Here is a 69510-nt window from a genome sequence, read left to right on the forward strand (position 1 = left end):
AGTATGTGGTTGTATTCACCTGTGAAGTCATCTAAACTTGAAGTTTATTTATGAAAAGGTTTTAAACTACATGCTCCATTTGTTTCATAGACATAGGGGCTATTTCCAGTTGAATGAGTTTGTGTCTTTCAAGGAAATGGAACTTTCTATCTTAGTTGTGGAATGCACTGCCTTGCATTCATTTTAGCACAGAAAAAACGACATAAACACATACCCTGCAATGTAACTGTGAATCTGCCGTATGACACAGGGAGGTCAGACTGGTGCTTTGTGAAACCTAGAGGAGTGAGGTGGGGTGGGAGTTGGGAGGGAGGGTCGAGAGGCAGAGGACGCGTGTGCATCGATGGTGAGTCATGTTGATGTGCAGCAGAAACCAACACAATATTGTAAAGCAATTATCCTTCAACTAAAAAAAAATACATTTTTAAAAGACAATAAAACCATCAGTTATTCTACTGTCTAAAAGTAACCCTTGCGAATGTTTTGCTGTATATCTTTCCAGATGATTTTTATACAGGTGCCCACCAACTCTCCTCAACAACACCCCACCCTTTTTTTTTTAAACAAAATTATTATCACCCATAATATCCAGGGTTTTTGTAATCATCAAGTCTTTGAAAACATAATTATGGATGGATGGTTAAAAATTTGCTTAACTAAGTCCTTAATTTGAGATGCTTCTGATTTGGGCAGGGGGTAACATTGTAAAGAATACCACAGTCAATATTCTGCCTCTAGGAACTACTCAGGTTTGTATCTTGGTTTATAGTCCCAGAAGTGGAATTACTGGGTCGACAAGTTTATCCTTGACTTTTCTGATTGAGCGCCCTGGCTGGGAGAGGAGAGAGGGAGGAAGTGCCCATCCTCCCCTCGAGGGACCAGCCCAACCGGTGGCAGCCCGAGGGAGTGTGGGATGAGAAAATGGCCCAGGACTATGCAAAGACTCCCAGGGCACCCCCGCCTGCCCTCCGCCCCAGCCGTGACCTCCTTGGCATGGATCTAAGTGGCTCCCGGTTGCCTGTATGTTGGCAGCTGTGTCATCAGTATGGACTGGGCCTTACTTCTTGGATCTTCCTCCTTTGGAGTTGAGTGATATCATTAAGAAGCATCTGCAAAAATCGAAGCAAGAACTGAAGCCAAGCTCTGCACAGGCAAGTGAAGGCAGAGACCAGCTTCACCCTCCCATCGTCACACTCCAATCACAGGGAGCGCCCGTCTGACAGGGCAGATGCAACCCCTGTCCTTGGGGGAACCCTTGGCCTTTACTGGAGAAATGACAGCCCTCTGCTCCCCAGGATCCCTGGCCTGAGTGCAGTGCAAAGACCCACAGACCAAAACACGTACAGGTGCCCACAAGACTGTATCAGCAGGTACCAGTCACCGGCATCCATGAAGGGATGGGTGATTAGATGCAGTGGGACTTTTGTAGGATAACTTCCTGGGAAAGAGAAGGATCCAGACTCATAGATAGGAAGTTGGGCAGGGGAAGAGGAGGGGTTTGGGAAGCGGGAAATGGGACCAGCCAGCCCGGTTGGTTTGGTAGAGCTAGAAGTACAAGGCGGAAAAGCCGGGGATAGGGAGGGAAGTCCTGGGTGGGGAGGGGCTCACTGCTGTTCCTCACCAGCCAGTCTGGGGACGTCAGAAGGATCAGATGATGAGAAGGTGGGGGCGCAGTTTGGAGGTTTCATTTCTGGTGGAACTCTTCTCGCCTCCCTCCCTGTTCCCCGTCCCACCACCCTAATCCATCTCAAGGCTGGAGAACAGATCTTGGCTCGGTAACACACAGGTTACAAGCTTGAGCACCTGCCTTAAGCCTCACGGCGCACAACACCTGTGGTCTGTTATTATCTGTGAGCAGGATCCTTCCTCAGCGACGCCTGGTTATACCCACCCTGCAGCTGAGGACACAGAGGCCCAAGGACCGGAGCTAGCTTGTCAGGATGGCAGAGTCATGAAGTCGGGGTGCTGGGGTCAGAGCATCTTATCCGTGTAACCGTCCACACTGGGGGTCTCCCAGGGCTCCAGCCGCCGCCCCACCCCCCGCACTCCTACCCGCTCCCCACAAAAGGCAAGTGGCACTGAGTCCCAGGCCACCAAGATCTCAGCCAGAGGTGACCAGGTTCCCCAGGGCACATTTGGCGATGTGTGGAGACATTTCTGCTTCTCGGAAGCCGGCCGGGGGGCGGCGGGGGGAGCAGGGCGGAGCGTGCGTGCGTGCTGAGTCCCTTCCGCTGTGTCTGACTCGCTGCAGCCCTACGGACCACAGCGCCCCCTGGGAAGCCAGGGTGGAGCCCAGGAAGGCGGCAGCCACTGGGTCTGGTGACGGAGGTGAGGGGTGCTGCCCAAGCCCGGAGGAGGCCTAGGATGGCCCCACCAGACGGACGTCGGGCCACACGGCAGTGGTGAGGGGTGCAGACTCGCCCCGTCCCCGGTGCGCGGGCTCGCCCTTCCACGCCTGCGCTGGAGGCTTCCCGCCGTCTGCCTGCAGCCGTGGCCCGCTCCAGTCTCAGCCAGAGGTGGGCACCCGCAGCTTGCAGGTGTAGGTGGAGGGTTCTCTGCAGATTCTAGACTAAAGCGCTTCCAGACTAGAAGGGAGGTCCTACAGGCACACGCGTGTCCACACGGAGGCCCTCCCTGACAGAGCCGCTCCGTGACCCAACCCTGTTCCAGCTCCGTGAACTCTCTTTCTCCTCTTAGGCCCCAACTTCTGGGCTTCCATATTCGTTTCGGCATTGTTCAGTCAGGAGCGCCCAGGCGGCTCTAGTGGTAAAGAATCGGCCTGCCAGTGCAGGAGTCATGAGAGACGCAGGTTCCATCCCTGGGTTGGGAAGATGCCCTGGAGGAGGGCATGGCAACCCACTGCAGTATCCTTGTGTGGAGAACCCCACGGACAGAGGAGCCTGGCGGGCTGCAGTCCGTGGGGTCGCAGAGTCGGACACGGCTGACGAGACTGAGCATGCACACGCTGCTGAGTCAGTTCGGCCAGGATCCCTCATCCTGACGTCTGATGGGGCTCCTCACCCCCGTCGCTAGGTGACGCCACCCTCCCTGCCTTCAGCCAGATCCTTCCAGTGGGTTAAGCTAGAATCTCCGCTACTCCTGGTGTTTCTTAGTAATTTCCCATCCGCTGACCTCCACCTTGGCTACAAATTCCCACTTTCTAGGTTGTTCTATTTGGGGTTGAATCTGATCTGTCTCCTCCACAGCAAGACTCCATCAGAGCGGTTTCCAGCCTTCTCTCTCTTGGTTATCGTGGACTCGGAGTGTTGCCGGGGAAGCCTCAGCACGTTGACCCAGAAGCCTGCTCATCAGTCCCCAGGATGCAAGATTCTCACAAGTTCCTTTGATGGAAAGTTCGATGGCAACTTCTCCCCAGCCAGGCTCACAACCTTCAACTTCTCTCTACGAGGACTCTTGGGAGTCAGCGGTGCCTCCACCCGGTCCAACGACCCCCTTGAATAAATGGTCTGCCTGGCTGTGCTTTAACAAGCATCACTGAATGCTTTTCTTTAACTTATCCTCATCCCTTTCCGGTGGGAAAGGAGAGAACGTGGGCTCGTTTCCCTGCAGATGCCTGGGGAAGGGCCAAGTCCTTGTCCAGTACATCCCACAGGCCCAAGCACCCTGGGGTGAGATGTGACCTGGCAGCCGTGGGCGGGGCGGGGGCGGAGGGAGGAGGCGGGGCCTCCTTTTTCTAGGCCATGTGCCACCTGCTTCCTGCCCAGGGGCATTGCCCCGGCACTCCCTTGCCAGTGCGCGGCAGCAAGACGCTGGGGCCTGCTCCCCGCAGCCTTTGGAGCAGATTGTGGACCTTGCCTGCCCTATGTCGCTGGCCCCCCAGGACCCAGAAGATGCCAGATGGGGCTCCGGCCAACCCCAAAGGGTACAGGAAGAAGGGGCTGGTTAGACACCCCCCTGGGAGGAGGGGCCCAAGGCTCAGGACCTCTTCAAGAACCTCCAGGTAGGTGCCTGCCTCCCTGGGATGGAGCCCTCGGTGGAGATGAGCAGGGAGGTGGGTGGAGAGCTGGCTCCTAGAACCCACTTCTTCAGAAAGTCTGAGCCTCTGATGATGGCTGAGATATTGCATTTTCTGCACTACCAGAGCCCTTGGGATCCATCAGTCCTCGTAGGCACTTGAGGCCCAGAGAGGGTAAGGGATCTATTGATGGTCACACAGCATTTTGGATGTAGAGTTGCAGCTAGAACCCAGGGACTCAGGTCTCTCGGCTCCAGGTACAAAAGCCAGCCACCAGGTGGGGTCGTGTGACTGGCGTGCGAATGAAAGGGGCTGGTTCTGACGTGTGACCAGATCCAACCCCACGAGAGAGGGAGCTCTCCTGTCTTGGAAGCCTGGCTCGGGGTGGAAAGGAAGGAGGCTTCTTGTGCCTCTCGGCTCTGCATTGCTGCTCCTCCCGGAGGTGCAGGCAGGTGGGAGGTGCTCAGATCTTCCTATAGGAGCTAATCACAGGGCAAGGGCGGCAGGAACCCGGGCATCGAGGGGTGGTGTTGACCGAGGATGTAACGAGGCCCAGGAGGGAGCCACAGGCCAGGAACCACATACTGCGGGAGGGACAGACTGAGGACTGGGCTTTCTCCCCCTCTCAGATCTCGCCTGGGGATGAAGAGTTTCATCATCATCACCATCCTGGCCGGCAGCGGTGAGTGAAGGTGCCGGGAAACCCCTCCTTCCAACCCCGACTCCAGCCTTTCTCCTGTGACTCAGCCACTGGCCACAGGCTCTGAGACCCGCCGCTGGGTCTCTGCTCCCTGGCTCTGCCGGGCTTCGTTCTCACTGTGGGGCTGTTTACTCCTCCAGCCACCTGTAAACACGCCCAGGGCGGTCAGCATTAACTATTTACGAGCCTCCAGGGCGCAGGGCGCACAAATGAGCAAGCATCATAAAGTGCTGGTGGTGTCTGTGCGTCAGGACACTCGGCGACACTGGGGCGCTTGTGTACACAGGAAAACGTGTTTGTGTACACACGCGTGTACGTGCAGACAGGAGCTAGTGAGCTTGCAGGCAGGTATCCGCAGGTCTATGTGTAGGGGGTGTGTCTGGCACATGGTGATGTCTGTGTTGCGTAACACACGTCTGGAAGAGGGGTAAGCACGTGTTCATGGCAGCGTGTGTGTCTCTGGAGTGTGTAGGTGCATGTAGGGCGCACACATCTGCACACACGTGTTGTGGAGCAGTATCTGGGTGTGAGACGTACCGGAAGATGATGGAGGTGGTCCAGGGGCCTCTTCCTTCTTCTTTCTGGAGGGACCCCCCCACCGCTGCCCTGGACCACCGAGGCTGCTGACTCACGGGCAGGCGTCCTGGCGGCAGGTGCCCTGTGTGGGCAGAAGAGAGGCTGAGTATTCCACTGGCTGGCTGTCCAGCTGGTCAGCACCCCCGGAACCCAGCCAGGTTTGAGACAAAGAAAGACAATACCAGAACCAAAATGAAGTTAAATGTGGCCAGACATGAGAAATGGTTGGTTGAATTCAGGCACAGTGGCCTGTTATTTAGAAAATAACCCCTTGAGTCCAGCCCAGCCCAGGGGCCGGGCACAGAGGCTGCAGGCTGAGTGAACACAGGTTTTGTTTCTCCTGCTCTGAGTGGAGTGCGGACATGGCCGCCCTGGGTGTTGCATGTGTGTGAGAGTGGGAGTGTGTATGTGTGTGTATAGGTGTGGGAGGTGAGTGTGGGTCTGTTTGTGAGACCACGTGCGGGTAGGAGGTATTTGTGGGTGAGTGTGCGTGTAACTGTGTGATATATGGAGGAGAGTGTGCGGCAGGTGAGTGTATGTTTACATCTGCCTGCGTGTAAGGGTATGACGTGTGTCTGTCCTGCGAGTGGATGGGTGAGTTTTCGGTGAGAACTGATGGTTGAGGGGTCCTGGGGATGGAAGCTGCCCCCCACCGGGGCTAACACCTATAGGATTAGGGGCAGGAGGCCAGGACCTCACAGCGGGCAATGGGTCCCGGGCCCTGGAGGGGAGGGTCTGCCTTACTTATGAACCCTGCCCCTGGCCCCGCAGCACTAATGGAGAAGCCTGCTTGCAGATGGGGGTCTGTCTGACCCCCAGGCTTCTGGGGACACATTTGATTCTGGTGACAAGAACCCTGAAGAACAGAAAGGACTGGGGGAAGCTGATGTTCCTGGGGACCCTTCCAGCCCCCCTCTCTCTTCCATCGTGGCCAAATCAGAGCCGGGCCCCCAGGTCGCAGGGACCCCTTCCTCCCTGCCCCAGGCCCAAACAGCCATTTACAAGCTCTAAACCACCCTCTTAAGGTCGTCGGCCATTTCTCCCCGCACCTTTGTTTCCTCTTTCATTTGCTACTTATTCTCTGTAACGACAAAAATCCCAAAGATTGACTGGAAGAGGCAGGTGGAGCAGGATTCCCTAAATCAGCTCTCTGAGACGCCTTGGGAAGAGCAAGCGTCTGGTGCGAGCTGGGTGCTTGCACTTCCCTGGAGGCTGGGGTTGTTATTCCCATTTTACAGATGGGAAGACCGAGGCCTAGGGAGCCTTAGTTCTGGGCCTGCATCTGTCTGACTCCAAAGTTTGTGCCCTTCTCACCGAGGCAGGTCGAGGTGGTGAGCTCCCCCATCATCACTAGCGATGTTGGACAGCCAAGTCTCCAGAAGCAAGTCATTTCAGCCTTTGGGATTCCATCTGGGCTCTGTTTCTGAAATTCTTGGCTTCCTCTCTCTCCCAGTGCATTTCCTCTATCAGGCCATGGAGCGGGGTGGGAAGCATGACTTGAGAGCAGGGGGAAAGGTGCTGAACTAGGCGCCTTGACCCGGGCACAGCTGGAGGAGCCTCCCAGGGGAGCAGCAGGGGTGAGGGGTGGTGAGCTGGCATCCCAGCTCCCGGGGGTCACGGACCTGGGTTCAGGTCTGGGCTCTGCCACAGATGTCCAGGCTGCAAGGGGCAAACCACCTCTCTGAGCCTCAGCTGCTCATCCATAAAATGGGGTAAGACCGGCCCTCCTGCCTGTGTGTGTTGGGAGGGTGTGGACAGCTTCACCCAGGTAAGAACCCAAACACCAGGCTCGATGTTGACTTTGCCATGAGCCACCACACCCGGGAGCCTGGGAGGCAGGGAAACAGGAGGGCAGCAGACGGCCCTGGGGTGAGCTGCCTGAAGAACGCCAGGAAGCCGACTCCATGATTCTGCTGGTATCGGAAGGGTTGTTGTACTACCTGTGAGACAAGGATAAAGGGGAAGAAATGTATACATGGGCACGTGTGTGTGTGTGTGTGTGTTTGTGCATGTGTGAGTGTGTTCACTGCAAGTCCAGAACACCCAGTTGTCTCCGGATTAACCCTGAGATGCTCTGGCCCCAGGCCCTGCTGGGAGCCCAGGAGCCAGGCCAAACCAGCAGGGCCCAGAACCGTGTTCAGGAGAGCACGTGGCATTTGGGAAGCCCCTTAGGGTGTGTCAGGCACTGGGCTCTCCCTGTCTGGGTCCAAATTCTGCCTCCACTGATTTTCAACAATGTCTCCTTGTGCCAGTTGCTAAATGCTCTGGCCCTCGATCGCCTCATCTGTAAAATGGGTTTTTTTTTAAAACAGGGCAGCAGTGAGCACTTGATGGATTCAGGCATGGAAGGGCGTCGGGCAGGGCCCACTATCACTTTATTCTGGGGGATGTGGGGCTCAGGGTGAGGACGTGGGCAGTGCACCACACGGGGCGCCCTGTGGAGTGCTCCCTCCTTCTCCTCTGCCCTCCTCCCCTGCCCCCTGTCTCCCGTCCCCTGGCCTCAGCCCTGGGGAGTTGGGAGGACAGCCAGGCAGGCGGGAACGGCCACGAACGGGGCCGGGAGCTCACCATACCCCTCGGTTCTCTCTCCCAGTCCTGCCTGCGGCGCGCAGCAGCCTGCTCAACCTCAAGTCCATGGTGGAAACGGTCACCGGGAGGAACGCCATCTTGTCCTTCGTGGGCTACGGCTGCTACTGCGGGCTGGGGGGCCGCGGCCTGCCCATGGATGAGGTGGACTGGTAGGTCCTGAGAGGCTGGGTTACTCTCAGACCTGGGCTGGGACAGCCCAGGTCAGACCGTCCAATCTCCAAGTGGTGGGAGAAGGCCCTTCCCCCAAGGAGGCTTGTTCAATGAGTTTGTAACCAGAAGCCTGACATTTGACCTATGTTCTCCTCAACCATCTGGGACGCTTCCTGTCGTCCATTTCCAAGGTCTTGGGCTTGGAGGCATTAAGTTCAGTTCAGTTCAGTCGCTCAGTCATGTCCGACTCTTTCCAACCCCTTGAACCACAGCACGCCAGGCCTCCCTGTCCATCACCAACTCCCGGAGTTTACCCAAACTCATGTCCATTGAGTGGGTGATGCCATCCAACCATCTCATCCTCTGTCGTCCCCTTCTCCTCCTGCCTTCAATCTTTCCCAGCATCAGGGTCTAGAATTTCCATTCTCAGAACCTTTGTCCCGTCCCCAAACACACATGGGCTTCCCTGGTGCCTCAGACGGTAAAGCATCTGCCTGCAATGCAGGAGACCCGGGTTCCATCCCTGGGTCAGGAAGATCCCCTGGAGAAGGAAATGGCAACCCACTCCAGTACTCTTGCTGGAAAATTCCATGGACAGAGGAGCCTGGTGGGCTACAGTCCATGGGGTTGCAAAGAGTCGGACACGACTGAGTGATTTCACTTTCACTTTTCTTTTCACGTTCTTTCAAACACACATAAGATCAGTAATCACAAAGCTGGACAAAGCAAGGGCTGAGACCCCTGCTTCCTCAGACAGGAGGCTCTGTAGGGCAGGACCGTGCCTCCCCCATCAGACTGGAAGTTCCTGGAAGCCGTGGCTTGTTCTCTGCTCCTTTCCCCCATCCAAAGCAGCCAGCACCGAGTCTGGTATCCCTGGGGGCTTCATAAATGCATATTGACTAATATTGCATATTGACTAATGCATATTGCCTGCCTTTCACGAGAGGGGATGGGACGGCCACATCAGCAGTGGCTCCCTGTCCCCCACCCCCAAGCCCCTCTTACCCCTCCAGACCTTGGTCCCTCCCTGGCCATCTTGCACAGTCAGGAGTAGCCCCTTCATTTAGCCAGTCTCCTCCGCCGTGGACTTCACCCAGGCCCCTCTCTCCCACCCGGACCCCTCTGACAGCTGCAGCCAGGGCTCCGGGTAGGGAGAGCTGGAGCTCTGGGGAGAGGACAGAGAGAGGGGGTCATGGACAAGATTCCGGAGCGCTGGCCTGACTCCTTCTGGCTGTGTGACTTCAGGCAAGTAACTGCCCTCTCTGGGCCACGGTCTGAAGGTCTTACTTGTGAGGGATTGGAACAGTTGATCAGGTCAGGGCTCACTGCCGGCGGGAGAGGGGCCAAGCCTGGCCACATCTGCCTACCCTCCCCTCCCTGCCCCTAGGTGCTGCCATGCCCACGACTGCTGCTACCAGAAGCTCTTTGACCTGGGCTGCCACACCTACGTGGACCACTATGACTACACCATTGAGAACAACACTAACATTGTCTGCAGTGAGTGTCCCCCACCATCACCCCCCTCCCCCAGGAAAAGCAGGAACTGCCAGCCATCGCCCTAGCCTGTGCCGGGGGCTGTGGGCAGGGCTGCCAGATGAAATATAGGATGTCCCAGTAACTCTGAATTTCAGATAAACAATGAAAAGTGTTTTCATGTAAGTTTACACCGACTCAATGGACATGAGTTTGAGCAAAATGCAGGAGGTGGTGAAGGACAGGAAGCCTGGTGTGCTGCAGCGTCACAAAGAGTCAGACACAACTGAGCGACTGAGCAACAAATATCCTAAATATTGTGTGTGTGTGTGCGTGTGTGCATGTGTGCATGTGTGTGTGTGCATGCGTGTGCATAGGTGTGTGTGTGTGTGCCTGTGTGTGTGTGCACGCTAAGTTGCTTCAGCAGTGTCCAACTCTATTTGACTTGATGGACTATAGCCCGCCAGAGTCCTCTGTCCATGGGACTCTCCAGGCAAGAATGCTGGAGTGGGTTACCATGCCCTCCTCCAGGGGATCTTCCCAAGCCAGGGATCGAACCCAACTCTCTCATTTCTCCTGCATTGGCAGGTGGGTTCTTTGCTACTAGCGTCGCCTGGGAAGCCCAAATATTGCATGGGACATACTTATACTAAATCTTAGCAGAACATTAATTAGTATTAATATAAAATAAAGAATTAGTGTAAGTATATCCCACACAATATTTGGGATACACTTATACTAAAATTTCCCTGGTAGCTCAGATGGTAAAGCGTCTGTCTGCAATGTGGGAGACCTGGGTTCGATCCCTGTGTTGGGAAGATCCCCTGGAGAAGGAAATGGCTACCCACTCCAGCACTCTTGCCTGGAAAATACCATGGATGGAGGAGCCTGGTAGGCTACAGTCCATGGGATCGCAAAGAGTCGGACACGACTGAGTAACTTCACTGGTGGTGGTATACTAAAACTGTTTATTGTCTGAAATTCAGATTTCACCAGGCACCTTGCTTTTGTTTGCTTGCTTGCTGAATCTAACAGGCTCTGGCATATAGCCCTGAAGCGCTCTGAGGCCCCCGCCTGAATAGACACCCTGATTCTTCAGGCCCCACTTCAGCTCTGGAGAACTTAGAGAGTGACCTTGACCCAGTGGGCTGAGTTTGGAGCGTGCCCAGTTCTCTCTGTTTTTAACTAGATCCTCGGGTGATTCTGGGACTCTGTAGCAGGCTGGCCTGGGAGTCTGGAGTCCTGTGTTGACACCCAGATTCGGCCAGCATCTCCTCCCTGTGTGGCCCTGGGCAGGGTCCTTCCCCACCTGGCTCCAGTCTCCCCATGGGTACATTGAGGGCTTTGGATGTGAGCAGACCCCCTCCCTCCCTTCTAGTTCTCTCACTGGGACCCCAGTAAATGAGGTGGCCCCCTGCTAGGAACACCCAGTGTTTCTAGGGATTTGAGATGCTGGAGCCAGGCCTGGCAGGTTCCCTCGCTCTACCATGGACTCTCCACGGTCATTCCCTCCTAGAGGGGCGCAGCATCCCCGCCTGTGGCAGCTCCCCTCAGTGGTCCTGCCGGGGTCAGCAGGCGTCCCCTGGGCGGCCCAGGCTCCCTCTGTCCCCTTACACTAACCAGGCTGTGTGTCACGCCTCACTAAGAGCTCACGAGCAACGTCAGTTTTGAAAAAAAAACAAAAACAAACTCAAGACTCCTGTTCTCTGGGAAAGAGTCTGGTGGGGACCCAAGCACTTCTGGGGCCCCTTGGCAGCCCAGGGCTGAGAGTTCCTCAGATGCTGCTGTTCAGATGGAGAGTGGAGGCGCTGCTTGAGAGAGGAGTCCATTAAGCAGGTCAGATCTCCCTCCTCAACCCCCAAGACTGTGGACCAACTTGAGCTGTGGTTTTCACACTGGGTTCTGGAGACTTCTGGGACCAGCAGGTCAGCTGCTGTGAGCGTTGATGGGGAGGTACCCCTGAGTGGTCCAGCTGGCCCTTTGCTGTATTTTATAGCTCAAATGGCTTCTCTTTTAGCCACTTGAGATATTCATCTTTGATAAAGTGTTTCACATCAGAGAAAGGATTCTGCTGATGGAAAGTTTGCAAGTTTGCAAACCACTGGGCTAGTGGGTGGTTCTTGAAGAGGGTTCCCTGAATCTGCAGCATCAGCATCACGTGTTAGAAACGCAGTTATCAGGTTCCCCAGACTCACTGAATCTGAATCTCCAGGGGTGGGGTGGGGCAGCCTTTGTTTTAAGAGCCCTCCAAACAGATTTCATTTTCTTGTCCGCTCCAAAATCACTGCAGACAGTGACTGCAGCCATGAAATTAAAAGACACTTGCTCTTTGGAAGGAAAGCTATGATAAACCTAGACAGCATATTAAAAAGCAGAGACATCACTTTGTTGACAAAAGGTCCATATAGTCAAAGCTTTGGTATTTCCAGTAGTCATGTATGGACGTGAGAGTTGGACCATAAAAAAGGCTGAGTGCCGAAGAACTGATGTTCTCGAATTGTGGTGCTGGAGAAGACTCTTGAGAGTCCCTTGGACTGCAAGGAGATCCGACCAGTCCATCCTAAAGAAAATAAGTCCTGAATATTCATTGGAAGGACTGATGCTGTGGCTGAAGCTCCAATACTTTGGCTACCTGATGTGAAGAGCTAACCCATTAGAAAAACCCTGATGCTGGGAAAGATTAAGGGCAAGAGGAGAAGAAGGCGACAGAGGATGAGATGGCTGACTGGCATCACTAACTCAACAGACATGAATTTGAGCAAGCTCCTGGAGATAGTGAAGGACAAGGAAGCCTGGCGTGCTGCCGTCTGCAGGGTCACAAAGAGTCAGACACAACTTAGCGGCAGATCAGTGACAAGCAGAGTATCCTAAAGCTCACCTGAGCTGAGAACTCAAGGGTAGATGATTTCTGAAGGCCAATAATAATAACGTTTGCTCCGTGGGAGGCACTGAGCTAAGCTCTGCATAAGTGTTTTGCTCCCTCCATCCTTACCACAGCGCCCTCCAGAGTGGGGGTGTTGGGATTCTGGGCTTGAAGCAAGGAAGCCTGTGATGGCAGAAAGTGGGGAGAAGGCGGGGTGGAGATGGGGGGGATTAGTTCCTGACACCTGAGTTTCTACCCCAGCTCAGCCCCGGGTTTGCTGGGTGACTTAGGCAAACCACACCCCATCCTGAGCCTCAGTTTCCCCAACTCAACACTGTCCAGTTGGGCTTCCATGGTTCTCTGTTTCCCACATGTCAGGGGCCCCTGGAGGGCTGGGGATGCAAGAGGCTGGGCCCCGGCCCTGACCTCCTGTGCCTGCAGGCCCGGGGTGGGCCCCCCGGACGATGGTGCAGCAGGCCCGGGACCACTTTCGGAGGCCCCCTGTGACCTCGGGGTCCGCACGCTCCACTCTCCACAGGCGAGCTCAACCAGACCGAGTGTGACAAGCAGACATGCGAGTGTGACAGGAGCGTGGCTCTGTGCTTCCAGAAGCAGATATACAGGGAGGAGCACCGCAACTACCTCAACATCTACTGCCAGGGCCCCACGCCCAGCTGCAGCGTCTACGAGCCGCCCCCCGCACCTCCCTAGGTCCCCCGGGGGCTGGCGGAGGGGCCGGGAGGAGGCTCTGGCTCTGGGGGCCAGGTGGATGGAGCAGGCAGACGTGGGGGTGGATCGGGAGCCCCGGGGTGCGTCTGGCCACCTCCCCCCGGGAGCCCTCCAGCGAGACTGGCCCCAGAGGAATAGGAAAGGTCTGGGTCCTGGCCCTGGCCACCAGGCTCCTCCAGCCCAGCCCTGGATGTGGCTTTGTCCTGGACATGGCAGGGGGCACATGCCTTGTTGGGGTCTCTCCCAAGCGTGGAAGAGATTGGGGGCCTCCAAGAGGGGCCTCTCGCTGACTGAGCCAGGCACGAAAGGGTGGATCCCAGGGTCTTCAAGACCCAGGCCTGCGGCAGCCAGCACAGGCCCAGAGCTCGCTGTGTCCTAGGAGCGGGCTCCCAGGCAGACAGAGTGCTGGTCATAGGTCTGGGTTCTGGGGGCCCCTCGGCTGCTACTGCGGGACGAGTTGGGGTGATCCATGCTTTGGGGGTCTCCAGAGCCCCGTTAGAGAGCATCCTGGCCCCCATCGAGTTGGCACACGTGTCCCGGCCCAGATCGGATGGTCAGAGGGCTTGTGTCCCAGCCCCAAAATCCAGCCTCAGTGACCCAAAGAGCCTCCGAGCAGGCTCCTGGGCCCTGACAGAACCCACATGCACCCCGCCCCGCCCCAGCTCCACAGGGACCCAGATGGGGGCACACACAAATGTGCTCCCCCGGGCAGGCCGTCCTGCCTCTCCCGCCGACCCACTCAGGTCAGGGGAGCAGCCTGGCCACAGCCCCGCAGCCCTGACCAGCTCTGAGGAGGCCCCGACCCCAGTGCCCCGGGTCCCTGACAACACACAGGCCCGGGGGTCCCGGCCCAGACGGCCAGGCGTCCCCCGTGCCTGCCCCCACGCAGCAGGCAGGCAGGGCGGAATGGGCCAGAAGCCTCTCTCCCTGGACAAGGAGGGACAAGGCCGCAGCCTCAACTCCGAATCCCCCGATGCGGGGGGCGCGGAGAGCCGGAACCCAGCTCGGGGAAGAGGAGACGAGGCAGGAGGGACCGGGGCCGTGGGGAAGATTCAAGAAGGGGTAGACGGGGAACAGGATGAGGACAGGGAAGGGAGGGGGGAGCGGGGAGACAGGGCGGAGACCAGACTCCAGACCACAGTGGTCTTGGCAGGAGAAGGGGGTGGAGGAGCCTCGGGGACGGGGGACACCCTCGGGCCCAGGTTCCCGCTGGCGCCCAGGGGACCGCGGGCCGGGGGGAGGAGGGTCAGGCCCGGCAGGCCGCCCCCTGACGCTGCCCCAGCCCTCCTGTCTCCCCAGGTACGCCTTCCTTGCCTGCCCTGCTGACCTCAGGTGTCAGCGGCCTCCGGGCGACCAGGGTGCCCCACCACATCCCGCCTTCTGTCTTTGTCTGGTGTCAACCCCAAAGGACCCAGTGGTGCAGTGCTGTAACCCCAGGGATGCTCAGAACATCCACCAGGAATCTCGGCCCTCCCCAGGGCGCCCCGAGGACTTACAGTCCCCAGGGGAGGGCTGTGGGAGTGGCGAGAATGTCTACAAAAAACCACGACAGGACTGGACGAAGCCACACCGAACCGCAGCTTCTAGGACGCCTGCCCCGGGGGCTGGGGTCAGCACTCACTTAGTGTGGGACCACCGCTCACCCCCTGCTGTCCTGCTGGCCACACGGGGTGACGGCTGTGGTCCCCCGCCTGCCCTGACCCCACCTACGCAGTCGCCAAGGTCCTCCCAGGAACCCACCTTCTCCTCCTCGTTCTGGGCTGACCCCCGACTTCTCTGAGCTGAATCTCTGCCCCTGCCACACCCCCCCAACACCAGGCAGGGATGGAGTCAGGATGGGGAGCCCCCCCCAAGAGGTGGGGACCGCAGAGGCCAGGGCCCCTTGCCCATGGGAGCCCTGGCTGTGCCCCTCCACACACAAACACACCCTCACCCTCCTGAAAGTCCAGGTGTTGGGAGGCGAATATGCTGCTAAGGGGTTCTGCCTGCCCCCCAACCTCACCCCAGACTCTCCCAGGTGCTGCGACCCCAAGAGACTGTTCACAGGACCCGACACCCCCTCCTCAAACTAATAAAGGCCTCCTTCCTCAACTCCTTGCTGCTGGATCCTCCCTGGCAGGGCACCCACTGGCCAGGCATCGGGGGAAAGCACAGCGGCTCCCTGCCGGGTCTCCGGCTCTGGGGAAAATGGGTTCCCTGGTGCCCAGCAGTGGGCATGTCCTGCCCCCTTCCTGCCCCTGGCCTAACAGAAGCAGCCCCCCTCCAGCAGAGGCGCAAGTGTCGGGAGGGTTGGAAAGTAGGGCTGCGGTCCAGTGATCAGACAGCGTGAGCAGCCAGTGGGCTGAGAGCTTGCCCGGCGTCCACTCCATGATGCTCTCCATCCATCCCATCTTTTTTTCTGTTGGGGAACAGAGGCCAAGAGAGGGCGGGTAACTTGCCCAAAGTCACCCAGGCCGAAAGTGATGGTGCTGGGCTCTGAATCCTCAGCCTCTGACTTTTCATGTCACCTCCTTGCACCTTCTTAACGAGGACTCGGGGCGCTGGGGCCAGTGGGACAAGTGACTAAGAGTCCAGCAGGGTGCCAGCTCCATGGTCCTGGCTTGACCCCTTGCCTGTAAGGGGCATCAGTTTCCCCAAGTGCTGAGAAACTAGAGCAGCTGTTTCAGAGGCTCCCCAAAGCTGCGGATTTTCCTGGGACACCCAGGGGTGACCTCTGGGGAAGGGGACGCTGAGCAGACAGGGGTTGGAGGCCTCCTACTCATCCTTCCATGAGCAACCCTGCTTTTCCTGCGGTACCTACTGCCCCTTCACATGAGCTACTGCAAGCAGAAAAGGGACTCTTTGGCCGAAAGGTTGAAAGCCTTGGACGTGGTCATCCATTGATTGGTTCGTTCATTCAGTGAACCTGTCCTGGTGGTCTCCTATGGGCAAGACTGGGCTTCACGATAGACACCGCTGATCAGACACAGCTCTTGCCCACAGGAAGCCCACAGCCTGGGGCGGGGCGGTGGGGGAGGCAGACACGTGGACCGACAGCCTTGACGTATAGGGCCAGGTGGGGTCAGGATGGAGCCCGAGCACGTCTGTGTCAGTCCTGGAAGTGGCCCCCGAGTGGGGGGGTGGAGCTGCAACGGTGTATTAGATACCTCTGGAGGTGGCGAGGGAGAACGGGGCCATGGTTTTTGAGGAAGGACTCTGCTTAACCCAGTCTGGGTGGTCTTTCTCTCCTCAAGTTAGTGAGGTCTGTTATGCTAAGGCTTGAGGAGGGCACTGGACCTCCTTCCGCTGGTCTGAGGGCGGCCACCGACAAAGACGTTCTCCTTGACCACAGTTTGGGCAGGCTCTTGTGAGATCTTTTCCCAACCAGGCCTCCACATGTGGGTTTCTGTCACTCCATTTTAGTAAGAATCCTGCTACGTCAGTTCATTGAGCACCTCCACCCACCCTCAGTATCTGATCAGATTTCTCCTCCTCCACCCCTCCCCCCACCAGTGATATCAGATCACCCCCACCCTCCTTCTCCAAGAATCCTGTTTGGTCAGTTCAGCAGGAATTCCCTACCCTCTCAACTATTTTCCGTCCCCACCTCCAACTCCTGCTATAAATCCCCACTTAAGAAAACTCAGGATTTCAGGGTGCTGAAGAGCAGAAACCCACACAATGCCGTAAACCATCTATACTCCAGTAAAAAAACAGAAAACCGAGGACTTGAAAACGTATTTGGAATTGAGCCCAAATCTATACTGGCCCCTGTTGCAGGAGTTATTGAATAAAAGTCTGTTTTGGCCACTTTACTGTCCATCTCTGGTTTGCTAGGAGCTGTGACTCAGGTGGAGGAGTCAGATTCACCACTGGACCCTGGGATCTCTGCCAACTAAAAATTGTCACTTGCCAGGTACTTCCATAAGAAGGAAGTCACTAGACACTGCAGCCACTGACTTTCAACACTCCCTAAAAGGAGTTCAGGGTGGAAATGAGCCTCAGGAATGAGGCTCTCTGTGCTCTGGGAAAAAGTGGCAGAACAGGTCTTCAGACAGTTAGATATTTTCAGGAGAAGATTTTATGAGCCCAATTTCTAGCATCTTCTCATATCTAGAAAAGCACTAAAATCACTTATGGAGACGTCTGCTCCTCATAACTAAACAGCAACCTTCTTGACTAACAGGAATCTTTTGTCAAAATGTGTACTTGATGGTGCATAACTTCCTTCACCAAAATCACGTATATTCTGATTCCTCCCCTCTTTAACTCTTTGGAGCATTTCCTCAGCACTATTTCAGAAGCTATAGTTCTTATTTTGCCCTAAATACAACTTAACTCACATCTCTCACATTGTGCCTTTTGGAAAAGTCGACCCCTCTCACTTTCAGTGGGAAAACCTAGTACCGCCTCATGGGTTATTATATCATAGTCCTATTCACTGTCTCTGAGCTATCTTTCACTTCTCAGTTAGACGCCATTTGCCTTTATGCTTTGTTATCTGCCTTTAAACCCGCACAGATTCTGCCATCCTGCACATTTGATTAATTCTTCTAGTTTTCTCCAAAAGTGTGGCTACAACTTTCCGAATGAATGTTTCCAATTTTTGTCCCCATCCTTCTCGACTTGGAATCACGGGGAACTAAACCCAACTCTCCAGAAACTTATAGGAACTTTCTAAAGAAGCCCTGTGACCTGAAGCTGGATGCATCCAGGCTCTTCTCCAAGACTCGAACGTGACCGAGACACCGACGTCTGGGCCATCCACAGAGATGCTGCAAACTGCAAACCAGGAAGAAGACAGATTGCTGCCGCTCTCCTCGCTTCTCCATCTACAGATGCTTCAAGCCCAACCTCTCAGTTGGCTGCCCTCTCGACTGAGAAACTGTTTAATTGCTCTACTCATTAATCTCTGTTTTTCTTCTCTCTCTTTTTTTTTTTTCATAGAAATCCCCCTCGTTTAAATGTTTGATGGTTCACAACCATCCAGAAAATACCCTTTACTGCCAAGTCTCAACAGATGGTTCCACTGGTCACTAATGAACAAAAAATGATCAGTTGAGAAATGAACTGCTGAAAAAAGTTTGCTATGACCAGTGCGTTCTCTTTGAAGAACGCTATTATCCTTTGCCCTGCTTCATTCTGTACTCTAAGGCCAAATTTGCCTGTTACTTCATGTGTTTCTTGACTTCCTACTTTTGCATTCCAGTCCCCTATAATGAAAAGGACATCTTTTTGGGGTGTTAGTTCTAGAAGGTCTTGTAGGTCTTCATAGAACTGTTCAACTTCAGCTTCTTTAGCATTACTGGTTGGGGCATAGACTTGGATTACCGTGATATTGAATGATTTGCCTTGGAAACGAACAGAGATCACTCTGTCATTTTTGAGATTGCATCCAAGTACTGCATTTCGAACTCTTTTGTTGACTATGATGGCTAATCCATTTCTTCTAAGGGATTCCTGCCCACAGTAGTAGATATAATGGTCATCTGAGTTACATTCACCCATTCCAGCCCATCTTAGTTCGCTGATTCCTAGAATGTCAATGTTCACTCTTGCCATCTCCTGTTTGACCACTTCCAATTTTCCTTGATTCATGGACCTACCATTCCAGGTTCCTATGCAATATTGCTCTTTACAGCATCGGACCTTGCTTCTATCACCAGTCACATCCACAACTGGGTGTTGTTTTTGCTTTGGCTCCATCCCTTCATTCTTTCTGGAGTTATTTCTTCACTGATCTCCTGTAGCATACTGGGCACCAACCGATCTAGGGAGTTCCTCTTTCAGTATCCTATCTTTTTGCCTTTTCATACTGTTCATGGGATTCTCAAGGCAGGAATACTGAAGTGGTTTGCCGTTCCCTTCTCCAGTGGACCACATTTTGTCAGACCTCTCCACCATGACCCGTCTGTCTTGGGTGGCCCCACATGGCATGGCTTACTTTCACTGAGTTAGACAAGGTGTGGTCTGTGTGATCAGATTGGCTAGTTGTCTGTGATTGTGGTTTCAGTCTGTCTGTGCTCTGATGCCCTCTCTCAGCGCCTACCGTCTCACTTGGGTTTCTCTTACCTTGGACGTGGGGTCTCTCTTCACGGCTGCCCCAGCAAAGCGCAGCCGCTGCTCCTGACCTTGGACGTGGGGTAGCTCCTCTCGGCCGCGCTCCTGAGCCATCACAGCCGCCGCGCAATGCCAAGAGAACGCACTGGTCATAGCAAACACCCTCTTCCAACAACACAAGAGAAGACTCTACACATGGACATCACCAGATGGTCGACACTGAAATCAGATTGATTATATTCTTTGCAGCCAAGATGAAGAGGCTCTATACAGTCAGCAAAAACAAGACCAGGAGCTGACTGTGGCTCAGATCATGAACTCTTTATTGCCAAATTCAGCCTGAAATTGAAGAAAGTGGAGAAAACCACTAGACCATTCAGGTATGATCTAAATCAAATCCCTTATGACTGTACAGTAGTGAGAAATAGATTTAAGGGACTAGATCTGATAGAATGCCTGATGAACTATGGATGGAGGTTCATGACATTGTACAAGATACAGAAATCAAGACCATCCCCAAGAAAAAGAAATGCAAAAAAGCAAAATGGCTGTCTGAGGAGGCCTTACAAATAGCTGTGAAAAAAGGGAAGTGAAAAGAAAAGGAGAAAAAGAAAGATATACCCATTTGAATGCAGAGTTCCAAAGAATAACAGGGAGAGATAAGAAAGACTTCCTCAGCGATCACTGCAAAGAAATAGAGGAAAACAATAGAATGGGAAAGACTAGAGATACCAAGGGAACATTTCATGCAAAGATGGGCTCAATAAAGGACAGAAATGGTATGGACCTAACAGAAACAGAAGATATTAAGAAGAGGTGGCAAGAATACACAGAAGAACTGTACAAAAAAGATCTTCATGACTCAGATAATCACGATGGTGTGATCACTCACCTAGAGCCAGACATCCTGGAATGTGAAATCAAGTGGGCCTTAGGAAGCATCACTATGAACAAAGCTAGTGGAGGTGATGGAATTCCAGTTGAGCTATTTCAAATCCTGAACGATGATGCTGTGAAAGTGCTGCCCGTAATAAGCCAGCAAATTTGGAAAACTCAGTAGTGGCTACAGGACTGGAAAAGTTCAGTTTTCATTCCAATCCCAAAGAAAGGCAATGCCAAAGAATGCTCAAACTACTGCATAATTGCACTCATCTCACACGCTAGTAAAGTAATGCTTAAAATTCTCCAAGCCAGGCTTCAACAATACGTGAACCGTGAACTTCCAGATGTTCAAGCTGGTTTTAGAAAAGGCAGAGGAAAAAAAAGAAAAGAAAAGGCAGAGGAACCAGAGATCAAATTGCCAACATTCGATGGATCATCGAAAAAAAAGAGACTTCCAGAAAAACATCTGTGTCAGCTTTATTGACTATGCCAAAGCCTTTGACTGTGTGGATCACAATAAACTGTGGAAAATTCTGAAAGAGATGGGAATACCAGATCACCTGACCTGCCTCTTGAGAAACCTGTATGCAGGTCAGGAAGCAACAGTTAGAACTGGACATGGAACAACAGACTGGTTCCAAATAGGAAAAGGAGTACGTCAAGGCTGTGTATTGTCACCCTGCTTATTTAACTTATATGCAGAGTACATCACGAGAAATGCTGGGCTGGATGAAGCACAAGCTGGAATCAAGATTGCTGGGAGAAATATCAATAACCTCAGAGATGCAGATGACACCACCCTTATGGTAGAAAGTGAAGAAGAACTAAAGAGCCTCTTGATGAAAGTGAATGAGGAGAGTGAAAAAGTTGGCTTAAAGCTCAACATTCAGAAAACTAAGATCACGGCATCCGGTCCCATCACTTCATGGCAAATAGATGGGGAAACAGTGGAAATAGTGACTGACTTATTTTTCTGGGCTCCAAAATCACTGCAGATGGTGATGCAGCCATGAAATTTAAAAATGCTTACTCCTAGGAAGGAAAGTTATGACCAACCTAGACAGCATATTAAAAGGCAGAGACATTGCTTTGTCAACAAAGGTCCATCTAGTTAAAGTTATGGATTTTCTGGTAGTCATGTATGGATGTGAGATTTGGACTATAAAGAAAGCTGAGCGCCAAAGAATTGATGCTTTTGAACTGTGGTGTTGGAGAAGACTCTTGAGAGTTCCTTGGACTGCAAGGAGATCCAACCAGTCCATCCTAAAGGAGATCAGTCCTGGGTGTTCATTGGTTAGGACTGATGTTGAAGCTGAAACTCCAGTACTTTGGCCACCTGATGCGAAGAGCTGACTCATTTGAAAGGACCCTGATGCTGGGAAAGATTGAGGGCAGGAGGAGAAGGGGATGACAGAGGATGAGATGGTTGGATGGCATCACCGACTCAATGGACATGGGTTTGGGTGGACTCTGGGAGTTGGTGATGACAGGGAGGCCTGGCGTGCTGCGGTTCATGGGGTCGCAAAGAGTCGGACACGACTGAACTGAACTGAACTGAAAAAAGTTTGAACAATGTGAGAGTTGCAAGTTAAGTTTTATTTGGGGCGAAATGAGAACTGCAGCCTGAGAGACAGTGTTTCAATAGCTTTGAGAATCTGCCCTGGGAAGGCAAGGAGAGGAGCTAGGACTGTATCGGAGTTTTGCAACAAAGGGCAGGTAGTGGTGAATATCAAAAGCTTCTTGTAAATGAGTGGAAATCAGGTATCCCAAGTTAAGGAATTTTGCGCCTTTCTATGTATGGAGAGATGCAAGAGTCTGGGCATGCTGAAATCATTCCTTCGATTTGCACCTCACCTATCTGGGTCTAGCATCTTGTGTTTTCACACCCTGAGTCTCCCCAGGGCTCACCATAGGGAGTGGCTGCAGTCTGATGGCTGCTAGATGGCAGGTATTCTTTCCTTCGAAGTTCCCTTAGGGCTCACCAGCTCACCATCTGCGCAGGCTGCAATCACTGATGACTGCGACATCCTTTGTTTACTGATATGGCAGGAAATATTCCATTTCTTAGAACTCATACGGTTCAGGAGAAAGAAGATCTCCTCTTTCCCTGAACGAGGAAAGACTGGCAAAGACTCTCTCCTTGACCAAACTTCAGTCAGGCTGCTCTGAGACCTTTTCTCAACTTGCCCTCAACCTGCGGGCTTCTGTATTCATCTATGCATCATTCCTGTGTCTTAGCAATGCATGCAAGGTAAGTCTTTTCAGTCGTGTCCGACTCTTTGCGACCCTATGGACTATAGCCCACCAGGCTCCTCCGTCCAAGGGATTCTCCAGGCAAGAATACTGGAGTGAGTTTTAGCAAGAATCATGCTATATCAATTTAGTGAAGATTCCCACCTTTCCTCAATATCTGATGAAATTTCTCACCCCACCTGCCCTGCCCCACCACCCAGCTCACAGGTGATATCTGACCACCATGACCTGTCTTTAGCAAGAATCCTGTTAGGTCAATTTAGTAAAACCCCCTACTCTCTCAGCAAGTTTCTATCCACTGATTCCCCCCACCCTTCTCCTTAGTTAGAAACCCCCACTTTTCTTTGTTCTTAACATAACTCAGCCCAGGGACTTCCTCCGGCGGTCCAGTGGCTAAGACTTCACGGTCCCAACGCAGGGGGCCTAGGGTCCATCCCTGGACAGAGAACTAGATCTCACATGCCACAACTGAAGACCCCTATATGCACAACTGAGGCTGAAGCTCCTGCCTGCCACAACTAAGGCCTGGTACGGCTAAATAAATGAAAAGAAGAAAAAAAAAAAAAAAAAACTGAGCCCAGTTCTATTCTCTTTTCCCCCTGTTGCGATAGTTAACAAAATCTACTTTCACCACTTTAACTTCTGCCCGGTTCTGATTTTCTGCACCATCTCTGCCCAGAGGTTGGTCAGCCTTCCATTCTCACTCCTGTTCTTCAGACCCTTCCAGGGAGTGGCTGTCAAGTCTTTTCTAGAACTTGGGTGACACCTAGTGGTCACATAGATGATGATGATGTTAGTAGCTCAGTTGGGTCAGACTGTGACCCCATGAGCTGTAGCCCGCCAGGTTCCTCTGTCCACAGAATTCTCCAGGCAAAAATACAGGCGTAGGTAGCCATTCCCTTCTCCAGGATATCTTCCTGATACCCAGGGTCCGAACCCAGGTTTCCTGCATTGCAGCCGGATTCTTTACCGTCTGAGCCACCACGGAAGACAATGGGCCACTATCGGTCACCATCCAGGCTTTGCTCCACACCTGATGCCCCTCTGGGTCTGAACCCAAAGTGAGAGACGCTGCCCAGGCGGGCGATGCCCAAGAGAGCACTAGGAAATTGTCAGTGTCACTGCACCTTAGCATCGCCATCAACACACATCTCACAAGGAGCCGACCGGGCGCAACACGGACTCTGTCGCTCAAGGGCCACTTGGCCTTGGGTTAGTCACCCCACCCACTCCCAGTCTCCACCTGCCCTTTCTGTAAAACGTGGGTAATAATGACGAGCATAGTGGGGTCTGAGAACCACAGGAGGCCACGGAGGTGGATGCTGCCAGCACAAGGCCTGGGGTCGAGGCTGGAAAGTCAGCACTGGAGACGGGGGCCCTGGGCTGCGTGTTGGGACAGAGGTCCTGGTGGCCAGGTCCGCAAAGGGCGGTGGGTGGGAGGAAGGAAGATGCTGATGGGGATGGATGGCCTGTGACCTTCTCCGGCACATGGGAAGCTGGCAGATCAAAGCTGTGGTTTAGCAAGAAAACCGGGCTCTCTGCACAAGGCTGCTGGGGGGTCGGGGAGGGGAGGGAGAGGGGGAGGCAGAAGGAGGAGGGAAGGAGGCAGCTTGGTGCCCTAGACCCACGGCCGGGCACCTGACGCCTGCCCAGCTCTGACCTGACCCAGCCTGCCCAGCTCTCCACGCTCAGGGCCGGCTGTGAACGCAGGAGGCGGCCCTGTCCTCCCCGGAGGCTGGCACAGAAACAGCGCTGTCAGCTTCCCTGGCTACGGCTTCTGACGAGCAGCTGATGCTGCCAGCTCTGGCCACCAGCAAAGCTGGGCATCGGGAGGAGGGGGTGTGCACACGCGCCTGGAACCCCGCTGCCCTCCTGCCCCCAGGCTGGCAGTCTGGGGTCTCAGGATGTCGGGGCCCAGGAAGAAGAGCCAAGTGTATTAAGCACTTCCTGCAGCCGGCACTGGGCTCAGAGCTCTGCGTGTGCCAACTCGGCTAACCCTCCTCAAACCCTACGAGGCAGGGGCTATTCAGAGCTTTGTTTCTAGGAGGAGGAAACGGGCCCAGAGAAGCCAAGTTAGTTACTCGAGGTCAAGCAGCAGAAGCAGGGTTTGAACCCCAACTGCAGAACCTTAGCCTCAGAGAGCAACCCGTCAACTCCCCGGCCCTCATTGCGAGAAAGGGGATGGGAAAGAAGAAAGTTAGAATCAGAAGACACGGGTTCCCATTTCAGCCCCACCTGCCGGCTCAGACCCTCTGTTTCCATCTGTGAAATGGGGATGACGCTGTCCTGAGATCCTGCTGCTGACCAACAACATGAGGACAGGTGAAAGGGGGCTTCAGGAAGGGTCAGGGGTATACGAAGCCTGGTTCTTCATTATCATAGGAAGCCTGGGGCCCAGAAAGAGGAAGGGGGCTTGTGTGCGGTGGTCCTCACTCCAGGGTCCTTCACAGGAGACCCTGGCCTTCTCTCCAGCCCCCTCGCTCACTGGCTCCCAGCCCCCTCCATCTCCACTCCTGCCTCCAACTCACCTTCACCCGTGGCCTCCGGGGCAAGAGCCTCTCCTCCCTTATCTCCTGCCTGGCTTCTGCTCATTCCCTCTGCCTCGCCCTCTCTCCCTTCTGTCTGCCTTGCCTGGCTTACTCCCAACTCACATTCAGGTCTAGAAGCCTCTGCTGACCAGCAGGCCTGGATGGGGTACCCCCAGGTATGTCTGCATCTGGGCGGCCCACTCCTCACCTGTCTCCAGCTCAGCTGTGAGCTTTAGGTGTCAAGGGGAGAGGGGGCCTCCTATTCCCACTGAACCCCCAGCATCCAGCCCTGTCTCAGCACACTGGGCATCTGGGCATTGAGTGAACGCACGAATGAATGAATGAAACCACACAACAACTTGGTGGCTCAGTGGTAAAGAATCCGCCTGTCAATGCAGTTGACAAGGGTTCAATCCCTGGGTCAGGAAGATCTCTGAGAGGAGGAAATGGCAACCCACTCCAGCATTCTTGCCTGGGAAATCCCATGGACAGAGAAGCCTGGCGGGCTATACAGTCCACGGAGTCGCAAAGAGTTGGACACGACTTAGCGACCACAAACAAACAATAACCAAACCCAGAAGCTCAGCTTCCCCGCAGGGCAAGTGTAAATCCCGGGGCAGCCTCCTCCAGTACCCTTCCCCCTGGTCTCTCCAGAACTGGATTCTTTCTGGGATGAGCCTGCGGCAGGAACCTTAGGGCGAGGAGAGTCAGCTAGGCTCAAGTCACTGTCCTTCCACGTGTCAGCTGTGTGGCCTTGAGCCTCGGGCAGCTGGGGATTTATCACTTCTGTTCAGTTCAGTCGCTCAGTCATGTCCGATTCTCTGCGACCCCATGGACTGCAGCACGCCAGGCCTCCCTGTCCATCACCAGCTCCTGGAGTTTACTCAAACTCATGTCCATTGACCGTCATGGCTGGGCGGTCTCCCATCCTCCTGCAGGCCTCCCTGGGCTTTTTCTCTTGGCGGTGGCAGTGTTCTGAAAGAGGGTGTGCACTGGGCCTCCTGCGTCCTCGCTGGGGAACTGGTGGGCCACCACTTCCATCATGTTTTATGGACCGCAGTAAGTCACAAGGCCAGTTCAGAGTTCAGATTCACAGCGGGGGGAAACAGACTCTACCTCTTGATGGGAAAAGCTGAGCATTAGGACAAGGAAGCCTGGCGTGCTGCACCCCACGGGGTCGCAAAGAGTCAGACGTGACTGAGCAACTGAACAACAGACTGAGGGGTGAGGATACAGAGAGGGAAGAACAATGATGGTCATTTTTTTTTTAACCAAAGAGTCTTTATTTATTTATTTATTTTAATTATTTGGCTTCCTTGGGTCTTAGTTGCTGCACATGGGCTTAATTACCCTGTGGCTTTTGGGATCTTAGTTCCCTGACCAGGGATTGAACCCACATCCCTGCATTGGAAGGCAGAGTCTTAACCACTGGACCCTGGGGAAATCTCCAGTTGTGGTCATTTTTGCAATCTCCCATACAAGCTGAGCGTTAGAATGATGAGAGTCCACCCAGACTGGATCACTTTAGTATTTATTATAATTTATGCCTCGTAACCAGGGGCTTCTAAATGTGACCAGAAACCTTGGGATACCCCTGATTCGCCCTCCCCCACTCTTTCTCCATCTTTTTGGCATCTTCCTGGCTGTGATGTCCGGGTGGCAGTCGTGGGCATGGATGTTCCCAGGCTCTGTCTCCTAAGAGGTGAAAATGGCACCGATGTTTGCCTACCTTAGGGTTTTCAGAAGGCAGACCTCCAGGAAACAAGGGGTCCAGGTGCACCTGTCGGGGCCTTGGCATGTGCCCACCCAAGACCTTCTTTTCCAGGATCCTTGCTTGGCTACAGCTGGATCTGGGATGTGGGTCTGGTACTCAAGTCTGCCCGGCATCCCGATTTTGGGGTGGGGATGAAGGGAAAGTTTAAGGCAGATCCTGGGGCCTTTTCCCCTTTTGAAATCTTCCTGGGATGGGGGTAGGGGACATCTCTCTACCTTGTCACTTTGTTTGATAGCTTCTTAGCACTTACTGTGGTTGGAACAAATCGTTTATTTATATTTATGATCTGGCTCCCTCCATCGAAGGCCCAGATTCTGTCTCTCGCACTGTTGACCTCCAGCCCTCTGATGCTGAGTAACAAAGGAGTACCCCGGGCCTGACCAGGGACCCTGTGGCCTCGCTAGCACTGGAGTTTGTGCTTGCCGCAGTGGGGCCGGCTGGAGAACTGCTTGAAGTTCTTCTCATAGGTGGGCAGGTTCTCTTTGAAGCAGTAGGCAGACTGCATGTCACACTCACAGGCCTGCAGCCCGCAGAGGCAGCTGACGCCAGGACCAAGGGCGCATTCGCCTGCAGGGAGACAGAGGGTCACGGGGGCGTCCAGCCAACCCCCAGGGCTTGGTTCTAAGATTGGGGAGAACAGGGAGCTCGCTGCAAGAGGTCAAGGGTTGAGAACTGAAAGGAAAAAGGAACTGGGAATCCCTCTCCTTCATCTCCAAGCCCTTCCACCATCACAGCTAGACATGCCCTGAAGAGACACCTGGAAAGAAACAGGAGAAGGGGCAGGTGTGGGCTGCACGTGAGTGGGGGGAGCATTGAGTTAGTGTCCCCAAGCAGCTCCCAGGGCAAGGACACACAGCCCATCTTCTCAGAGCTCAACTCCTATTTCCAACAGCTTACCTGGCATCTCACCTGGAAATCACTAGCATCTCCAGTATAAGATGCCCCAAAGGAAGCTCTTGATGTAAGTGCCCCCCTGCCCTACCCACTGATCTGGCCCTCCACCCACACTTTCAGCTTCAGAATTGGTACCACCTCCCGCTCAAGTCAGAGAACTAGCAGCCAACCTTGACCCCTGCCCTCCTTTCACTCCCACATTCCATCCACCCCAAAAGTTCCGCGGATGTCTCTACATTTAGAATATTTCACGCTCTGCCCTCCTCTCCCCATCTTCTTGGCCATGACCCCAATCCCTGTCATCACCAGCTCTCCCGCCCTAATGGAAGGAAATAAACAGGGGCTGTCTTGGAATGAACGAGGTTCACTCTCTTGCTGAAAGCCCCGCTGTGGTTTCCTACTATTTGAACAAAGACATCCCAAATCCTTGCCATGGACTCTGAAGCAGGCTTGCCGGAACAGGGCCCCTGCCTGCCTCTCCACGCCCCCAGTCCTCCACTCTCACCTGCCCTCTGCTCCAGGAACACTGGCCTCTTTGGGTCATATGCTTTGGTTGGTCTTGTCCCAGGGCCTCTGCACTTGCTAGTTTCTTTGTCTGAAACACTTCTCTCCAGGATCTTCAAGTGGCTGGAGGCATCCCACCTTTGGGTCTTGGTCAAATTTCCTCTCTTCAGAGAGGATCTCCCTGACCACTCCAGCTAAACTTCTCCAGCCACTCTCCCTCATGTCCCCGTTTGATCCACTGTACTTTTCGCATCTCTCACTCCTCTTACATTTGTTTACTTGCTTGTGTCGGTCTCTCCTTGACAAAGTGTAAGCTAGGCTTTTTCCGTCTTGTCCCTCCCAGTGTCCCCAGCAAGTAGAACAAATGCTGGCACACAGTATGTGCTCAACTAACAGTCCTTCAGTAAATGAATGAAACGTTAATGGGCCTTTGGGATTGAGTGTCTGCGTTGTGGCCAAATAACCACTAGGTGGGGATCTTTTATTTAGTAGTCAGAGTTGTCCGAGTGGTGTTGCTGTGTGTGTGTGTGTGTGTTCAGTTCAGTTCAGTCGCTCAATCATGTCTGACTTTTTGTGACCCCATGGACTGCAGCACACCAGGCCTCCCTGTCCATACCAACCCCCGGAGTTTACTCAAACTCATCTCCATTGAGTTGGTGATGCCATCCAACCATCTCATCCTCTGTCGCCCCCTTCTCCCACCTTCAATCTTTCCCAGCATCAGGGTCTTTTCAAATGAGTCAGTTCTTCACATCAGGTGGCCAAAGGATTGGAGTTGCAGCTTCAGCATCAGTCCTTCCAATGAATATTCAGGACGGACTGGTTGGATCTCCTTGCAGTTCAAGGGGCTCTCAAGAGTCTTCTCCAACACCACAGTTCAAAAGCATCAATTCTTTGATGCTCAGCTTTCTTTATCATCCAACTCTTACATCCATACATGACTACGATTCCCAATCTCTTTGGCACCAGAGACCAGTTTTATGGAAGATGATTTTTCCACGGACTGGGGATGGGAGAGGAAGGGATGGTTTCAGGATGATTCGAGGGCATCACACTTATTGTGCACTTTATTTCCATTCCTATTACATCAGCTCCACCTCAGATCATCAGGCATTATTAGATCCTGGGGGTTGGGGACCCCTGGCATAGGCAGCCTCCATTCTGTTCTGAGGCTTGGGGTGAGGAAGTGAGGCAGCCAGATCCTCTGATGTGTTGGCCTTGGGCAAGTTACTTTCAGTATCATTTATAAAATGGTGATAAAAACAATAGCGTCAAAAAGAAACAATGCCGTCTGCTTCAGGCATCGTGAGGATTTTCATTGTTTTTACAGATGGAGTGGTCTGGATATGCCCGGAGCACAGAGGCCTCTATAGACGCTGTTATCATGACGATGCTGCACATGCTGGAAGAAGAAGGCCCCTCTGAAGCTGGGCCACTGCTGGCTACAGTCTGGTTGCTTTCCTTCTCCCTCTCTGAAGTCCACAATTCCTGCAGGAAGCTGTCCTCCCCCAGCTCGCTGAAGCCTGGGCTTCTCAAGACATGTTGACGCCCACCCCACGCCTCGGTAGCTCTCCACTCACCCTCAGAAAATGGGCCAGGGACGGTTCCTGCCATTCCCGCTGCTCCTGGCGCCTGAATCGCCTTTGCCCTTGCACATCTGTGACAATCCTACAACACCCACGGGGCCCCCGCTCCCCTGGGGCTCCCCGAGAGCCCCCGTCCCATCCACGTCCGGGCCTCTCACCTCTGCTGCGCCCAGCTCCCCCCGGATTCCCTCCCCAGGCAGCCGCCATATAGAGGCCCCCAGGTCGTGAGGCTGCGCACGCAGTAGGGCTATTTGGGCGCAGGGCTCCAGCCCATCCAACCTCTCCTCCCTCCCAAAGGGCCTGGTGCCCTGTGCTGTCCATCACCCGGGTGCTGCCTGCCTGGAAACCGGAAGGGAGTCACATTTCCCACGCTTTCCTCTCTCTCCCCTTCTCTCTTTCTGTCTCTCTCTTGGTCTCCTATTCTTCTCCATCTCTTCTTTCGTCCATCTCCTTTCACCAAGCCTCCCTCTTCCTTTCTCACCACTCCCCTTTCTTGCTTTGTCTTCTGGTCTTTTCCAGAGCGCGAAGCGTAGTTCTCTCCTGACGATCAGCTCTACGTCTAATGACTGACCCGGTCCCCAGGCCGTGGGGACCGACCCGGCGTGGCAGTCTATCGCTGTGGGCATCCCACAGCTGTAGTAGGGTCAAGCCTGTCACTCGCTAGAAGAAGAGGCCGCCCTGGGCCAAGAAATGCCAGGCCTGCAAGTCATCTTTTAACAACAAGCCCAAATCCAGATTCTGCATCCTTCAGCTTGCTCATGGAGAAATGGAGACATGAAGACGGAACTGATCATGCTTTCGCATTCCATGAAACAGACTGAAAGATTTCCACCTGGGCTTCCCAGGCGGTGCTAGTGGTAAAGAACCCGTCTGCCAACTCAGGAGATATCAGAGACGTGGGTTCCACTCCTGAGTTGGGAAGATGCCCTGGAGGAGGGCATGGCAACCCACTCCAGTATTCTTGCCTGGAGAATCCCATGGACAGAGGAGCCCAGGGATCTACAGCCCATGGGTTGCAGAGTCAGACATGACTGAAACGACTTAGCACACACGCAAGCACACACTTCCACCAATGAGATGGGAAGGTCTACGCTCCTGCGTGAGCTCACTTAGACTGCCTGCCAGGCCGCTCCCTGTCTGCACCTGGCCCGTCCTGGTCTCTGAACCCTCTCCTTGGGTGCCCTTGTTTTAAAGCTCAGAGCTCTACATACTGCCTGAGCACTGCCCACTCCCCACTTCTCCCTGCAGAGACTCCCCAGTTCTCCCCGCAGCCCTCTGAGCTCCAGACACCAATATGCGTGTGTTCACATAGCCCCTCGAGCGTCCGATGTGAATCTCACACCCAGCACGCTCATCCAGGCTCTTGCTGTGACCGCAGAGTCTGTGCACCTCTATCCGCACAAGCTCATAGATGCATGGTTACCCCCAGACGCTCAGAACAACGATGTCAGAGTCAGCCTCCCTCGCCTTCAAGACTCACAAACCAATCCAACACCAGGTTCTGTCGGTTCACCTCCCAAGCACGCCCAGCGTCTGACACTCCACCCCAGCTACCGAGCCACACGACGGTCACTTCCCCCCAGTGTGACGGGAACAGCCCACTAGTGGCTCCCCCTCTTTCTTCCCTTGCTCCCCAACTTCTCTGGGCAGGGGCCAGAGTCCTCTTTCTAAAGGAAAATTTGAGCTGATCACTTTCTGCTTGAAGGCTTCTCCCTGCAACTGAAGGAGCAGGGGAGCCCCTCACTCCACAGCCAGGCCTCGCCAGACTCGTTTCTCATGGGACACCCACCCCCCACCCTCCTCTGGCTAAATGCCACCTCCCTAGAGAGGCCTTTCCCAACACCTGAAGTAGCATCCACCCCCCACTGCCGTCCTCATTCAGTAGCTTGTGGCCTTATTTCAGAGGTTTCACAGCACTTGTCGCTACCCGAGTATATCTTTCTTTCTGAATATTTCATGGACTCTCTCCCTGCCTGCACATAAGCTCCTTCCGGTCATGGAGTTTGTCTTTTTCTTGCAGATATTCGGCGGCAAACACGCGGTAAGGGCTCCATCACCGTATGCTGCTGCTTCACTGGCTGGACTTAGACACGGCCCGCCGGGCAGTGAACAGAGTTCCCATCCCAAGAAATGGGGAGTCAGGTTCTGGGTCCAGATCTGCCGCTTGAAAGCTCTGGCAACTCAGGGAAGTTGTTCCTCTCTGAGTCTCTTCCCTAGGCTTTCAAATGAGGGTACAGGTCCTTGTACAGACCATTTCATGAATTTCTTCACTCATTTGATCATCGGATATTGATTGAGTTTCTAACATATGCCCAGCCTTTGGCTAGGAAGCAGGGGGACAGGTCTGAGCAAGCAGACCCCACAACTGCATGGCTTCAGGCATCCTTCTCTGTGGCTTTATGAGGGTAAGCACCCACCCCCCACCCCGGGGCTCCTCAGGGGGCTCAGCAGTGAAGAATCCGCCTGCCAATGCAGGAGACGTGGGTTTGATCCCTGGTCTGGAAGATCCCCTGGAGGAGGAAATGGCAACCCACTCCAGTATTCTTGCCTGGGAAATTCAAGGGACAGAGGACCCTGGGGGAGGCTATAGTCCAGGGGTCGCAGAAGAGTCAGACACGACTGAGCATGCATGCACCGCCCCCCCCCCCTGCCCCCAACAAGTGCTCCCCAATCTCTTGGAGCTCAAACTCCAGTTGAGGGGAGAGCTGACCCATGAGTAAACAAATAATTGAACAAGATGAGATGATGTCAGGTTGAGACAGATTCTAGAAAAGGACAAGGGTGATGCGTCAGTGAGTGGAGGTGTTGTTGTGAGGAGTAAACTCAGCAAAGGAGAAAGGTCTTTGCAAACTACAAACTCCAGTGGTTACCTGGTTCGCCCTCCGCCTTGGGCAGAGGGCAGAGTCACAGGCTCAGAGATGGAGGTGACAGAGGGGCCTCGGGCTGGAACTCTGGCTCTGCCGCCCACGGCCGGGCCCCTCCCTGCCCGACAGATGTGGGCACTCGTGGGTGGAGGGGGCATCACCAGCGGCAGATCTTAAAATCCCTCGCGAATGCCAAGTGCTTATGCAAGCCCACTCAACAGAGGGCTAATGACCTCCCCAGTCGCCTGAGGGCAGCCGTCACCACTGGCAAGTTGGCCCCAGGGCTTGGGTTTCAGGCCTTTCTCTGCACTGCTCTCCCACTGACATTTCGAGACGTGGACAGACCAGGCTGTTTTTCTCCTTTCCCTTCCCTGCTCATACCAACCACATTCAGGAGCAGCCACTGGTTGCTAGGCAACCCGGAATTAGGCTTGGGTGCCAGATTTCAGAACTGGGAGGCTTGGGAGGTGATTAACCCTTGCAGGGCAGTTCTTTGAACTGCAGTGTAACTGGGGATTGTGGTGGGGGGTGGGGGGGAGAGCTATCATCCTATAAGGGGTTAATGACATTAGCTCAAGGGAAGGCCAATGCAGAGGAGATGCTTCCAAGAAATCTCTCAACAGTAATAAAGAAAATACCAGTGCTTTCCCATGAAGTGAAGGGGGAAAGGAAACTAGGGTTAAAAAAATAAAAAGAAGACATCTCAACTTCTAAAAGGAAAGGTATTAATTAAGCACCCACTCCGGGTCAGACCTCTGAGTTGGGGAGGGCTCAGTCTTTTTGCAATCCCAAGGACTGTAGCCCGCCAGGCTCCCCTGCTCATAGAAGTTTCCAGACAAGAATTCTGGAGCGGGTTGCCATTTCCTCCTCCAGTGACCTTAGAGACCCCTGGAAGTACTGAGTAGTGCTTTACAGAGGAGGGGACTAAGGCCCAGGGTGGTCGTGCAATTAATTCAGCTGGAAAACGAAGCTGGGATTCAGGCCCGGCTCTGCCTGACCCCAGAGCATTTGCTGTCTCTGGGCTTCTCAGCGAGGTGTACGGAGCTGGGACAGGAAGATCCAGGGCGCTGCGGGGGGCAAGCTCCTTCGGCTTTCCTTTGCCCCCTGGGCCGGAGCCGAACATTCTGACAGGCGTGCTGTAGGTAACAAGACTTGCATCTGTGTGAGCCCCCCAGTCCAGTCCCCTCCCAGCAGTCTCACGCCAGCGGGGAAGGCGGTGGGAGGCAGGAGCCCCAGCTGGGGTCGGACGACCTGGTCTGAGTCCCAGCGGTTCTTTCCTCGGCTGTGTGGCCTTGGCTGTCTCACTTCACGTCTCTGAGCCTCAGGGTCCTCCCGATAACGGGGAGGACAGTGCCCACCTCAGAGGCTTACTGTGGATTCAAAGAGCTGAGTGCCAAGCCTCCTTCAGCTGCTGATGAACTTCAGCTGTGGTGAATGCACCTGCTTTACGGATGCAGACTCAGAAAACTCTGGCCAGCAGTGTGTTCCAGAGCACCGGAAAGTCTCAAGACACATGAGATTGAGTTTGCCTGAGGCCTGGGTCAGCCCTTCCCCATCTCTGGGCCTCAGTGAGGGGTTGGTCGGGCTGCTCTCCAAAAGCACTGGCAGCAGGGCCCAGGGCTGCCTCATTCTGTGCCCCGGGCCCTGGCACAGCGCCGGCCCTGGATGGGTACCCTGTGGGTCCTCAGTTGATACTGGGCACGGGAATGGATGTGGGTGGGGTTCACTTGGGGTCTCAGCCCACATCGGCAGCAGGAGCCAGGCCACCTGGCTCCCAGCCCTGTTCCTGGAAATAGGGACTTGGCAAGCTGAAGCTCCAATACTCTGGCCACCTGATGCGAAGAGCCGACTCACTGGAAAAGACCCTGATGCTGGGATAGATCAAAGGCAGGAGGAGAAGGGGGCGACAGAGGATGAGGTGGGTGGATGGCATCACCAACTCAATGGACATGACTTTGAGCAAACTCCAGGAGATGGCTAAGGACAGGGAAGCCTGGCGTGCTGCAGTCCCTGGGGTCACAAAGAGTCAGGTGTGACTGAGTGATGGAACAGAGGTGGGTGTGGGAACAGCAGGGGGTCAGCCTGGAACTCACTGGCTAGGTCAGCTGCAGAAGGGGGTGCTAGTGCCCTGGTGAGGATGGTTAAACGTCCCTCCTCGCTAACTCTCTTAGACAGGTGCTGGACTCCGGGATTCCTGGTCAAGCTTCAAGAGCAACTGGCCGCTGCTGCTTGGCAGGGGCCAGCATCTGTGGAAAGCACAGCCCAGGCCACGAACGTTCCAGCCCATCTCTGAGGTCCTGCCTGCACCTACCACCAACACCCAGCGTGATGTGCCAAGCAGGCAACACGTTCTGTGCCACCTGCTGGGGCTCCAGCCTCTGCTCCCAGGTCACTTTCCTCCATCTCCTGGGGTCCCCGGCTGCGGCTCTGGTCCCCACGGCGGAAGGTGAAGAGGGTTGCTAAAGAAGCTGCTCCAGGAGCAGAGGACCCAGGCCCGCCCAGAGGAGCAGAGGGTTTGGTCGGGGGCGCGGGACCGCAGGGCAGGAAGGTCCTTGGCACCTACTGAAAACCTGCTTCCCTCTTCAGAGCTGTTTCCCTCCTTCTCGGCTCCTGGGCTCTACGGGGGCATCAGGGGAGAGAGCTCTCGGAGCGCATCTGCTCTCCCAGCGATGCCCGTTCCACCACCCTAAGGTGACACCTGACGTGACAAAGGTCAAGTTCAAGGTGAAACGAGATGAGACGAGACCACGTGAAGGCGAGACCGCGAGCCAGATGAAGAGGCCTCGGGCAGCTTTTCTGTGTGCCCCTCCCCCACCAAGCAAGAGCCAGTTTCGCCCCGTTTCCCGCCCCCACCCCCCAACACGCGGGGTCGGGAGGGACAAGAAACTCGGTGCCACCACTTGTGGAAGCAGGTGATCCTCTGAGCTCACCCTCCTCCAGTCCCCCCTTGCCCCCCGTCCACCAGACCGTGATCCCGCCCCGTGTCCCGGACGCGGCTGAGGGGGTCTCACAGTGGAGATGCTTGGCTTTAGGCTGGAGGGCGGTCAGGAACTCTTCTTGCGCTCACATAGGAAAAACGGGGTCCCTTCCCCATCGACAGTAGGCCCGAAGATGGGAGAGCGGAAAAGCAGACTCCGCTGAAGCTGGGCCTCCCGCCCCCAGGGGTCTGGGCCAGGTTCCAGCTCCCCGGTGCCAGAACCGGGCAGACCATGCCAACCTGACTCAGTGTGTCCTGGGCCTGAGCTCTGGGTGGAGATGAAGGCAAGGGAGGTGGTCTCCCCGCCCCGCAAGGGGACAGATGATCTCCAAGACACGCTCACAGCTCTGAATAAACACGCAAGGGAGGACAGTGTTTCCCGTGACTCCACAAGGCCGCGCGAAAGGCGAGTCACTCACTCGAAGGGGCGTTCAGACCACCCGCCCTGCTGAACTGAACGGCCTTGGCGACAAGGCTGTGGCCGGCTGCCTGCAAGTGAGCTTGCGCTTTAGATCCAGCCTGCCCTACCCACCACCCAGCCGCCCCGGATCACGCTGAGACCTCGGAGGCCCCTCCGCACGTGCTGGACACTCAGCGCTGGCCCGCCTGTCCTCTGTCCTCTTCCCTGAATGGCCTCGAAGACAGATGGGCTCCCTACCCTGCCCCCCACCATTCACTCTGCTGTCCCCCACGGCATCTACCCATCTTGGCACTCAACCCCCTTCACAAATATTTGTTCAACTGAAAGACAGCCGAGCTGCTTTGTTAACACACAACAGACATCGGGAAGAAGCTTCTCAATAGCAACAGCTGCCAAGCACAAGATTCACTGTAATCTTCGGTCAACAACTACTTATCGAGCCCAGGAGAGACCCCGGGTGGGCGGTGGGGACTGTGTGCTGAAACCCAAACTCCAGGGGAGGGAGCTGGGGGGCGCAGCTTTGAGCAGGAACCAGGGGGGGACCAGGGGGGTACCAGGGCTGGGCTCTCAGGAAGCGTTGATGCTCAGAATGGCCACTCTCCATCCCAAAGCACTTGGGAAAAAAAATCTCCTTTTCCCAAATTTCTCTGGGCCCACGAGGCTGAACTTAAAGAAAGGCCCAGGGTCAAGGACATTCTCTGCCGAGAGGACTACTCACAGACCACGGTCCCGTTGACCATGTGGAACTGGTAGCCGTTCAGCACGGGCTGGCAGCCGAGCCGCTTCACCCTCTCGTAGCAGCAGTCGTGGGCCAGGCAGCACCTGTGGGCCAGATGGAGGGAGATGGGGGCTTTCCTGAGGACGGCCCCAGGGAGAAGGCGGGAAAGGACTCACCCGCCTCCTTCCCAGATGACAAGGTGCGGGAGGCAGGGAGGTGACTTCCTGATGGTGTTGAAAATCGTAGAAAGAGCCCTTCTCTACCTACTGCTGGCTCATGAGCTCCTCACAGTGACCCTAGGAGGTGCAGTCCTTGTCCCCATTCTGTGGGGGAGGAAACGAGGTTCAGAGGTGAATTTCCCCCAAATCTAGGCTCCCATGACGTATTCATCCATTTAATGACTTGCCGTCGTTGTTCAGTCACTACGTCGTGTCCGACTCTCTGAGACCCCATGGACTGCAGCGCGCCAGGCTTCCCCCTGTCCTTCACTAACTCCCAGAGTTTGCTCAAACTCCTGTCCACTGAGTCGGTGATGCCATCCAACCATCTCATCCTCTGCCGCTCTCTTCTCCTTTTGCCTTCAGTTAATGATGGAGCACCAACTATGTGCCCAGCCCTCGGAGAGGCTCTGAGCAGACAAAGGTCAGCACGTCAGACGTAATCCTTCGGTCTTTGCTCCGTTGAGGCTCAAAGCCAGTGAGACGGCAATGGGATAGACGGAGCGGGGACAGCGCTGGAGGAGAGAAAACAGCTGGGGATGGCCTCGGCCCGCCGCCCCAGCCAAGTCAGAGTGGCAGGAATGCAGAGATGGGGACTGGCTGATCCCTTGGGCTGGACGCTCAGTCTTCCTCCATCACCATCTGTATCCACACGTGGGCTCCTGGTTGTCTGTCATCTTTGGCTAACAGTGCTGGAATGCTCATCAGCCTTAGGACTCGGAAGGGGAGGCATCGAGCGTTAAAGGGCCTGGACTTTGAAACAAGAAAACTCTGGTGCAAATCCTGAGTCTGCCACTCAAGGGGCTGAAGGTCTTCGGTCTCTGCAGCTTTGTTCAGCGGGTCCCCCGTAAAATGTCCACCAGTGTCCCCATAAGATGGAGACAGTGGCCTGGCCTCGACCATGCGCTAGCAGGATTAAACCAGGCCCTGCGTGCAGAGCACCAGTCCCAGGGCTCAGCGCGTGCCGGGCATTTTGGCAATGCCAGGCGCCCTCCAGGGCTCTGGAGTCTTCCTGGCTGGAACAATCTGTGGTCTCAAGAGCCCAGCCCAGAGGGCTCAAGCTCCAGGGATGATATTCAGGCCCTGCTGTGGGGCTATATTCATCCACACTCTGGTGAAAGCGGCCAGGAACATTTTGCTTCTTATTTCTTCAAATAAAAAGATGCACAGACTGTCCTGTCTCCTACTTCCCCGTTCCCTCCGCAGATAACACCAACCTCCACCTTTTCTGGGAACTCACACTCCCCCCTCCCCATCCTGAGAAGCAGGCCTGGCAGCCAGGTCTGGGCCATGTGGCCTCACCCAGATGGACAACTTCTCCAAACTGGGCCATGTGGCCTCACCCAGATGGACAACTTCTCCAAACTGGGCCACTCAGATTCTCTCTCCTTCCCGCAGAATGGAATTAGGATGGGAGACAGCGGTCAGTCTTGCTGCACTGATAATCCTAAAACGTGAGGGCCCTAGAAAAGATGGCATTTGCCACGAGGACTGAGAGCTGGGCGTTTTTCTAGAGCTCTGGGCAGGGCTGACCACATGATCTGCATAGTGCAACATGAAAACGAAGGGGCCCCTTATTCAAACACCATCCAGCATTTCAAGATGGTGACAGCCGAGCGGCGAACCTCCTGCGGGCCCCAGACGGCAGGAAGCCAGCCCCAGCCCTGGGCCTCTCAGGACCTCCCTCCCACTCCCATTCAGTTTTGTCCTTCTGCTCAGGCTCACCCGAATGGGTTTGTTCCTTGCAATTTGCAAGTCCGAACATCCTCTCTCTCTTCAGGAAGGGATTTCGATGAGAATCGAGTGACAGAAAGCCTCAGAGCCTCTGCACTCACCTGTCAGTGTTATCCACGGGGGTCCCCTTGCCCCCGAGCCCGCAGTAGCAGCCATATCCATAATATGAGAAGAAGGCGCTCCGCCCTGTGATGTGTTTGACCATCCTTTGAAACTGCCAGAAGCTGCTGTGCGTGGGGGCCATCACTGCCGAGGAGCAAATAAGGAAGAAGGAAAGAAGTGATGAGAAAGATTGCTTTCACATCCCCTAGCCGGAGCCCCCTAAACTGGACGCCAGCCCCTTTAATGGGGACGGGAGAGGGTCAGTCTACTGCATCACACAGCTAGTTTCTTGCTATCCCAGGGGGAGAACCCAGTTTCCAGGACGTTCAGGACAATGCTGTCAACTACAGTCTGCTCCCCACAGGAAAAGACCACCATCCCGTGCAGAAACACCCTCAGGTCTGACGCTAATCATTAACAAGAAAGGTTCAAAGCCAGAAATGCCAGTCCCTGCAAAAATCACTGGGGCTCTTACAGTCTCACAGGAGAAACAAAATACTTAAGAGGCAGAAAAAGCTGTCCTCGATTCATTTTTTTAACAGCAAATATAGGTGACACAGTGGTAAAGAATTCCCCTGCCAATGCAGGAGATGCAAGAGATGCAGGTTCGATCCCCGAGTGGAGAAGATCCCCTGGAGTAGGAAATGGCAACCCACTGCAGCATTCTTGCCTGGAAAATTCCATGGGCAGAAAAGCCTGGCAGCCCATAGTCCATGGGGTCACAAAGAGTCAGACATGAATGAGCATACACACACACACACACACACGCACAAAAGAACTTAGCAATTTTTACTTCTACAAAGTGCTTAGGAAAGTGAGGGGAAATATATATATATATATGTATATGTATATATTTATATTTATATATATGTATGTATATATATATATATATGGAGAGAGGAATGTTTGCTGCAGCATTATTTGTGATATCAAAAAATTGGAGACTACCCACATGCCTGCTGACAAGGAGATAATAACTAAATGATGTCTTGAAAACATACTACTTTTAATAGCAATATCACTAGGCAGTGGGACTGAGGAAGTAGGTGGAGAAAAAAACAGGCAACATTAACCCTAAATACATTCATGCTGTCTGATATATATATTTTTTACAACAAGTCTGTGTTACTTTTCTATTGAAATGTTGGCAACACATGTATGTAACGGCCCGAGTGTATGTCAGTCTCTCAGTGGTGTCTGACTCTTTGCAACCCCATGGACTGTAGCCTGCCAGGCTCCTCTGTCCATGGGATTCTCCAGGCAAGAATACTGGAGTGGGTTGCCATTTCCTCCTCCAGGGGATCTTCTTGACCCAGCGATCAAGCCCATGTCTCCTCCTCCAGGGGATCTTCCGGACTCAGGGATCAAAGCTTCGTCTCTCTGGTTTCCTGCATTGGCAGGTGGATTCTTTACCCCTGCACCACCTGGGAAGCCCAGGTAAAGGCCTAAAAGGATGTATATCAAACTCTGAAGACGGTTTACATAGAAATGGATAAGGGTCTGTGAAAGATGGGAAGGGGTTTTATCTTGTTACTCTATACTAATGTATTTTACTTTTCAATTACAAGTGAATATTAGTTTTACAATAAAAATAAAATAAAAACATGAAGAAGAAAACCCAAAATGGGAGGTTTAGGGAGATTTTTCCAGGAGCCCTCCCATCTCATTCTGTGACTTTGGATGCCCTGTGGTCCCAAACTCTGCGGAGGGGCCCAAGCCTGGGGGCGGTCTCTGCGGCCGAAGCAGCGCCTGGAGAGAGGGTAGGACCATCCTGAGACACCGCTCTTGGGGTACATGGAGCTGGGTGTTTGCAGCAGTGGTCCTTCCTGCACACGGATCCCCTGCCTCTAACATCATGATCTTGAAAAAATGGTGCCTTCCACCACCGACTAAGTGAAACGGGGACCCCATTTTTGACATTTTGACTTAGGGACCCAAAAGTGATTGCTTCACAGCTGAAACAGACAGAAAAATGGGTTTGGGCAAATCTCCACTCATCTCATCAAAGCAACAAGTCAGAGAGTTTTCCAGCACACCCAACACTGTTTCCTAGTAAGTTCTCTTTCACTTTGCAGAAATATGTAATCTGATCTCCTGGAAGCAATGACTTATAATTACCCATTATTCCACAGGTCACCGTAAGAACGCCTTTCTGAGGAGAATTAATCATTCCTACATTAGCTAGATGTATGTCCACGCTTTTGTTCTGGAATCCATACGACTTTAAATGAAGGCAACTTAAGGTGAAGACAACAAACCAGGGTGACCAAGGGGGCCAGAGGCGGGGTGAGTCGGGAGGCAGGGGCTGACACACGCAGGGCTGCACATAAAACACGTGACTGATGAGAACCCACCGTATACACAGGGGACTCTGCTCAGCTCTCTAACGACCTGTGTGGGAAGCAAGCCTATAAAAGGGGGGACACATGTACATCCGTAAACTGCGCCATGCAGGGAAAACTAACACAGCATTGTAAATCGACTATGCTCCAATAAAAATCTATTTAAAAATAAGTAAATAAACGCAACTGGCATCCAAAGACTCCTGAAAGGTATGTGTGTGGTACAACAGTGGTCAGATGCCCTCTTTCTTGGCAAATGGTTAGCAACCTTTGATTTTCTAAATGTTCTGTGAGATCCCAGCACTGGGGTGAGTGCTTTTTGCAGAAGCAGCAGAAGCAGGAGGCCTTCGGTGGGGGCCCACTTCACTGCGGGCTCCCCTCTGAGCGACGCGTGATTCCGCTCACCTGACGCCACCTGAGGAGGGGTCGCCCCAGAGACAGACAGGGGGTCACACCCTGGAGCTCGCCCCGCTGTGACTACTTACAGCAGGAGGCAAAGACCACGAGAACCCCGAAGACCTTCATTCCCGAGGAGCTCAGGCGGTTTTCGAGGGCGCTGCCAGCTGAAGTCCTATTTGGAGAGAAAATAACCAAAATGAGGGACGCCATGTGGTAGCGAAACCCACAACCACAGCGCAGGTCTTCAAAAGCCCTCAGTGGAGGGCTCCGAGCAAAGAGACCTTTTCAAACCTAATCATCTCTGAATACAATACCCCCTCGGGTATTTAGACCTAAATATAAAGATAAGAATGGTTCAATTGTTTGAAAAGTCCATGTTTTTGTTTTTGTTTTTTTTTCAATTTCTTTCTTTGGCAACACTAAGCCTTCATCCTTTTTTAGTTTTCTTTTGAAGAGTCAATATTTCCTGTGTTGCCAAGTTGACAGGCAAATACGGTTCATGATGGGAATCCACTGTGGGAAAGTCTGGCCCCATTTACATGGCAGTCCCCCTGGGTTTTCCTTCCTTGATGACCAGGTAACTTATTCATAAACCTAGCCCCTCTGAATCCTAGCTTGCTCTCCTAAAGAGACTAAAATTGCCTATCAGTCATTTCAAACATTTATTAAGAAATTAGTTGGAGTCTTAAAAAAATTATACAAATGAACTTATTTGCAAAACAGAAATAGACTCACAGCCATAGGAAACAAACTTATGATTAGAAAGTGGGGGATGGAGGGATAAATCAGGAGTTTGGGATTAACAGAGACACACTATTGTAAATAAAATAGATAACCAACAAGGACCTACTACATAGTACAGGGAACTGTACTCAGCACTCTGTAATAACCTACATGGGAAAAGAATCTGAAAAAGAACAGATATATGTATAACTAAGTGGGGCTTCCCTGGTGGCTCAGATGGTAAAGAATCTGCTGCAATGCAGGAGACCCAGGTTCAATCCCTGGGTCGGGAAGATGCCCTGGAGAAGGGAAGGGCAACCCACTCCAGTATTCTTGCCTGGAGAAGCCCAAGGACAGAGGAGCCTGGTGGGCTACAGTCCATGGGGTTGCAAAGAGTCATACAGGACTGAGTGACTAACACATACAAGTCATTCTGCTATGCACCTGAAACTAACACAACATTGTAAATGAATTACACTTCAATAAAAAAAAGAAAAAAAACGCTTAGCAGATCACTGTAGCATATCTATCTATTTCTAATAAAGTAAATTCTTTGTAAAGAAGAAATAGAAATTAGTAAATGCAAGGTGCCATTTTCCTTAAGGGCTTCATGTCTGTACATTATTTAATCCTCGCAATAACCTGAGAGACTCTATTATCAGTTTCGAGATGGAGAAACTGAGGCCCGGTGAGTTTGGACAACTTCCTCCTGCTCACACAGCCCCCTACTGCACCGACTTGTGGAGATCAACTAAAATAAAGCAAGTAAAACAGACCGGCACTGTAAAACTCTGCACCAGGTGACCGCACCCTTCTTATCACTACTGGCAACGGTGCATGTGTACCTGCTCAGTCATGCACGGCTCTTAGCAACCCCATGGACTGGAGCCCGCCAATCTCCTCTGTCCATGGGATTTTCCTGGTTAGAATACTGAAGTGGGTTGCTATCCCCCCCATCCAGGGGTGTCTCCCAGACCTAGGGATCGAACCTGCGTCTCGTGCATTGGCAGGCAGATTCTTCACCTCCAAGCCATCTGGGAAGGTCATTAGCAATGGTAAGGGTAGCCATAGCCCGCACACTTCTCACAGGATGGCAGAGGAGAACGTGGGCTCAGGATCCCATGTCCTCCCGTGGAGCCCCGTGGCAAAGTTTCCCAAGAAAATTTCAAAACAAGCGTCCTGCCGGAGCATCCTGGGAGAATTTGCTACTTTTGCCCTCATTGGCAAGATTCTGGCAGATGCTGAGAGGCTGGGCCTGACCGGGCCTGGTCCCAGCCAGACTTCATCTCAGATGCTGCAAGGGATGTTTTTAAATTAGGTTCCATCTTACAGGCTGACTTCCTTTGTTTCTTTTGAGTGTGAAAAAAAATAACTGTGTGATGGTTTAGCCCATGACGAAGGGACTCATACCTTTCAAAACAGCGAGTGATGACACTTTGGTGAGAAGAAAGGGACCTGGGTGCATTTCTGGTAATGAGATAGCACAGGCTCTTATTAAGCATCAACTATTCCCTGGGGGCTCAGCGGTAAAGAATCTGCCTGCAATGCAGGAGGCCTGGTTTTGATCCCTGGGTCAGGAAGATCCCCTGGAGGAGGGCATGGCACCCCACTCCAGTATTCTGGCCTGGAGAATCCCATGAACAGAGGAGCCTGGAGGGCTACAGTCCATGGGGTCTCAGAGTCTGACACAACTGAAGTAATTTAGCACACACATGCCTTCTTCTAAGGAGACAAGATTGTGGCCCCAGGAGGGCCTCCAAGCTGGTTGGAGACCAAGTAGGTAAGTATAGACCATACATGGATCAAAAGCGCCCCATGGGAAGAAAGTCTGTGTGGTTCTCCAGGGCTTCCTGAATGCTTGGCAGTCTCTGGCAGGCCCCCTCTTCAGGGATGGGATATCAGCTGCTCCTGACGCTCTCACTCACCCCCTGGGAACTGCCTCTGTCTGCTCCAAGGTTGTGACCCTGCCCAGCCAAGATGGGAGGAGTAGCCCCTGGAGGTGATGATTTAAAGGGCCAAGCCCCCAGGATGTTGAGAAAAGGGAATTCTTGGGCACTGTTGACAGGAATGTGAATTGGTGTAGCCAAACAGTGTGGAGGTTTCTCAAAATATTAAAGACAGAACTACCACCAGCTCAGGTCAGTTCACTCTTGTCTCAATCTCAATCAATCTCAATCTGAATTGCAAACGAGATTCAGTCTCAGTCCTGTCTGACTCTTTGTGACCCCATGGACCGCAGCACGCCAGGCCTCCCAGTCCACCACCAACTCCCGGAGCTTGCTCAAACTCATGTCCATTGAGTCGGTGATGCCATCCAACCATCTCATCCTCTGTCGTCTCCTTCTTTTCCTGCCTTCAATCTTTCCCAGCATCAGGGTCTTTTCCAATGAGTCAGCTCTACACATCAGGTGGCCAAAGTAATGGAGTTTCAGCTTCAGCATCAGTCCTTCCAGTGAACATTCAGGACTGATTTCCTTTAGGATGGACTGGTTGGATCTCCTTGCATCACTACCGTATGATCCAACTATTCCACTTCTGGGTAGTTACCCAAAGAAAACAGAAACACTAATCTGAAAAGACATATGACCTTTATATTCACTGCAGCATTATTTACAATAGCCAAGATATGAAGCAACCTAAGCATTCCTTGACATGTATATATAATGAAATATTGTTGTTCAGTTGCTAAGTCATGTCCAACTCTTTGCAACCCTATGGACTGAGGTCCTCTAGGCTCCTCTGTCCATAGGTTTTCCAAGCGAGAATACTGGAGTGGGTTGCCATTTCCTTCTCCAGAATGAAATACTACCCAGCCATAAAAAACTAAATTGTTTGCCATTTGCAATAACACGGATGGGCCTAGAGGATAGTAGATCAAGTGAAATGTCATACAGAGAAAGACAAATACCATATGATTCCACCTATATGTGGTATCTGAAAAACAAAACAAATGAACAAATCAAACAGAAACAGAGTCATAGATACAGAGAACAAACAGGTGGTTTCCAGAGGGAAGGGAGGTGGAGGGTTGGGCAAAAGAGGTGAGGGCATGAAGAGACACAGACTTCCAGTTATCAAATGTCACGGGGATGTAATACACAGCATAAGGACTATAGTTAATAATATTGTGATAATTTCATGTGGTGACAGATGGTTAACAGACTTATCGTGGTCATCATTTCGCAGCATGTTTCATCAGCCACTATGGTGTACTCCTGAAATGAACATGATACTGTATGTCAACCGTACTTCAGTAAAAAAATAAATAAAGGGCGGCCCCCTTGCCTCCTCCCGGACATCTCTGAAAGGCCAGCCCAGGCCCTGAGCGCCCTGGGGGGCCGGCTGTGGCCTCTGCAGCTGCCTCCAGGTGTCAGCTTCTCCTGCTCCCCAACTCTGCGGTGTCCGCTTTTATACAGATGTTCTCTCCAGGGAGCCTCCCGGGGCTGCACCCCTCCGCCTGGGCCTGGGTCCAGGGAGGCCAGTCTAGGAGAGTGATGGGTGTGCCCCCTAGTGGCTGAGTAAATAAATGCCATTGAGCTCAGAGAAAGGAGCCCTGGACTCATCTCCAAAAGGAAGGAGGCATTTGGGGGGGCCTTGCATGACCTCAAATTTGTTTTCTGCATCTATTTGCTCCTCACTGAAACCCTTCCAGGTTGCACAGGATCAGAGGCACAGAGACTTGATGAAGGGGGAGATGGAGGGAGCCAGTGGGTAGGCGGTCCCTAAGAGCGACTCTGGCAAACCCATCAATTCATCTTACATGGACAGTGATAAAACATTGCTCGTTTTTTTCTCCCCCTGGAGAACATAAGGAGGAAGGAGGCTGCAAGGTCTGTAAGGGTCACGATTATGTTGTTCACCTGGAGTCCAGCTAGCCCTGTGCCTGGCACCAACTACTAAAGAAGATGGCCAGCGTGCATCACGTTTACTTTATACGTGGCACAATTCTGACCACTTCACACATATTTACACATTAAGTCCTCATATCGAGTCCTCAGCTAGATAAGTATTGTCATTATCTTTGTTTTTCGGATAAAGAAAACTAGATGTGGAGAGATGTGCAGTAATCAATATTTGAGGAAGGCAGTAATCAATATTTGAGGATCAAATGAAAGAATGGTCTGAGTCCTACCATGCTTCAAGTCTCATAAATAAAAGCAAAGCTACAACCATAAAGGACCAGAATGAGGCTAAGCCTGGCACCGATGATCAACCCCAGTTCATGGACGATGGGACAGAGACTGGCAGAGGTTAGGTATGCTGCCTGCAAATTGACAGAGCCAGGGCTTAATCCAAGTGTGTCTGAGTCCACTGTGCTTTTGTTTTTGTCTGCCCATCACGAGGTTTGTGGGCCCTTAGTTCCCCAGCCAGGGATCGACCCCATGCCCCCTGCATCTGATCATCTGACTCCAAACTCAGCACCCCGAACCCCCTTACCCGGGGGTCGCTGAGCCGAGCCCTCTAACTATCCAAAACACAGCTGAGAAAACAGAACCGCAGGACATGCGGAGCATCCAAGCGCACGGCGCAATGCTCTCACGGAGGACAAAATTCTAGCAAGAGAATCAGCCTCTTTTTCTGAGACGCAGAAGTAGGACAGGAATGACAAAAGGAGTGGCTGCTCTTAGCAGGAGGCGAGGGAGAGAGAGGGATGATTAAAAGGATAACTGACCGAGGCCGTGAACCTGGGGCTGTGAGTGTGGGGCAGATGGCTGCAGTCACGTCAACAGGGTTTCACCTGGGGTGTAGTTAACGCCTTCCAAGCCCCAGGAAAACGCTGCGTTGTGCAGAGTCGACCACTTCTTGGCAGAGCCACTGAAGCTCTCCGAGCCTCAGCGTCTTCATCTGTGGGGCGGAGACAATAATCCGGCCCCCCACGGACTGCTGGCAAGACTCAGCAAGCTCTTGGTAAAAGCACTTGGTCAACAGTAGCCAAGGTGAGTTACCACGTCTGGTATGCTTTGCTGAAGAACACTGGGAAGTAGGCAATACATTTCTGGATATTTTCCAACCATATGGCAGAAATAACATTAAAAAAAAAAAAACAACCAGCTGCGGTACTTCAAGGGGCAAATTTCTTTCTCTAGAAACTTCTCCTGTAGTGCCCTCAGGAAGCTGATTCATCAGGAGGCATGACTAACTGTGCCAGTCTCTTGGCCTCTTTACCAAAAGGCCCACCCAGTTTACCTTCTGCTTCAAGGCTATCTGGGATCTCAACAGACATGTCTAATGAGATGGAGGACAGACAGAGTGGGACACGGGGGCACAGACGCCAAAATCCACAAGTCTCTAATTAAAAAGTAAACAAACAGAAAGGCCAGTTGGTCTCTGGGGACAAGCTGCTAAGAAACGGAAGCTCCTGCCTTCAGCCCAGCCCTGGGAGAGGTTATTTCCACTTCAAGCCACATACCCTCGGGGGGGATACCAATGGGCAGCTTGCAGGATCTCTCACAGAAAAGTTAGCTGGTGCAACCAACATCACCACTGCCATTACTTTAATTCTCACTGGCTATGTACCTACCACAAAGCAGGGGACACCGACACGGGCAAGCTCCTGCCCACAGGGAGATCATGACCGACTGAAGGGGAGGTGCCTGCCCTGTGAGACGAGAACAACAGGGTAATGGACTAAACCCCCATCAAGCATTCACTGTGTGCCACACGCAGGGCTGAGACCTTTACATGCGTCATCTCATTTCACCCTCACAACAATCCTGTTCTTATCATCTCCACTCTCAGATGTGAAACTGAGGTCCAGAGAAGTTAAGGCATTTGCCCAAGGTCGCCAGCTAGCAAGTGGTGGAGCTGGAATTCAAACTCAAGCCTTGACCCCAGGGGTCATGCCTGCCGCCTCGTGACCAGCACAAGAGGCGGGCACAGGGCGAGTGCCAGGTGGGAACGCCGGGGTGGGAGATGGGGCTTCGGAGTACACAGTGGGCTTTGGAATCAGCCAAACTGGGGTTCTAACACTGCTCTGCCAATCATTAACTTGGGGGCCTCTGAAGTTCAATTGTTTTTTACAACTACACTGTAAGGAGGAGAGTGATGAAGATCAGGAGAGCTGACCTAGTAAAGTCCACGGTGCCATCTTTGGTATGTTCCACTGGACTGGAAGGGGTTAGAGAAGGCACAGCAGGGTGTCGGGGGTGGGGGGCGGGTAAGGTCAGGAAAGGCTTTAAGAAAGTGGTGATTTTTAAGAAGAGTCTCAAAGGGTCAGTGAATTTGGATTAACTTCAAGGAAGGGACCAAGGTCGGGCAGGCAGGCATGAAGACCCTAAAGATGAAAAAGCTGAGGGTGCATTTGGGAAACAAGCTGGCTGGAGCCCAGGATGAGGGCTGGGGAGCAGAGAGACCCAGGGCTGGAAAGGAGGTGAGTCCACATGTAAACCCACAGGGCAGTGATCCAGGGCCATGTTTACTGAGAGTCCACTTTGTATATGCGTCAGAGACCCGGTATTACAGGGTTCATCCTTTAAAGACATCCTCTTCAAAGGAGGCAAGACAAAGGCACAGAGTCAGCCTTCTCTTTAACAGGCAGGCGGAAGAGCAACTGGCTGGCCGGCCTCCTCTGTTTCCCTTCCCTGCAGTCCCCCCCCAGAGCTGTGCATTCCACGGCCCCTGGGAGCAAAAGACACAGACTGCTATAGATGAAACAGACCCCGGGATAGCACTGTTTCCGTGTGCCCACATGGGGACACATCCACGCCCACAAACACTCACTCACACACACACAAACGGGGTGAGAAGCCAATTTGATTTTCCAAAAGATTGCATAATCCCGAGGTGATATTAAAATAGCTGATGAAGAATCCACTTTCATCTTCTTTTGGGGTGGGCGTTGAAGGGCTGAAGAGCCCGGCTTAGATATTTTCTGACAAAACCATTTACAAGAAACAAGCCGGCAGCACAAAGCTGCAGAGCCATCAGCTCCGAAAACCTCCACCTTCTGCACCCTCGTGGGTCCTCAGATGCCTCCCTGGGTGTGCAGGGCGGGTGAGGGGGTGACCCGCGCAGGAAGCCGGCCCAGCCCTGGCCCCTCTCCAGCGGCTCCCCCAGATCAGGTGCTTCTTTTCTGAGATGGGAAGAGACACCTCTGCTGAAACAAGCCCCCCTTCCCCAGGCCCCCGGAGAACTTCCGGTCCCTGCCAGTCACTTGGCACAGAATCATGTCCGGCCAGCACTGCTCTTCCAGCCTGTGGCTCAGACTGTGCTGAGAAGGACCTGATTTGTAACTCCCTATGGCTGCGCAACTTGTCTGCTCAGCCAAGTGTGAACACCATGCCGGAGGGTCGGGGCCGAGCTCCATTAGAGTCCTGGGTCCACATATCTGAGCTAGCCAAGGTAGCAAATGTATCGCCATGAGGCTACACAATGAATCCGAATTCCTTCTTCTGATGATATACGGCTCTTGAATGTCTCCTAACACAATCTTCTAATAATCTATGTGAAAGCATTAGTGGCTCCGTCGTGTCCGACTCCTTGCAACCCCATGGCCTGTAACCCACCAGGTTCCCCTGTCCATGGAATTCCTCAGGCAAGAATACTGGAGTAGGTTGCCATGCCCTCCTCCAGGGGATCTTCCCAACCCTGGGATCGAACCCAGGTCACCTGCATTGTGAACTGATTCTTTATCATCTGAGCCACCAAGTCCTCAGATGATACAGTTGCTAGTCATTCCTTTGTGAATTTCAAGAGTCTAGAACAGGGCCTGGAAGACCAAAGAGTCCAGGGAGGACTCCTTCTGAGGCTCCCTTAGTTCCATCTTGGAAGAAAACCTTCATCTATTAAGTTGGGATTTGAGGTGGGCATGAGGCAAAGGAAGGGGATGAAGGGTTGTGGAGACTGGAGAAGAATGTTCCAGGCAGAGGAGACAGCAGGAGTGAAGGTCTGGGGTGTGAGAAGGCTGTGGAAGGGCAGGGCCCCGTGGACAGGGGCAGGCTTCAGGGCAGCCCTGGAGCAGCCGCTGGTCTTAGAATCAGAGGACGGGTCCCCTCCCATTGGAACCGGAGGCAGAAAGAAAAGCAAGCAGACAGAAGTAGGCGAGTCTGTAGGTCTGAGGGCAGAAAGCTGAGGAAGCTTCCATCTGACGGCTTCTATTTTCTCTCTCAAGAGAGAGAAAGGTTATCTTCTGAGCAGGAGGAATGGGGAAAGGTGAGGGATTCCAGGAGAGAGGACAAGGTTTGAAACAGCCAGTGAGAAGACAGGAGTCAAAACCAAGCTGGGGGAGAGGGGAAGGATTTCTGTGTCAAGGCTGAGGGTCCAGTTGAGGCTGGAGACTGCACGTGTCCATGACATCACCGCCTGTCAGGATTTCTCCAGGACCTTGCTGTGGGTGGACTGGCTGGGATTTCATCCGGTGGGAGTGATGGAATGACAGGTCAGGGCTTGAGAGGGAACAGCTGAGGCAAGGGAGCTTGGATTCGACGGGGTAGGGAAGACGCAGGTTGATGGGAAGAAAGAAGAAAAGGCCATGAACCAGCCTCTGGAAGGCGCTGGAAGACAAGTATGGTAGAAGTGGCTGGAGTTAACCACAGCGGAAGGAGTGGTCAGGAGGGTCAGACGGCTGCAGATGTAATTACAGGAGGGTTCTGGATGTGGCCTGGGAGTGGAGGGCCGATGGGGAAAGGAGGAGGTCAAGAGACAGGTGTTGACAGGGCGGCGCTGAGATAAGGCACACACATCAGGCAGTCAGCGGTACCAGACCCAAACAGACGCCCCACAACAGCCGCTGGGATTCCGGGGTTCACAAGAATCAGCCAGCTCAGCAGCTTCTTCTGAAAAGCCGGGACACTGAGGAGGGTCAGCGCCTGAGCCACTGCTCACAAAAAGGGTTTGAGGCCGGCAGGAGGCGGCCCCCAGCCCCAAGCTCCCCTCCCCTGGTGTCCTCTCCCCCCAGGGGACGAGCAGCCAGGCAAGCGAGGCAAGGAGAGGAGGCAAGGGAGGCCGGCACGGGTCCCAACCCCAGGTTTCCCAGGGACACCCCCCACCCCCACCGCGCCCAGCCCCTCCCCGCCCCCTCTGGCCGGTTCCGGTCAGACCGGAAGCACGTGGCCACCCACCCGCGTGGTTGCCCGGGAGACCCAGGCTGTTTACCCGCGGGCTGGGCCCTGCCACCGACAGCAGATGGAGCCGCGCGGGGAGGTGAGCGCGGCCGGCAGGGCCGCTGGGCGGGCCCCAGGGTCTGTCTTCCGCCTCCCCGGGGGCCTGGAGGGGCCAGACTCGAGCCCCAGAGGGCTCGTCCGTCCTCCCCAGAGCAGGGCCCAGGGGCGAACCCCAGGAAACAGGCCAGGGTTCCCGGAGGGAAGGGGCTGCTCCCCAGGGGCAAAGCCAGCCCGGCTGGCCAGAGCTCACCGTTGCAGCAGTGGGACGGTTCCCGGGCTCTGCTGAAGCCGAGGGGCCTTGGCAACCGAAACCGTTGGGCCATGTCCTCCTGGGTGGGCAGTACAGACCGGACGCTGACTGAGAGGGACAGGCGGACGTCCTGTGACATGGGCAGAGGCCGGAACCGGCTCTGAGCCTCCCCCAGACCAGTGTTCTTTCACCCAAGTCAACTGGCACTTTCTAGAGGCTCTTTCTTGCCCCTCCTCCCACATTGCTCCTGCTGCCTAAGCTTGCTTCCTTCTGGAGCTGCCTGTACTTGGAAAAGAATTGAGCTCTTCCCCTCCACCGACCCCTGATCCCTGCTCCTCACTGCTATTGGAATCATCCCCAGTTCCTTTTCCAAACCTTTGATCACTTGGTGTCCTTGTGGCCCCGTTTTCCACTCCCCCGTTTTGAACGGGGCACCCTGCACAGGACAGTGTATTCCAATCATTAGTCCAGGCAGAACTGGGAATGGTACCAAAGTGTTCTCATTTTCAGGCCAACTGTCCTCTCCTGATTCTTCTGAGTGTTTTCATCCTGAAAGCCTCGCAAGGAGGGGTGGGGATTGGCAGGGGAGAGTATCAACTGATAAACATTTTTAGAAGACCAATTCAAAACAAATGTATGTATCCTTGGCATATACCAGCAGATGGTGTGTGGGTGGTTATATTTTATTGCATTTATCGTAGGCTTAGATTTGGGTTGTGAGTGATATAGGGTGGTCTGACCCGCTGGGGGGAGGTCGGAGCCTTTGGGAAGCAGGAATATGACTTTAGGTTCTCTGGTCAAAATTCTCCTTCTTTCCAGCCGCTTTGGGAATTAATCCTAAGAAGTGGGCACCTGTCCTTTAGGCGGTTCCTTGGGAGCAGTTATCAGTGTTTGTTTTCTGACTCCTAGCAGGCCTCTGGGTACATCTATTATGTTTTAAGTAAACAGGCCACTTGCCTATTCAGCTGGCAGCTTGACGGAAGCCTCCGCCTAGATCCTGTCAAAAATCACTTTGTGGTTGAGAGTGTGCCAGGCCTAGAGGTGCTGAGCTGAGCTGAGCAGGGTTGACGATGGCGGTGGCAGAAGCCTTCCAGGTAGAGTGTGAGACCCACGGTGAGAATCTAAAGGCACCGCTGGCCCAGGTCCCCAGACACCTGTTCCCCCACCTCCCCTCTCTGTGCGGGAGAAGCTGAGGAGAGTTGGTGTTCCCTCCACAAAGCAGATGGTCCCTGCGCTCGCGAGGAGGCAGAGGGTTATGAAAGCAGGTTCGATGGAACGCTTTTACCTGAAGGAGGTGTTAATCTCTAAATAACCATGAGTGGGCTTAGAGGAATTAGTCATAATTGAGGATTTTTTTCCCTCTGAGATAGCTCGAAGTCATGTTATCTTATGACCAGGGTGTCTTGACTATGACACCCCCTGAACATGGATAATTATATAGCACCAAAAGGTATAGAAAGTGCATGCACACAGTCAAGTTTTACAGTTAAAAATAATCCAGCAGAGAGCCTGTGAGAACACATGACTTTCCTCATCAAAGTTGTTAAGGAAGAGGTTTCTAAGTTACCAAACTTACTGACAGTTAAACCTTCCCCAGGCATGTGTGGGAGTTAGAAGCCAAGTCTGTGATAATTCTGTAGAAGCTGTGGCGAATTAATAGCCTTTCCTCGAGGGGGGGAAGGTGGGCAGAGAGGGGGAGTCGGCTTCCCAGTTGAGCTTCTCTTTGGCAGAACAGTTGGGCACTTCTGACCTTCCCATGCAGCTGAGTCCAGGTGCAGAGCTGCTTAATTACAAGTGAAAGGCTTTGAAATTGAAGGGGAAAAAACCCCACATTCTTCACAGTTGATCAGAAAATAGATTAAATTAACAAGGAGTTGGGCAGGCTTTTTTTTTTTTTTTTTAATGCTGAGAAGGCTCCCAAACTCCCCAGCAGCCAGATTGAGTGTGAAAGACAAGAAGTGGGAACTTGGGAGTGTGGAAAGGCTAGGGCTGTGAGCACAGTGGAGTACGCACAAGGGCCTTGCAGCCAAGGCAGAGCAGACTTTGAGCTGAGTAGGACTTAATACACAGGGATGTTGCGTGTTTGTTTTCAGTTGTGGTTTTAGTAGCGAGGAAGGCCATGCACCCTAAAATGAGGCAGTGGTAGGAGGAGGCACAGAATGGGAATATTGGGGTGCAGAACTAAGAGGCTTGAGTTGAATCACTCAGGGTTGTGTGATGAAAGTCGCCTGGAGTAAGTCAGTGAGAGGTAAGTGTGTGACTCGAGGGTGGGATTAGGAGGACTCCCTGGTGGCCGGGTGCTTAGAACACTGCTTTCACTGCCGAGGGCCCAGGTTCGATCTGTGGTCGGAGAACTAGGATCTCACACACCTTGTGGGGCGTAGCCACAAATAAATAAAAAAACTGTGGGAGAAGAAGGGACACATTAGAACACTTTTGGGGGGACAGTTTCATAAGCAGTAGCTCGTTGGAGTCCACCTTCGGGCATTTCTGAGCAGTGAGGGGGGCAGACATGGGTCCCATGAGTCACCCAGCTAGTCGGAGGTGACTGGGAGTGGACCCACCGCGGACACCCTGGAGAAGAACTCTGAGGCAGCTGGTAAGACTTTTGGACCTTAAATAATTGAAAGCCCAAAACACACAGGAAACCTAAAGCAGAAAAGCCTGAACCTTTACAAGTCTGGTTTTCACGGCCTTACCTACTCTGCTTCATATTACTGTCCTCCTGCTGCAGACAAAGAGGCTGAGGTTTAGCGCTAGTTACATAATGTTTTCCGGCCATGCAGCTACTTGTGTAGATGAAGAAAGCAACGTGCCAGAAATGTCAACAGCTCGCGAAGACGCAACACGTGATCGGTGGTGGGGGAGAAGCTGAGCCTGGTCCTTGAGGATTGGGTGTTACGGACCTGGGTTCTGTTTCTCAGGCTGGCTTGATGGCCTTGGGGCGTCACTCTTCCTTTCTGGGTTTTTTTTAAAAAATATTTATTTATTTATCTGGCTGTGTCTGGTGTCAGTTGCATCACGTGGGATCTCTGATGCGCTGCACGGACTCTGGTTGCAGCGAGCGGGCTTAGTTGCTCCACGGCCCGTGGGATCTTAGTTCCCCAAGCAGGGGTGAAACCCATGTCCCCTGCGTGGCGCGGTGGATTCGTAATCACTGGACCACCAGGGAGAGTCCCCACACCACCGTTTCTGTGTGGCTCACCAGCTAACAGGGCTTCCCTGGTGGCTCAGACGGTAAAAAAATCTTCCTGCAACATGGGAGACCTGAGTTTGTTCTGGGTCGAGTAGGTCCCCTGGAGGAGGGCATGGCAACCCACTCCAGTGTTCCCATCTGGAGAATCCTCCTGGACGGAGGAGCACGACGGGCTGCAGTCCGTGGGGACACACGGAGTCGGACACGCCTGACGACTCAGCACTGCACTGCGCAAGCTAACGACCGCGTTGGGTGGTTGAGAAAAATAAAGGGAAGACGCTTTCGTGCTGCATGAAAATGACGAACTCCAAACGCCAGCGTCCATAAAGGCAGTTTTCTTGGAGCAAAGCCACACCCGTTCATTTCCACACTGTTGATGGCGGCTTTCACACCACTCGGGCAGAGATGAGGAGCTGCGACAGACGGTGGCCCACAGAGCCGAAAATATTTACTCTCCGGCCATTTATGGAAAGGGACTGCCGACCCCGGTCTGGAAGCCGAGTCCTCGCTGAGTGCTGGCCAGTGCGTGGATCAGCAGGGGGTCTCCTCTCCTCCTCTGGCCCGGTGACTGGGGGCCGCAGAGGGTCAGTGCGTGAAGTGACGTGCACAGAGCCACACAGCAGGGTTGAATGAAAAGAAGCTCTGGGAGGTGGGAAAAGAGGGAGGAAGGATGGAGGGAGGGAAAACTGCGTGGCAGAGAGGGGCTCTTCCCCAGTGAGGACTGGGCCCCTCCTCTGTGAGGAGTGCAAGCCGCTTGTGGGTCTAGCTTTCAGCTCTTAAGTGAAGCTGAGCGTGGCTTCCCAGCTGGGCAACCAGACCGGGTTCCTTGCCCTCTTTGGAAAAAAGGGAGCCCCTTGGTGGCTCAGACGGTCAAGAATCGCCTGCAATGCGGGAGACCTGGGCTCCATCCCTGGGTCAGGAAGATCCTCTGGAGAAGGGCATGGCAACCTACTCCAGTATTCTTGCCTGGAGAATCCCATGGACAAGGGAGCCTGGTGGGCTACAGTCCATGGGATTGGAGAGTCAGACATGACTGAGCAACTAAGCATTCCTACATCGTAGGCAGTCTCCTGCATCCCAACCGGATTCTTTACCCCTGAGCTACCAGGGAAGCCCAGTCACTCTCTGGTGCAATACTTTTATTTTCCTCATAGCAGCTGTTACTCTTTCAAAAGATCTGTTTGCTGTGGGTTTAACACCAGTCTCTTCTCGCTGTAATATTTTGAGTTGCAGGGACTTGGGTTCACTGATCAATTCCAATGCCTGAAGTGAATGAATGAATGAATGAATGAATTGCAGCTTCTAGAGAGAAGCTGCTCTGTACCCCACCCCTCTCCCCACCCCCACTGTGACTGGTCCTTATTCTGGCCCCTGGGGAGTGAACGGCTCAGGTCCAGAAGTCCCAGAACGTTTAACCCATGGCCTCCTCTTTTCTCCTGCTCCCTTAGGGGTGTTGAGAAGCATGGCCACCGAAGCCCCTGTGAATAGAGCCCCCCCTGAGTGCAGCCCCGGTGGCAGCGCAGTGACTGACAGCTTCCGTTGGCGGCCAGACTCACTAAACATGCATGTCACGAGGCCCAAGTCCGCCAAGGGGCGCACTCGGCCGAGACTGCACAAGCGCCTGGGCACGGAGGGGTGTTCTGGCCGCGCACCACCTTCTCTGCCTCCGGCCATTCCCTGCGAGTCGCCGAGCAGCCAGAAACCAGGAGCCTGCACCCCCAAATCTCCAGATCAGGGAGCCCCCAGTGAGATCCCGGAGCTGCTGCAGCAGGTACCCTTTGGGGCATCCTCTTCCCTCAATAAATACCCAGTCCTCCCTTCCATCAACAGGAAGACCCTGGAGGAGGGCGCCCTGGAGACAGTCGCTAAGAAAGCCGGCTCCCTGCAGCTTAGCAGCGCCCAGGCTCTTTCCCAGGAGGAGACCTGCACCATGAAGATGGGTGAAAAAGATCCCCAGGCTCAAGCCTGTTCCCCAGAGAGGAGAGTCCTCGTGCGGACCGAGAGACAGACCTCCTCCAGGGCTGGAGACCTGGAAGAGCCATCAGATCAAGACCCCAGACTGCTGCTCGCCGTCCGCTCACCCTCAGGCCGAAGGTTCGTCCGCCACTTCCGGCCAACTGATGCCTTGCAGACCGTTGTGGCCGTGGCCGAGCACACAAACAAGGCCACCTACCGACCCTGCAGCGTCGAAACGATGGAGGTGCCCAGGAGACGTTTCTCTGACCTCAGCAAATCTCTGCAGGACTGTGGAATCCCCAACAAGTCGGTGCTGGGCATCTCCCAGGAAGAGGGGGAAGGCTGGTCCTGAGTCCGCAGCCATCGAACTGGGGTTGTGGGTGTCTCAGCGAGGAGCGTGCATGGGTGCCACGGCCTCCCCGGCAGCTTGCTTCCAAGTGCCATGTGGACCTGGTGCATCTGTGGCTCTTGGGATGCCCGCCTTCCAAGCATCTTCTTCGGAGCCGTGAAATCTACACACGCACCGAATGTGTTATGAAGATTTTCTTCCCGTTGTTCAATTCTCTCCATCGCTGGAGTGAACTGGCAAGCGGCCAAGGCTGTTCCCCGAAGAGCTGTTCCCAGGCCTTCTCCTTCGCTGCTCAGGTCCTTCCTGGAGCACCTGCTTGCCTTTACAATGAACTTGCACTCATTTGAAGCCAGCGGTTCACCTTTCTGTATTTGATGCAGGATTAAACACTTCCCAGAGAGGATTCTGGTCTGTTAAATAACCAGGGTTGAGGAAGTACTGCACTGGCATTTGTGTTTCTTGCAAGCATCTTTAAGAAGCAGGCAATTGACCCTGTTTGGGCAGCAGCCCCTCTGCCAGTCTCGGGTGGCTCGAGTTCTCGGGGATTATCATTCATGTGAGGTGGTTTCAGGGGAAAGAACAGGTCTTTAGCTAATACCCCCCAAGATCCCCCAAGATATCAACATTTCCAAGAGAGTCCAAGAGCTGGAAAATAAATCCCTTCCGTAAGCAGCGAGTAGCCAGGAGCCACTTTATATTTATAACAGAGTCTAACCAGGTTTACAATTTTTGGTAGCTGCTCTCTGCACAAAATTTCCCCCAAACTGAGAAAAGCCAGCAGAATCTGACATCCTTGGCATTTGTCAGTGGTGGTATCTTTTGTTTTTAAATGACACAAAAACCCACGAGTCTGCACAAGTTTGTAGGAAAGGCCCCCTTGGCTGATCTGGGTGTGGGCATGCTGTTTCATCCCCCAGTTTCAGGGTCTTCCAACTTCAAGCACAGAGGCGCCCTGGAGATAACACAGGTGCCCGCGTTCTCTGGTTTAGAGTCCCCTGGAGGAAGAGGGCGCCTGGGTTTGGCGTCACTCTGCGGCACCTGTGCTGAGACCACGTGCCCGAGTAAACGTCTGGCCAGTCAGCATGATGCCTGCAGCTGTGAGGCAGGCCCCCGAGCCTCGTTTTTCAGCTCTGAAGTGCTGACGTGGAAATCTGCCAAAGTTCCCTCGTGTGGTGAGCTCAGCAAGGCTCCCACGTCGCATCTGGATCCCATTTATGGCCAAATCACCATGCAGAGTGGGGAACACTTGTCCTCCCAGAGCCCTGCTGTCAGGAAGCTCTGAGTACTGATAAGCACCCCCACTTGCTAGGTACACAGAGAAGGCAGGACTGCTAGAAACATAGCAGCAAGTGCATGTCGGGACTTCCCTGGTGGTCCAGCAGCTAAGACTCCAGGCTTCCAATGCAGGGAGCGTGGGTTCGATCCCTGGCCAGGAGACTAAGATCCCACATGCTGCCAAAAAAGCAAAAGAAACCAAAACCAAAAACAGGTGCATCTTGTGCATAGGTAAGGCCTGCAGTTGGAAATGTTACTTCCAGCCAATCGATAACACAGCCCTGGAGAGTAACACCAGCATCATTCCTCTGAAGAAGGCTTGCCTTGTCCCAAACCGCATCCCACACCACCCAGATCATTCTAGAATAGGCTATTTTGGAATGTTTTGCAACATTTCTTAATGCCATTTGGTTAGCCGCTCCTCTGATTGCAAAGGTCAGCCAGGGCGGGCAATGCCTCAGTCAGGCCCCCGCCACTGGCCACATCCTCCGGCCGCTGACCACGCAGAGGGCCAGGTAGCTCATGCCTGGTACTCACAGTCCAGGAGTCTCGCCTCCCACCTGGGACGAGAGCTCAGAACTCTGCCTCTGATCTTGGAGGCTGAAGGAAGAGCCTCCCACGAAATCACACCTACTCTGTGGTAAGAATAAAATCCCACCCACCTGGGACTTGGTAATTTCTCCAGGCAGGAAATCTTTAGAAAACTGCAGTGAAACGGAGCATGCTTGAAGGAGTTAGAATGTTGTGCACTTAGGGATTTGCTGCTGCTGTTAGCTTAGAATTTTGGGGTGGTGGGAAAAAAAATGGAAAGCATAAAGCATAGAAATATTTTAGTATATTTGGGGATCTGTTAATAAAGTTAGATTTGAAACTCCTTAATAAGCTTTTTGTGTGTGTGTGTGTGTTGGAGGGGACAAAAGATGGTAATACTAACAAGGTCAATTTACGTGAAAATGAGTCAGTAGAGAAGTCCTCTTATTTCAGCCCAAGACTTCAGCCACCACACTTGGCCCGTGGACAGCAGCTGCGTGGACCCGGTCTGCAGTTTTCTCCTTGGCAAAGCACTTGGGTCTGCTGTGAGTTCCAAGTCTTCTTTCCCAGGCACTCCAGATGTCTGCCCTTCCCAAAGCTGCTGATCTCAGCTCATACCAGAGCATTATGGTGGTCTAGTCACTAAGTCGTGTCCAGCTCTTTGCGACCCCATGAACTGTAGCCCACAGCTCCTCTGTCCGTGGGATTTCCCAGGCTAGAATATTGGAGTCAGTTGCCATTTCCTTCTCCAGGGGCTTTTCCCAGCCCAGGGATCAAACCTGATCTCCTGCATTGCAGGGGGTCTCTTGCATTGCAGGCAGATTCTTTACCAGCTGCGCCAGCAGGGAAGCCTATCAAAGCATTAAGCTTGTTTGTATGGAAAGAGACTTCTGAATTTCTCCCCCAGATCATTCCACATACTCTCCTTTTGAGATTGGCAAGAACAGGCTGTATCAGAATGTCAGAGTTCTTGGCTCTGTAGGTGGTACTGCCCATCAGGTGCCCTGGCCCCATGGGCTAAGCCGAGCCCAGGACCCAACTCTTGGCCCTAGTAGGTCTGAAGGTGGCCCCTCTGCAGCAGGCCTGACTTACTTGTTTAACCAACAGTGGCCCAGGGCTTGCCCTGTGCCGCGCTTGCTGGCCAATGATGGCACCCTAGCATGATGGCGTTGGCAAGAAAATGTGGAAGCACCTTAGACTGTAGACTCCAGCCAGCTGATGGTGACGGCTGTCACTCTATCCGGGAGGGCTCTGGAGTGAGGGCCAGGCTGGATGGCATCTGGTCTTCTCTCCATCTTGTGGAAACTCAGGGGAGCCTCCTCCCCACCTCTTCTAACACTGGCCCTGGGATGATCACTCGTCAGGGACCTGAACTTTGCACAGGACAAAGCATTTCATGCCAAGCCACTCCAGCGCATCCCCTGATAAAGTCCAGTAGGTAAATTCAACCTGGCAGCAGAAGGAACAGCAGGAGAAAGAAGTGACTCATCTCGTAGAATCCAAAAAATTTTCACCAACAGATGGCAGGTTCTAACACTACAGTCCCTGCCCTGAAAGTACCCAGGGACCCAGCCCACAGCCGCAAATCCAGGGCAATCCTGCTGAAGAGGCAAGGTAAGCGTGACCATGGGCTGGCAGCCACCCTGAGTGCCCCACAAACAAACAGACAAAACAACCAACACGACAAGGCTCGAGGCTTCTATTCCAGTGCAAATCTTCCAGGACTAGTGACGGATCACTCTCACTATCAGGCATGACAAAAGCAAGGCCTCCCACACACTAGACTTTGCTTTTGTTCACACTCTACAACCATTTGAAACCATTTGTCTGATGGCAAAGAAAGCCACCTTGCCCCAAGAAGCAAAAAAGTTTCTCTTTACACATTTTTAACTAAGGGCTTCATCATAAGTTGAGATAAAAGGGTGCACAGCTCCCTGTGGTTCAGGGTATACTTTAGGTAAGCCTTTTATATAGTCAGTGGATCTACTTTTATGCCTCTTAAACAGAATTGCAAAGAAAACTAGATCACTTTGCTTCAGCGTTAGTTTGGAAATCATTCTGAGAATAACACAGGCGTATCTGTTTTCTTAGTCCCATCAAGGCAACACCCCACAATAAACTTAAGGCTTTGAGCGTGTTTACCCTTGCCCTGAAACCAGAACCGACCAAACTCCACCATAGAAGCAGGGGGGGCAGGGGCCCACTGTGGACGAGTTAGCCATCCAGGAGGAGCAGACCCTTGGTGACTCACACATCAACACACAGGACAGTCACTCACATCACAAACATGAAACTGGGTGTTTTATTTTGTGTCTACACTGGCGATGTGACATTTTCCTCTCCTGATGAGGGCAGTTTCCACCAGCCCTGGCTGACGTCCCTCCGCGTGCCCCTGTCTTCAAACGCTTGAGGAAACAGCAGCCACCCTGAACAGCTGATGCCCAAGCCCAGGTCCCTGGAAGTATTTTTGGACACACTTAGATCTCATCTCAAGAAGATGAGCAGCTGATATGACAGCTTCGAATAGGTTCAATGAAGCGAGCCTCAGTCCCACGGTCCTGTGGAGCTGAGCAGACTGTAGGGGTCAGGGTGGAAGATGAGAGACCTACTCCTGGATGCTGTTAGTAATCAGGGGCGAGACGGTGGTGGCTTGGGCCAGGACGGTAGTCATAGACTTGATGAGAGATGGTCGGATTCTGGATACATAATCCATTTTCTTAAAAGACAAGATAATTTGACAAGTTGGGATTTACCCAAGTGGACTTTGTTACTGTTCAGTCGCTCAGTCCTGTCCGATTCTTTGCAACCCCGTGGACTGCGGCACACCAGGCTTCCCTGTCCTTCACCATCCCCCAGAGTTTACTCAAACTCAGGTCCATTGAGTCAGTGATACCATCCAACCATCTCATCCTCTGTCATCCCCTTCTCCTCCTGCCCTCAATCTTTCCCAACATCAGGGTCATTTCTAATGAGTTGGCTCTTCGCATCAGGTGACCAAAGTATTGGAATTTCAACTTCAGCATCAGTCCTTCCAATGAATATTCAGGACTGATTTCCTTTAGGATTGACTGATCTCCTTGCAGTCCAAGGGACTCTCAAGAGTCTTCTCCAACACCATAGTTCAAAAGCATCAGTTCTTCAGCGCTCAGCCTTCTTTATGGTCCAAGTCTCACATCCACACATGACTACTGGAAAAATCATAGCTTTGACTAAACGGACCTTTGTTGGCAAAATAATGTCTCTGCCTTTTAATATGCTGTCTAGGTTGGTCATAGCTCTTCTTTCAAGGAGCAAATGTCTTTTAATTGCGTGGCTACAGTCACCATCTGCAGTGATTTTGGAGCCCAAGAAAACAAAGTCTGTCACTGTCTCCATTGTTTCCCCATCTGTTTCCATGACGTGATGGGACCGGATGCCATGATCCTCGTTTTTTGAATGGTCTGCCTGCAGCTGGCTGGGCACTCCTGTTAACAGTGGGCCGGGGCTGGAGCAGACCCAGGATGTCTGTCGGTGGCACCCACCAGCCAGAGCAGATACACGGTCCCACCTCTCTGCTAGAGGGTGGGTGTCAGAGAGGCACAGCTTTCAGCTGGCCCAAGGCCCTGTGGCTCAGACCTCCTCATTGCAAAGAACAGAAGAACAGGTGGGCGTGGAAATTATGAAACAAGGAGCTTTGTTAATTGCACCAAAGACAGTGGTTTTATCTGCCCTCTTGAGAGGAAATGCACCCCAAATCGGATGTTGGAGTTGGATGAATGGAATGAACAGAGGCAGGGGAGGGAGGCACGGAAGAGGTTCAGATAAACAGTGTATTATTTTACTGAAACAAGGGTTTCTTATAAAGTAACCTTGGCCGGTAATCACACCCCTAGAGTTAGATGGTAATTGAGTTAAACTGTACATTAAGTGAAGTGAACATTTTAGTTGCATCTCTTAATTAAAGCAATTAATAGCTTTGAGATTCTCTACACGCTTTACACAAAAAACTATCATGCATTTCCTTCCTATGCACATTGGCTTCTGGTCAGGGTTTTGCTCCAGCCCGGGGATAAACCACAGGGTCAACCCAGACCTGACTTCCATGGGCCATGTCCCGAAGACTCCGGATCCAGACCCTGTAGAGCTTTGTTAGTTTCTCCAACTCAGGCCTGGACCTCAGCTCGATTTTTTCCTTCTTTTTTAAAAAAAATTAGTTATTTTCGGTTGCCCTGGGTCTTTGTCACTGTGCGCGGACCTTCTCTAGTTGCAGCAGGTGGGGGCCACTCCTCCCTCCAGCACACAGGCTTCTCACTGCAGTGGCTTCTCTTGTTGCCTGCACAGGGTCTGGGCACGCAGGCTTAGGTAGATGTGGCCCACGGGCTTAGTTGCGGCATGTGGGATCTTCCTGGACCAGGTATCGAACCTGTGTCCCCTGCATTGGCAGGCGGACTCTTACATGCTGTCCCACCAGGGAAGTCTGCTTTTTTCCTTCTTAATGAAGTTCCTAACAGGAGCGCATCTTATTTAAATTAGCTGTAGTTCAAAATATATTTATAGGCACCTATAAGACAGGCATGTATTAAATCTTTGAGGGAAACAGACCAAACCCAAATTTCCTTCCTTGAGGGAGGTTACATTCTAATGCCTGAGACAGAAAAGAAAAAATATATATAGTAAATAATATATCGAGTAGTATGATAGAGAAGGATACAGGTGATGGGAAATGGAAAAGCAGAGCAAAGTGAGAGGGGTCTGGAGAGCACGGGGGGTTGTAGAGGACGCGATCTCACACAGGGAGGTGGTTGGTCCAGGCAGACCTCACAGACAAAGCAACGCCTGAGCAGCAGAAAACTTGAAATATCAACCATGCTCCTGGGAGCAGGGGGTGGGGGGATGAGGACTCCAGGGGTGGGGAGCCTGCTCCCGGCAGAGGGGATGCCCAGGTCCCAAGGAGGGAAGGGCAGTCAGTGTGGCTGGAGGGAGGAGTGGGCGGAGCTGTTGGAGATGGGGGTGGGGAGACAGAGCACGTGGGACCTCTAAGGTGCTGCACCTCCGGGTAGGACGGGAGCCCCTGCAGGGTGCCGTGAGAGGGTCAACTTGACATACACACTCAGATCAGCGCTCCGGCTGCTGTGATCAGACCAGACCAGAGCGAAAGACGGGAAATCAAGTGGACGCTATCAGGTCCACAATACAGGTGTGCAGTGAAGACCAGGGAGGTGGCCACAGACGTCGTGAGAAGCAGTCAGCCTCTGGGTATCTTAATCCATTTACTTTTTAAAGAAGTAATACTTGAGTTTATTGTAGAAATAGTAGTAAAGTAAATGCTAACCCACAGTGTGCATCATCATCATAAATGATTTTTCCAGGCTGAAAAGGCTGACTCTAGAATCCATTATACTCTCCTTCCAAAACAAAACACATGGGAAACGTGGAAAATACAGAGAAGATTGAAGGGAAAAATCGAAAACCATCCATACTCCTTTCAGTCAGAGATAACCATTGTTAATATTTTGGTATACGTTATCTCATTCTCAAAGATTACATTATTTTGCACATTATGTTCTTGCCAGTAGGCACACATGCATATTTTTAACATTTGTAATCCCAGCAAAATCAGCAGAACTATATTCTTTTTCCAAATTTCTATAGTCTTCATAATTATTATAAGACTGAGTAAGATTTCAATGTGTTGATGTACTGTAAATTATTAAGTATTTCCCTTGGGGGAACATTTGCACTTTGCCAGATTTTTTTGTTTTTGATTCAGAAGTCAAGGCTGGAATCTTCTTTTGTGTAGCTTTTTGCAGCTTTTGAATTATTTCTTTAGGACAGATCTGCAGGAATAGGATGTGAAAGTGAAAGTCACTCAGTTGTGTCTGACTCTTTGCGAACCCATGGACTTCTCCAGGCCAGAATACTAGAGTGGGTAGCTGTTCCCCTTTCCAGGGGATCTTCCCAACCCAGGGATCAAACCCAGGTCTCCCGCATTGCAGGTGGATTCTTTACCAGCTGAGCCACCAGGAAAGCCCAAGAATACTGGAGTGGGTAGCCTTTCCCTTCTCCAGCAGATCTTCCCGACCCAGGAATTGAACTGGGGTCTCCTGCATTGCAGCCGGATTCTTTACCAACTGAGCTATCAGGGAAGCCCTGATAGGCTTCTGCCACTCTGATAGGAATAGGATAGGTTGGTGCAGTTATATACACACACACAAAAAAACTTCAGTTTTTTGCTTTGCTTTTTGAAGGGTTATATAACAAGGACCTAACAGTTTCACTGCAGCTTCTTCAGTTTTGAAGTTACTGCTTTTCCGAATTCACTTTTGTTGAAAATAGAACCTAAAAGTTTTTTAAACATATTTTTGATGTCTTTGATTAGTCTTAACACTTTTTACATGTCTTTCAAAAATATTTTTAATATTAAAATTAAAATTCAAGGTGCAGTTAACTTGTTGTCATAATCTGGGACGCTATTCCACTATTCCAGTACTTCCTTCCAGCCAAGGAAAGTGGGGACTGATGGGGGAGGCCTGAGAGAGAAATTTGTTCTAAATATTCATATGTGTTGATATGTGCATTTTTGGTGACAGAAACATTGTACTTTTCTATATATAGAGAGAGAGTCATGAACTAAACTATATTCATGTTGGATTTTTATGACTCAAATCTTAGTTAAATGCAGGTCTTCTCATTGAACCAACAAACTGGACATGTAGAGGCAGCAGACGCAGAGCACAAAGGTGAAGCAGGCGGGTCTTTGCTCTCAGGGAGTTTCCAGCCTAGTGGGAAGAGGCGTGTAGATTTTTAAAAATCACGTGTGGTAAGTATCATGCCTGCTTTTCACCTCCTTTGACTGTAGTCTGAGACCAGCTATGTGCCAGCGTGGCAGAAAACAATCCCATTGACCTGCAGCTAATAGTCTTGGAAGGAGGCCTTCCCGCTCAGCTGCCCAGGAGCCTGGTCAAAGCCATGAATGACCCCCCAGCCACAGTCTTCTCACTCCTTTTAATCTGGGTTTTAGAAAGAGGATGGAGGCGGCAAAGGCCAGTGTGGGAGCCCAGGAAACCAGCTCTCCTTTGCCCCCACTGCTGTCCGTCCTGGAGAGGGGCCATGGAAGAGACAGTCTGGGGATTAGCTGGAAATGCTCCCAGACGCGGTGCTGGCTCGGCACGCTGGGCTACGCCCCTGCCATCCTCCCCCCGATGCCCCACCAGCCACGGCATCCAGCACCAGGCAGTTCAGGGGTGAGCTCGGTGCTCAAGAGAGACCAGATCAGCATACAGACTCAGAGGCAACCTCGGAGGCTGCGCCTTGGTGTTCAGGCAGAGGAGAGGGAGGACCAATGTGTCCAAGGGTAGGGGGCATGCAGCCGGGAGACAGGGGTGAGACTGCAAGCTCTGGGGGCAGTTCAGACCACCCCCAATGAGCCTTTGACTCAGCAGAGCCATGCCGCCTCCCAAGCGGCTTTGAACTCGATGACTGCGTCCAGTAGGCAGACAACTTCAGAATGGACTTTTAAAGGGGGCCCCAGCACCCCAAAGGTCCTGGAAGGGTTTTAGGAAGATTTGCCCCAGACCTGGAGTTGGAGCCTGGGAACCACACTTTTAGAAGCACTCCCAGGGAATGGTAAGGGTCCCCAGGCTATGGGCTGGTTGGCTGGGTCATTCCAAGGTGACTTCCAACACCTATGGTCAGTGATTCTCTTCAGCGCCATCTCCACAGGCCAGACCACAGGCCAGACCAGGGACTCAATGACTAGCCACCGAACCTTGGCAGGGGGGCTTCCTCCTCCCTCCCTCTGCAGCCTTGGGCCCAGCCTTCTCTGAAGTTCTCCGTGGCGAGCGATCGCTCCCTTCCCTGGGTTTCCCCAGCTCAGTACTCCCCTCCCCCAAGCACTGCCCTGTGGAGTAGAACGAGCAGAGGATGTGACCTCTAAAGTCCCCTCTCCTACTGAGTGGCTCATCCTCCACCCGAGCTGCTGCCTTCCCGCTGCAGATGAGGACAAGTGCATCTCAAGGGGCCGCTGTGAAGACTCAGACGGAGCAGCGCTTACTGAGAATGTTCTGACACCCGTAAAAATAGGGAGAAATGCTCATTTCTGTTTCAGGACCTACCCTCTTACACTGTTGCCGTTTCTCTCTTCATTGGCTCCACAGACGTTTACGGAGCAGCGGCTTTGCTTCAGGGGCTGGGGGATGCAAGAATGAAGATATGCTCACGGTCCTCGGGAAGCCGCCCGCCGCCCCCCAACCCTGCACTGAGGAAGGCCCATCAATGCACAGGAGACTGTCGTATCACTGGGTTAGCATGACCGTCTAAGCAGCGCCCTGCACGCAGTAGGCACTCAGCAAGCACTGCGGGGGTTAGTGAACGCGCTGAAGGATACAATGGAATCACAGATGGAGGGCGGGGGAAGCTTCTGGGGGCTCCGGGGCCCGGTAGGAGAGACCCAGCCAAGGGAGGAGCGATGTTCCAGAACCAGCGCACAGCTGGGCCCTCTGACTTCGAAACTGGCCCATGACTGGTGGACGTGTACACACTGCTACATTTAACATGGATAACCAACAAGTTCCTACTCTATGGCACAGGCAACTCTGCTCAATGTTATGTGGCAGCCTGGACGGGAGTTTGGGGGAGAATGGATACATGGCTATGTACGGCTCAGTCCTTTCGCTATTCACCTGAAACCATCACAACACTGTTAATCGGCTATATCCCAATACAAAAAAGTATGTTAAAAACAAAACTGGCCCACGACTCATTCATCCTGTCTTCCTCTGTGTCCTAACAATGGGGCTGCCCATGGTAGCTGTCAACGTCTCCAAAATGAAACTGCCTTAAAATATCCTGCCTTCTAAACAAAACAAAACACATATTCAGCATCAAAGGCATAGACCTGACTTGGGTCATTGGGGTCACCCAAGCCCTTCAGCCTGTTCCCAGTGACACGTCTCCACTGTGCCATCCCCGAGGAGCTTGGCATGGTCTGCAAAGTCCCTGCAGTGCGCTGGCTAGAGCTGGCAAACACAGATTAATTCTGTCCATCTGCTTTGGTCTGCATCCACGTATTTCAGAGCACGTCCTTCATTACCTTAATCAAGATAATACATTCTTAGCGGTGAAGACACGGAGGTTCCTGTTCTCTAAATGCTTCCCATTTTCATAAGAACAGAAGCTCAGTCTGCAGGGGAGACAGCCCCTGGATACCAGATAAGGAATCCAATCCTTTAATGACTTTTGCTCAGGTTCCTTTTGGAGACCACATTTCTGAGTGAAAACCCTGCAACCAGAGACAGAATGTAACCCTGAGGACATGGGGCGGGGGGCGGGGGCGGGTGGTGATTGCATTTGGGGTTCCTCTATGGCCTCTGCCCTTAGATACATTCAAGAAGAGAAACAGTGCCTTGGGGCCAGGAGGGTTTACACCTTCCCTGTCTGGAGACAGAGGCTGGGCAATCTCTCAGGGATCCTTCAGTTCTTTGGTTCTGCAGCCCACAGGGGCTGGATCTTTATTGCTCATAGCTGGGAATTTGGCTTAGAGTGACAGCTCCTGCCAACTGTAAGCATAAACAGGCTCCTTCCTGCAAAACGCTCAAAACTACAACTACCACAGAGCCCTCTGACCCGGCCAGCTACCCAGCCCAAATGGGCCTGCGTTTCTGTGCCATTTACACCTGGGGCCAGGTGAGCAAGTGAGGTGCGCAGACGGCCTGCCTGAGCTCCAGACCTCTGGCACTTGGAAAACAAGTCTTCCCTTGTTTAATGCACAATGTGTGCCTAAACTGACGCTATGACAGGAGAGGTGGTTATAGGAGGGTGCCGTGCAGGTCGGATGCCGTTTCCTCCTCTGGAAGGAGATCACAGAATTTGGAAATGTGCGGCTCGGACTTCATGCAGAACGATCTTGCTGCACCGACCTGATCACTCTTTTCTCCCTCCCCCTCCTCCAACTACTGCTCAATCTCTGGCCCATTAATCTGCTTTGCTGTTGCTGTTCAGTCACTCGGCCACGTCTGACTCTTTGCGACCCCATGGACTGCAGCACTCCAGGCTTCCCTGTCCATCACCAACTCCTGGAGTGTGCTCAAATTCATGTCCCAGAGTAAAGAATCCGCCTGCGGTGCAGGAGACCTGGGTTCGATCCCTGGGTTGAGGAGATCCCCTGGTGCAGGAAATGGCAACCCGCTCCAGTATTCTTGCCTGGGAAATCCCATGGACAGAGGAGCCTGGCGGGCTACAGTCCATGGGGTCACAAAGAATCGGACATGACTGGGCAACTAACACACTTTTATGTCCATTGCCATTCAACCAGCTCATCCTCTGTCATCCCCTTCTCCTCCCACCCTCAATCTTTCCCAGCATCACGGTCTTTCCAATGAGTCAACTCTTCGCATCAGGTGGCCAAAGTATTGGAACTTCAGCATCAGTCCTTCCAATGAATAGTCAGGGTTTTCCTTTAAGATTGACAGGTTTGATCTCTTTGCTGTCCAAGGGGCTCTCAAAAGTCTCCTCCAGCACCAACACTTGAAGGCATCAATTCTTTGGCACTCAGCCTTCCTTGTGGTCCAACTCTCATATCTGTACATGACTAGTGGAAAAACCATAGCTTTGACTATACAGACCTTTGTTGGCAAAGTGATTGAACTTGGGTCTCCTGCATTGCAGGCAGACTCTTTACCATCTGAACCACCAGGAAGATCCCAACCTGCTTTTCTCTTTTTTTTTCTTTTACTTTCTGAAATTTTCTTATTGATGGATTTGCTTGTTAGCTGTTTCCCAACCCCAGTATAAAGTTCACAAGGACTGGGAACTTGCCTGTCTGCGCCCCTGGCACCCGCTGCCTGGCTGGTAAACATTTT

The 69510-nt window shown here is 52.9% G+C and overlaps 3 protein-coding genes across 5 annotated transcripts; 2 read left to right on the forward strand and 1 right to left on the reverse strand.

Moving 5' to 3' along the window:
* Positions 1-3741: 3741 nt before the first annotated feature.
* PLA2G2F (phospholipase A2 group IIF) lies at positions 3742-16843 on the forward strand. Of its 2 annotated transcripts, none has more exons than XM_043909037.1 (5): positions 3742-3961; positions 4606-4658; positions 7846-7990; positions 9379-9488; positions 12866-16843. In XM_043909037.1, the coding sequence occupies exons 1-5, from the start codon at positions 3852-3854 to the stop codon at positions 13036-13038; spliced, it is 591 nt and encodes a 196-aa protein (XP_043764972.1). In that variant the 5' UTR covers positions 3742-3851; the 3' UTR covers positions 13039-16843. The 2 variants fall into 2 exon arrangements, with proteins under 2 accessions (XP_043764972.1, XP_043764974.1); XM_043909039.1 differs by having other exon boundaries at positions 3750-3883; positions 12866-14123.
* A 9236-nt stretch (positions 16844-26079) lies between these two features.
* PLA2G2C (phospholipase A2 group IIC) lies at positions 26080-51812 on the reverse strand. The gene is made up of 6 exons (XM_043909044.1): positions 51741-51812; positions 51366-51444; positions 41378-41463; positions 38550-38694; positions 36497-36600; positions 26080-27099 (listed from the first exon to the last, which is right to left on the reverse strand). Exons 3-6 carry the CDS (start codon positions 41415-41417, stop codon positions 26933-26935), a joined length of 456 nt encoding a protein of 151 aa, XP_043764979.1. The 5' UTR covers positions 41418-41463; positions 51366-51444; positions 51741-51812; the 3' UTR covers positions 26080-26932.
* Positions 51059-59010, forward strand: UBXN10 (UBX domain protein 10). Of its 2 annotated transcripts, none has more exons than XM_043909042.1 (2): positions 51059-51155; positions 56010-59010. In XM_043909042.1, exon 2 carries the CDS (start codon positions 56024-56026, stop codon positions 56867-56869), a length of 846 nt encoding a protein of 281 aa, XP_043764977.1. In that variant the 5' UTR covers positions 51059-51155; positions 56010-56023; the 3' UTR covers positions 56870-59010. The 2 variants fall into 2 exon arrangements, with proteins under 2 accessions (XP_043764977.1, XP_043764978.1); XM_043909043.1 differs by lacking the exon at positions 51059-51155 and adding an exon at positions 54571-55145.
* The last annotated feature ends 10500 nt before the right edge of the window (positions 59011-69510 follow it).

This window comes from Cervus elaphus, chromosome 8 (assembly GCF_910594005.1).
Source record: "Cervus elaphus chromosome 8, mCerEla1.1, whole genome shotgun sequence".
NCBI lineage: Eukaryota > Metazoa > Chordata > Mammalia > Artiodactyla > Cervidae > Cervus > Cervus elaphus.

Excerpts from the sequence above, each read along its gene's own strand:
- PLA2G2F (XM_043909037.1), top strand. The coding sequence starts at position 3,852 with ATGCCAGATGGGGCTCCGGCCAACCCCAAAGGGTACAGGAAGAAGGGG. Across the intron at positions 7,991-9,378 it reads CCCATGGATGAGGTGGACTG|GTGCTGCCATGCCCACGACT; the intron begins GTAGGTCCTGAG and ends CCCTGCCCCTAG. Across the intron at positions 9,489-12,865 it reads CAACACTAACATTGTCTGCA|GCGAGCTCAACCAGACCGAG; the intron begins GTGAGTGTCCCC and ends CACTCTCCACAG.
- PLA2G2C (XM_043909044.1), bottom strand. The coding sequence starts at position 41,417 with ATGAAGGTCTTCGGGGTTCTCGTGGTCTTTGCCTCCTGCT. Across the intron at positions 36,601-38,549 it reads CCCGTGGATAACACTGACAG|GTGCTGCCTGGCCCACGACT; the intron begins GTGAGTGCAGAG and ends TCTGGCCCACAG. Across the intron at positions 27,100-36,496 it reads GGTCAACGGGACCGTGGTCT|GCGAATGCGCCCTTGGTCCT; the intron begins GTGAGTAGTCCT and ends GTCTCCCTGCAG.
- UBXN10 (XM_043909042.1), top strand. The coding sequence starts at position 56,024 with ATGGCCACCGAAGCCCCTGTGAATAGAGCCCCCCCTGAGTGCAGCCCC.